This window comes from Triticum urartu, chromosome 7A (assembly GCF_056163025.1).
Source record: "Triticum urartu cultivar PI428250 chromosome 7A, HENAU_Tu73, whole genome shotgun sequence".
NCBI classification, from domain to species: Eukaryota; Viridiplantae; Streptophyta; class Magnoliopsida; order Poales; family Poaceae; genus Triticum; species Triticum urartu.
Genome location: NC_141879.1, coordinates 631094153 through 631165366, shown reverse-complemented (window position 1 = coordinate 631165366; position 71214 = coordinate 631094153). Strand labels below are relative to the sequence as shown.

At 46.1% G+C, this 71214-nt stretch overlaps 5 protein-coding genes, 1 long non-coding RNA gene and 1 pseudogene across 8 annotated transcripts; 6 read left to right on the top strand and 1 right to left on the bottom strand.

Annotated features, from left to right (window-relative positions):
• The first annotated feature begins 27480 nt into the window (after nucleotides 1–27480).
• Nucleotides 27481–29122, top strand: LOC147960814 (uncharacterized). The gene has a single exon (XM_087536497.1). The coding sequence runs from the start codon at nucleotides 27696–27698 to the stop codon at nucleotides 28356–28358; it is 663 nt and encodes a 220-aa protein (XP_087392623.1). The 5' UTR covers nucleotides 27481–27695; the 3' UTR covers nucleotides 28359–29122.
• LOC125519187 (cysteine-rich receptor-like protein kinase 19) lies at nucleotides 28769–30998 on the top strand (annotated as a pseudogene).
• Nucleotides 30999–31810: 812 nt separating this feature from the next.
• Nucleotides 31811–33556, top strand: LOC147960813 (uncharacterized). The gene has a single exon (XM_087534706.1). It carries the CDS (start codon nucleotides 31811–31813, stop codon nucleotides 32462–32464), a length of 654 nt encoding a protein of 217 aa, XP_087390832.1. The 3' UTR covers nucleotides 32465–33556.
• Nucleotides 33557–35319: 1763 nt separating this feature from the next.
• On the bottom strand, nucleotides 35320–40160 carry LOC125521869 (uncharacterized). The gene is made up of 12 exons (XM_048686933.2): nucleotides 39629–40160; nucleotides 39356–39521; nucleotides 38822–38905; nucleotides 38381–38497; nucleotides 38083–38259; nucleotides 37792–37995; nucleotides 37218–37702; nucleotides 36797–36896; nucleotides 36451–36510; nucleotides 36276–36368; nucleotides 36069–36188; nucleotides 35320–35927 (listed from the first exon to the last, which is right to left on the bottom strand). Exons 1-12 carry the CDS (start codon nucleotides 39712–39714, stop codon nucleotides 35613–35615), a joined length of 2007 nt encoding a protein of 668 aa, XP_048542890.1. The 5' UTR covers nucleotides 39715–40160; the 3' UTR covers nucleotides 35320–35612.
• A 677-nt stretch (nucleotides 40161–40837) lies between these two features.
• LOC147960811 (uncharacterized) lies at nucleotides 40838–45163 on the top strand. The gene is made up of 2 exons (XR_015610571.1): nucleotides 40838–40950; nucleotides 44582–45163. It is a non-coding gene; the product is annotated as an uncharacterized LOC147960811 (long non-coding RNA).
• Nucleotides 41304–43428, top strand: LOC147960812 (uncharacterized). Its single transcript, XM_087537526.1, has 2 exons — nucleotides 41304–43027; nucleotides 43425–43428. Exons 1-2 carry the CDS (start codon nucleotides 41304–41306, stop codon nucleotides 43426–43428), a joined length of 1728 nt encoding a protein of 575 aa, XP_087393652.1.
• An 11960-nt stretch (nucleotides 45164–57123) lies between the features above and the next one.
• On the top strand, nucleotides 57124–62663 carry LOC125521607 (cysteine-rich receptor-like protein kinase 19). Of its 3 annotated transcripts, none has more exons than XM_048686665.2 (8): nucleotides 57124–57694; nucleotides 57982–58034; nucleotides 58606–58691; nucleotides 59388–59569; nucleotides 61116–61308; nucleotides 61536–61773; nucleotides 61844–61997; nucleotides 62121–62663. In XM_048686665.2, exons 1-8 carry the CDS (start codon nucleotides 57248–57250, stop codon nucleotides 62466–62468), a joined length of 1701 nt encoding a protein of 566 aa, XP_048542622.1. In that variant the 5' UTR covers nucleotides 57124–57247; the 3' UTR covers nucleotides 62469–62663. The 3 variants fall into 3 exon arrangements, with proteins under 3 accessions (XP_048542622.1, XP_048542621.1, XP_087391076.1); XM_048686664.2 differs by having other exon boundaries at nucleotides 57126–57694; nucleotides 57979–58034; XM_087534950.1 differs by lacking the exon at nucleotides 57982–58034 and adding an exon at nucleotides 58540–58562 and having other exon boundaries at nucleotides 57248–57694; nucleotides 58614–58691.
• Nucleotides 62664–71214: the final 8551 nt, after the last annotated feature.

The following is a 71214-nucleotide window of genomic DNA, read 5'->3' as shown; positions in this document are numbered from 1 at the left end:
GTTGGTTGGGGAGCCCATCATTGCTAGCTAGCATGACAGACCGGTTGTCTTGAGGCAGCGGCGACCGGCCGAGTTAATGCGCAGCCGTGGAGACGAACAGAGGCAGGGCGAGCGCCGCGAAGGCAGCTCAGCATGGGACGGCGGAGGAAGCGGCTCGATGTGCCGCGGTGGCCGGCCGTGGCGGCAAAGACAGGAGGGCCGGCTTGGTGGCTCGAGCCTAGCCACGGCGACAGGGCGGAGACCTGTGACGGCATGGTTCGACTCCATCTCCTCTCCACGTCCGTGTCCTGGTCGTTGTCATTGGTTTGACTATCCACCTCCGTGTCTTCCAGGTTGTGGTCTCCCTCCATTTTTTTTATATTTTGGACGCCGATAATTGCCACACGTGTAGGCGTTAAGCAATCTGCCCACACGTTTTGTGTGGTGCCTAAGAGGACCAGCCCACACGTTTGTGTATGGGCAAAACAATTAACGCCCACACGCCTCTTTTTTCCCCTCCCGGTCCCTCTTACACGCGTGCGTGTGGGCGAAATAGATAATGCCCACACGCCCGGTACGTCAGGCCTCGTACATCGTGGTCCCGCACGCCCCACGTGACACTTTACCGCGCGCCCCGCAGTTGCCATGGGCCGGACCCTTGTCCATGTTCGTTTAAGTGCAGTTGCATGTCGCTGAACTACGGTTGCCATGTCGGACAACTACAGTTGTCATGTTTGCTCAACTACAGTTGCCATCTCAGGTCAAAGTTCCAGATTGCCATTTTTTGGACAACTACAGCTGTTGCCATGTGTGGTTCTACAGTTGCCATGATTTCAAAACTTTAGGAGTTGCCACCTGTTAGGGAACGTAGTAATTTCAAAAAAATTCCTACGCACACGCAAGATCATGGTGATGCATAGCAACAAGAGGAGAGTATGATCTACGTACCCTTGTAGATCGCAACGGAAGCTGTTGACACAACGTAGAGGAAGTAGTCGTACGTCTTCTTCCCGATCCGACCGATCCAAGTACCGTTACTCCGGCACCTCTGAGTTCTTAGCACATGTACAGCTTGATGACGATCCCCGGGCTCTGATCCAGCAAAGCGTCGGGGAAGAGTTCCGTCAGCACGACGGTGTGGTGACGATCTTGATGTTCTACCAATGCAGGGCTTTGCCTAAGCACTACAACGATATGATCGAGGTGGAATATGGTGGCAGGGGGCACCGCACACGGCTATGGAACGATCTTAATGATCAACTTGTGTGTCTAGAGGTGCCCCCTGCCCCCGTATATAAAGGATCCAAGGGGGAGGGGCTGGCCGGCCAAGAGGAGGGCGCAGGAGGAGTCCTACTCCTACCGGGAGTAGGACTCCCCCTCCCAAATCCTAGTCCTAATAGGATTCCCCGAGGGGGAGAGAGAGAGAAGGGGGCCAGCCACCTCTCCTAGTCCTAATAGAACTAGGGGAGGGGGGAGGCACGCAGCCCACCTTGGGCTGCCCCTTTCACCTTTCCACTAAAGCCCATTAAGGCCCATATGGCTCCCGGGGGGTTCCGGTAACCTCCCGGTACTCCGGTAAAATCCCCATTTTACCCGGAACACTTCCGATATCCAAATATAGGCTTCCAATATATCATTCTTTATGTCTCGACCATTTCGAGACTCCTCATCATGTCCGTGATCATATCTGGGACTCTGAACTACCTTCGGTACATCAAAATGCATAAACTCATAATAACTGTCATCGTAACGTTTAAGCGTGCGGACCCTACGGTTCGAGAATAATGTAGACATGACTGAGACTCATCTCTGGTCAATAACCAATAGCGGGACCTGGATGCCCATATTGGCTCCTACATATTCTACGAAGATCTTTATCGGTCAGACCGCATAACAACATACGTTGTTCCCTTTGTCATCGGTATGTTACTTGCCCGAGATTCGATCGTCGGTATCCAATACCTAGTTCAATCTCGTTACCGGCAAGTCTCTTTACTCGTTCCGTAATACATCATCTCACAACTAACATATTAGTTGCAGTGCTTGCAAGGCTTATGTGATGTGCATTACCGAGAGGGCCCAGAGATACCTCTCCGACAATCGGAGTGACAAATCCTAATCTCGAAATACGCCAACCCAGCATCTACCTTTGGAGACACCTGTAATGCTCCTTTATAATCACCCAGTTACGTTGTGACGTTTGGTAGCACCCAAGGTGTTCCTCCGGCAAACGGGAGTTACATAATCTCATAGTCATAGGAACATGTATAAGTCATGAAGAAAGCAATAGCAACATACTAAATGATCGGGTGCTAAGCTAATGGAATGGGTCATGTCAATCAGATCATTCAACTAATGATGTGATCTCGTTAATCAAATAACAACTCTTTGTTCATGGTTAGGAAACATAACCATCTTTGATTAACGAGCTAGTCAAGTAGAGGCATACTAGTGACACTCTGTTTGTCTATGTATTCACACATGTATTACGTTTCCGGTTAATACAATTCTAGCATGAATAATAAACATTTATCATGAAATAAGGAAATAAATAATAACTTTATTATTGCCTCTAGGGCATATTTCCTTCAGTCTCCCACTTGCACTAGAGTCAATAATCTAGATCACATCACCATGTGATTAACATCGATAGTTCACATCATCATGTGATTAACACCCATAGTTCACATCGTCATGTGACCAACACCCAAAGGGTTTACTAGATTCGGTAATCTAGTTCACATCGCTATGTGATTAACACCCAAAGAGTACTAAGGTGTGATCATGTTTTGCTTGTGAGAGAAATTTAGTCAACGGGCCTGCCAAATTCAGATCCGTATGTATTTTGCAAAATTCTATGTCTACAATGCTCTGCACAGAGCTACTCTAGCTAATTGCTCCCACTTTCAATATGTATCCAGATTGAGACTTAGAATCATCTGGATCAGTGTCAAAAACTTGCATCGACGTAACCCTTTACGACGAACCTTTTTGTCACGTCCATAATCGAGAAACATGTCCTTATTTCACTAAGGATAATTCTGACCGTTGTCCAGTGATATACTCCTAGATCACTATTGTACTCCCTTGCCAAATCAGTGCAGGGTATACAATAGATCTGGTATACAGCATGACATACTTTATAGAACCTATGGCCAAGGCATAGGGAATGACTTTCATTCTCTTTCTATCTTCTGCCGTGATCGGGCTTTGAGTCTTACTTAACTTCACACCTTGTAATACAGGCAAGAACTCTTTCTTTGACTGCTGCATTTTGAACTATTTCAAAATCTTGTCAAGGTATGTACTCATTGAAAAAAACTTATCAAGTGTCTTGATCTATCTCTATAGATCTTGAAGCTCAATATGTAAGTAGCTTCACCGAAGTCTTTCTTTGAAAAACTCCTTTCAAACACTCCTTTATGCTTTACAGAATAATTCTACATTATTTCCGATCAACAATATGTCATTCATATATACTTATCAGAAATGCTGTAGTGCCCCCACTCACTTTCTCGTAAATACAGGCTTCACCGCAAGTTTTGTATAAAACTATACGCTTCGATCAACTCATCAAAGTGTATATTCCAACTCCGAGATGCTTGCACCAGTCCACAGATGGATCGCTGGAGTTTGCACATTTTGTTAGCACCTTTCGGATTGACAAAACCTTCTGGTTGCATCATATACAACTCTTCTTCAATAAATCCATTAAGGAATGCAGTTTTGTTTATCCATTTGCCAGATTTCATAAAATGCGGCAATTACTAACATGATTCGGACAGACTCAAGCATAGATACGAGTGAGAAACTCTCATCGTAGTCAACACCTTGAACTTGTCGAAAAACTTTTGTGACAATTCTAGCTTTGTAGATAGTAACACTACTATCAGCGTCCGTCTTCCTCTTGAAGATCCATTTATTTTCTATGGCTTGCCGATCATCGGGCAAATCCATCAAAGTCCATACTTTGTTCTCATACATGGATCATATCTCAGATTTCATGGCCTCAAACCATTTCGCGGAATCTGGGCTCATCATCGCTTCCTCATAGTTCGCAAGTTCGTCATGGTCTTAGTAACATGAATTCCAGAACAGGATTACCGTACCACTCTGGTGCGGATCTCACTCTGGTTTACCTACGAGATTCAGTAGTAACTTGATCTGAAGTTACATGATCATCATCATTAGCTTCCTTCACTAATTGGTGTAGTAGTCACAAGAACAGATTTCTGTGATGAACTACTTTCCAATAAGGGAGAAGGTACAATTACCTTATCAAGTTTTCTACTTTCCTCCCACTCACTTCTTTCGAGAGAAACTCCTTCTCCTGAAAGTTTCCGAATTTAGCAACAAAAGTCTTGCCTTCGGATCTGTGATAGAAGGTGTATCCAATAGTTTCCTTTGGATATCCTATGAAGACACATTTCTCCGATTTGGGTTCGAGCTTATCAGGTTGAAGCTTTTTCACATAAGCATTGCAGCCCCAAACTTTCAGAAATGACAACTTTGGTTTCTTGCCAAACCACAGTTCATAAGGCGTCGTCTCAACGGATTTTGATGGTGCCCTTTTAACATGAATGCAGCTGTCTTTAATGCATAACCCCAAAACAATAGTGGTAGATCGGTAAGAGACATCATAGATCGCACCATATCTAATAAAGTACGGTTATGACATTCGGACACACCATTACATTGTGGTGTTCCAGGTGGCATGAGTAGTGAAACTATTTCACATTGTTTTTAACTGAAGGCCAAACTCGTAACTCAAATACTCTTCTTTACGATCAGATCGTAGAAACTTTATTCTCTTGTTACGATGATTTTTCACTTCACTCTGAAATTCTTTGAACTTTTCAAATGTTTCAGACTTATGTTTCATTAAGTAGATATACTCATATCTGCTCAAATCATCTGTGAAGATCAGAAAATAATGATACCTGTCGCGAGCCTCAATATTCATCGGACCACATACATCAGTATGTATGATTTCCAATAAATCTGTTGCTCGCTCCATTGTTCCGAAAAACAGAGTCTTTAGTCATCTTGCCCATGAGGCATGGTTCGCAAGCATCAACTGATTCATAATCAAGTGATTCCAAAAGCCCATCAGCATGGAGTTTCTTCATGCACTTTACACCAATATGACCTAAACGGCTGTGCTACAAATAAGTTGCACTATCATTATTAACTTTGCATCTTTTGGTTTCAATATTATGATTATGTGTATCACTACGATCGAGATCCAACGAACTATTTTCATTGGGTGTGTAACCATATAAGGTTTTATTCATGTAAACAGAACAACAATTTATTCTCTTACTTAAATGAATAACCGTATTACAATAAACATGATCAAATCATATTCATGTTCAACGCAAACACCAAATAACACTTATTTAGGTTCAACACTAATCCCGAAATTATAGGGAGTGTGCGATGATGATCATATCAATCTTGGAACCACTTCCAACACACATCGTCACTTCACCCTTTAACTAGTCTCTGTTTATTCTGCAACTCCCGTTTCGCGTTACTAATCTTAGCAACTGAACTAGTATCAAATACTGAGGGTTTGCTATAAACACTAGTAAAGTACACATCAATAACATGTATATCAAATATACTTATGTTCACTTTGCCATCCTTCTTATCCGCCAATCACTTGGGGTAGTTCCGCTTCCAGTGACCAGTCCCTTTGCAGTAGAAGCACTTAGTCTCAGGCTTAGGACCAGACTTGGGCTTCTTCACTTGAGCAGCAACTTGCTTGTTGTTCTTCTTGAAGTTCCCCTTGTTCCCTCTGCCCTTTTTTTGAAACTAGTGGTCTTGTCAACCATCAACACTTGATGTTTTTCTTGATTTCTACCTTCGTTGATTTCAGCATCACGAAGAGCTTGGGAGTTGTTTCCGTTATCCCTTGCATATTATAGTTCATCACAAAGTTCTACTAACTTGGTGATGGTGACTAGAGAATTCTGTCAATCACTATCTTATCTGGAAGATTAACTCCCACTTGATTCAAGCGATTGTAGTACCCAGACAATCTGAGCACATGCTCACTAGTTGAGCGATTCTCCTCCATCTTTTAGCTATAGAACTTGTTGGAGACTTCATATCTCTCAACTCGGGTATTTGCTTGAAATATTAACTTCAACTCCTGGAACATCTCATATGCTCCATGACGTTCAAAACGTCTTTGAAGTCCCGATTCTAAGTCGTTAAGCATGGTGCACTAAACTATCAAGTAGTCATCATATTGAGCTAGCCAAACGTTCATAATGTCGGCATCTGCTCCTGCAATAGGCCTGTCACCTAGCGGTGCATCAAGGACATAATTCTTCTGTGCAGCAATGAGGATAAACCTCAGATCACGGATCCAATCCGCATCATTGCTACTAACATCTTTCAACACAATTTTCTCTAGGAACATATCAAAATAAACATATGAAAGCAACAACGCGAGCTATTGATCTACAACATAGATATGCTAATACTACCAAGACTAAGTTCATGATAAATTAAAGTTCAATTAATCATATTACTTAAGAACTCCCACTTAGATAGACATCCCTCTAATCCTCTAAGTGATTACGTGATCCAAATCAACTAAACCATGTCCGATCATCATGTGAGATGGAGTAGTTTCATTGGTGAACATCACTATGTTGATCATATCTACTATATGATTCACGCTCGACCTTTCGGTCTCCGTGTTCCGAGGCCATATCTGCATATGCTTGGCTCGTCAAGTATAACCTGAGTATTCCGCGTGTGCAACTGTTTTGCACCCATTGTATTTGAACGTAGAGCCTATCACACCCGATCATCACGTGGTGTCTCAGCACGAAGAACTTTCGCAACGGTGCATACTCAGGGAGAACACTTCTTGATAATTTAGTGAGAGATCATCTTATAATGCTACCGTCAATCAAAGCAAGATAAGATGCATAAAAGATAAACATCACATGCAATCAATATAAGTGATATGATATGGCCATCATCATCTTGTGCTTGTGATCTCCATCTCCGAAGCACCGTTGTGATCACCATCGTCACCGGCGCGACACCTTGATCTCCATCGTAGCATCGTTGTCGTCTCGCCAATCTTATGCTTCCACGACTATCACTACCGCTTAGTAATAAAGTAAAGCATTACATCGCGATTGCATTGCATACAATAAAGCGACAACCATATGGCTCCTGCCAGTTGCCGATAACTCGGTTACAAAACATAATCATCTCATACAATAAAATTTAGCATCATGCCTTGACCATATCACATCACAACATGCCCTGCAAAAACAAGTTAGACGTCCTCTACTTTGTTGTTGCAAGTTTTACGTGGCTGCTACGGGCTTAAGCAAGAACCAATCTCACCTACGCATCAAAACCACAACGATAGTTTGTCAAATAGACTCCGTTTTAACCTTCGCAAGGACCGGGCATAGCCACACTTGGTTCAACTAAAGTTGGAGAGACAGTCGCCCGCAAGCCACCTGTGTGCAAAGCACGTCGGGGGAACCGGTCTCGCGTAAGCGTACGCGTAATGTTGGTCCGGGTCGTCTCGTCCAACAATACCGCCGAACCAAAGTATGACATGCTGGTAGGCAGTATGACTTATATCGTCCACAACTCACTTGTGTTCTACTCGTGCAAATAACATCAAACCATAAAACCTAGGCTCGGATGCCACTGTTGGGGAACGTAGTAATTTCAAAAAAATTCCTACGCACACGCAAGATCATGGTGATGCATAGCTACGAGAGGAGAGTATGATCTACGTACCCTTGTAGATCGCAACGGAAGTGTTGACACAACGTAGAGGAAGTAGTCGTACGTCTTCTTCCCGATCCGACTGATCCAAGTACCGTTACTCCGGCACCTCCGAGTTCTTAGCACACGTACAGCTCGATGACGATCCCCGGGCTCCGATCCAGCAAAGCGTCGGGGAAGAGTTCCGTCAGCACGACGGTGTGGTGACGATCTTGATGTTCTACCGACGCAGGGCTTTGCCTAAGCACTACAACGATATGATCGAGGTGGAATATGGTGGCAGGGGGCACCGCACACGGCTATGGAACGATCTCAATGATCAACTTGTGTGTCTAGAGGTGCCCCCTGCCCCCGTATATAAAGGATCCAAGGGGGAGGGGCTGGCCGGCCAAGAGGAGGGCGCAGGAGGAGTCCTACTCCTACCGGGAGTAGGACTCCCCCTCCCAAATCCTAGTCCTAATAGGATTCCCCGAGGGGGAGAGAGAGAGAGAAGGGGGCCGGCCACCTCTCCTAGTCCTAATAGGACTAGGGGGGGGAGGCGCGCAGCCCACCTTGGGCTGCCCCTTTCACCTTTCCACTAAAGCCCATTAAGGCCCATATGGCTCCCGGGGGGTTCCGGTAACCTCCCGGTACTCCGGTAAAATCCCGATTTTACCCGGAACACTTCCGATATCCAAATATAGGCTTCCAATATATCATTCTTTATGTCTCGACCATTTCGAGACTCCTCGTCATGTCCGTGATCATATCCGGGACTCCGAACTACCTTTGGTACATCAAAATGCATAAACTCATAATAACTGTCATCGTAACGTTTAAGCGTGCGGACCCTACGGTTCGAGAATAATGTAGACATGACTGAGACTCATCTCTGGTCACTAACCAATAGCGGGACCTGGATGCCCATATTGGCTCCTACATATTCTATGAAGATCTTTATCGGTCAGACCGCATAACAACATACGTTGTTCCCTTTGTCATCGGTATGTTACTTGCCCGAGATTCGATCGTCGGTATCCAATACCTAGTTCAATCTCGTTACCGGCAAGTCCCTTTACTCGTTCCGTAATACATCATCTCACAACTAACATATTAGTTGCAGTGCTTGCAAGGCTTATGTGATGTGCATTACCGAGAGGGCCCAGAGATACCTCTCCGACAATCGGAGTGACAAATCCTAATCTCGAAATACGCCAACCCAACATCTACCTTTGGAGACACCTGTAATGCTCCTTTATAATCACCCAGTTACGTTGTGACATTTGGTAGCACCCAAGGTGTTCCTCCGGCAAACGGGAGTTGCATAATCTCATAGTCATAGGAACATGTATAAGTCATGAAGAAAGCAATAGCAACATACTAAACGATCGGGTGCTAAGCTAATGGAATGGGTCATGTCAATCAGATCATTCAACTAATGATGTGATCTCGTTAATCAAATAACAACTCTTTGTTCATGGTTAGGAAACATAACCATCTTTGATTAACGAGCTAGTCAAGTAGAGGCATACTAGTGACACTCTGTTTGTCTATGTATTCACACATGTATTACGTTTCCGGTTAATACAATTCTAGCATGAATAATAAACATTTATCATGAAATAAGGAAATAAATAATAACTTTATTATTGCCTCTAGGGCATATTTCCTTCACCACCTACTAACACTAGGCAGTTGCCATGTAGCGCTACAAAAAAAGGCATGGCAAAAAACATGTTCGGGTAAAAGAGAGAGTTGCCATGTGCTCACAAGCATGTAGGGCAGTTGCCATTTAAAAAGAAAGAGTTGCCATCTGCTTACATGCATGCTAGGGTAGTTTGCCATGTACCATGCAAAACATATGACAACTGACATGTTCGGGTAAAAAAAGAGAGAGTTGCCATCTGGTTGCAATCATACTAGGGCAGTTGCCATGTACACTGCAAAACGCATGGCAACTGGCAGCTTGGGTGTGGGAGAGGAGGCGGGTGTGTGGGCGAGATGGCAAACGCCCACACAACAGCCCTTGTGCGTGACTGAAAAACTGGTGTGTGGGCGAACTACTAAACGCCCACACACCGGCCCCTTCGTGTGGTAAAACGGTTGTGTGGGCGACCTCTCTCACACACCACACACGCGATTTGTCCTACGTGGCATACAAAATCAGCTAATTCGTGTCAAGATTCGTGCAGAAGTTACTGGACGGTGATGGAGACGTGTGGATGAGTTGGCTAACGCCCACATGTATGGGCGTTAACATTTTCGTTTTTTAAATACCCCTTGAGCCTTGATGCGTGGAGTAGATTGCTTCTTGTTTCCTTGACGCGTGGAACAACCGCAGCTTTCAGTCAATCCTTCCAAGTTTTGAACAGCGTGTTGGTGCATTTGTTCCTCATGTGCACGCATTGCCACACATACAAATCGGTAAATCCTTCTGATTCGAACGCAAGTTGTAGGTACGGACCCAATCCATCATCTCAAGAACGCGCTCCAAAAATTGATCTGGCTTCAAACCGCCAGATCAAAGTGTATGCCACAGCGTGCAATGCAATCTTAACTTTTCTTCAATTCTTCTTCGTCTGATCAATCACGAGCTTCTCGATCCCTAAAGAGATCCCTCCAAGAACTCAACGCCACCGTGCGCGAGCCCCACGATGGGCGCCAACTGTCATGGAATTGTCATGGCAGATGTTCTAGTGTGAGGACTTAGTCGTGAGGCCAACACATCTTTGTAGTAGTTTGAGAGGGGTTGAGCGGAATCGAGAGACGCAACATAAGACAAGGATTTAGATAGCTTCGGGCCCCGGGAAACATCATCCGGAATAGCCCTACATGTTGTTTGTGGCTAGGTCTTATTATGCTCATGAGGGAGTCACCGTAAACCGGCTCTCCTAGTTATGTCTAGCCCTAGAGATTGTTTCTTCTTTATTGTCCCTCTTTGGGGAGCCCTGCCCCTCCTTATATATGTTGAAGGGGCGGTTTACATGACTAGTCCTAGTTGGATTAGGATTACTCTATTACAAGTGGAGTCCTAGTCTTGCTTCCTTTGTAAGGGAATACTCCTCATCTTTCCTCTTAAACCGGCCCACCATAACATGAACCGACCTTCTGGGCCTTAGGCCTAGTCCTTTATCTGACCCGTCGTCGGGGTCATTCGTGAGTCACCAGGCTTATAAATCGTCAGACCAGTGAACCACCAGACTCATGAATCGCCAGTCCTCTAGAGGGTTATGATGAAGTGCCAAGTCCGGCCAGGTTATACTTCCGGCCGGGTTACGCCGCAGGGTATATCCCCGACACTCGGCGTCGCCGTGTTCGGACATCGGATCCACTGTGTTCGCCGTTTGCAGTTTCATCGTGCTCTACCGCTGGGTCTATGCGGTCGTCATTTCCTCTGGAGTCGACTGGAGTGTTATTTTCTCTTGCGCTGTTATCGCTGTTTGTGCCGAGGCGGGATTTTGAGCGGCGCCTACGCTGATGCTTTGATTGCTTCTCGAGGGAGCTATTCTTCGTTGCATCCTGGCGTTCTTCGTCATTGTTTTCTTTGGGTGTATCCACCATGTATATGTCATGTGGTGAAGTGATTGTCCAGCGTCCTGTGGGTACCGGTTCCTGTTCCTCTCCTGCATCGTCGTCCATGTCGTCGATGTCTTCGGAGTCGAAATCGAGCATGTCGGTTAAATCGTCGATAGAGGCTACTAAGTGGGTGGTGGGTGGGCATCGAATTTCTTCGTCGTCCGCATCCCATTCTAGCCGGACATAGTTCGGCCAAGGTTCTCCTAACAAGGAGAGAGACCTTAATGAATTTAGCACATCGCCGAAAGGCGAGTGCTGAAAGATATCCGCGGAGGTGAATTCCATGATCGGCGCCCAATCGGATTCGATAGGCATGGATGCAGGCGGCTCGGAGTCCGTGGCCGGAGGCGAATCCAGTGGTTCGGCAACACGACTCTCGTAAGGGGTGAAGTCAGTATCCGGCTCCATCGCCACTGAGAGTGCGGTCTCCATGGCGGGGTCTATCCCTCCGTCCTCGGATGGCGCAATTTGCTTTGGATTGAAGACCAGAGTAGTTGCATATGTGATCTCCCGAACACTGTCCGACGGCAGAGTTATGTCATGCTCGTCGTGATTGTGCGGCGCACCTGACATGGGCTCGAATCCGTCGAAGATCAAGTCTCCGCGGATGTCGGCAGTGTAGCTTAAGTTTCCGAACCTGACCTGATGGCCAGGGGCGTACCTCTCGATCTGCTCTAGATGGCCAAGCGAATTGGCCCGCAGTGCGAAGCCGCCGAATACAAAGATCTGTCTGGGGAGGAAAACCTCACCCTGGACCGCATCGTTACCGATGATCGAAGGGGCCATCGAGCCTTACGGTGATGACACAGTGGAACTCTCAATGAAAGCACCAATGTCGGTGTCAAAACCGGCGGATCTCGGATAGGGGGGTCCCGAACTGTGCATCTAAGGCGGATGGTAACAGGAGGTAGGGGACACGATGTTTACCCAGGTTCGGGCCCTCTTGATGGAGGTAATACCCTACGTCCTGCTTGATTGATATTGATGATATGAGTATTACAAGAGTTGATCTACCACGAGATTGTAGAGGCTGAACCCTAGAAGCTAGCCTATGGTATGATTGTCTGTTGTCCTACGGACTAAACCCTCCGGTTTATATAGACACCGGAGGGGGCTAGGGTTACACAGAGTCGGTTACGAGGGAGGAGATCCACATATCCGTATTGCCAAGCTTGCCTTCCACGCCAAGGAAAGTCCCATCCGGACACGGGACGAAGTCTTCAATCTTGTATCTTCATAGTCCAACAGTCTGACCAAAGGATATAGTCCGGCTGTCCGGAGACCCCCTAATCCAGGACTCCCTCACATAGCATGAAACATATGGATCCAAATCAGCCCCTTACGAAGCAACGCATAAACTAGGGTTTAAGCTTCTGTCACTCTAGCAACCCATCATCTACTTATCATGTCCCAATGCCTTCCTCTAGGCCCAAACAATGGTGAAGTGTCATGTAGTCGATGTTCACATGACACCACTAGAGGAAAGACAACATACATCTCATCAAAATATCGAACGAATACCAAATTCATATGACTACTTATAGCAAGACTTCTCCCATGTCCTCAGGAACAAACGTAACTACTCACAAATCATATTCATGTTCATAATCAGAGGGTATTAATATGCATAATGGATCTGAACATATGATCTTCCACCAAGTAAACCAACTAGCATCAACTACAAGGAGTAATTAACACTACTAGCAACCCACAAGTACCAATCTGAGGTTTGGATACAAAGATTGGATACAAGAGATGAACTAGGGTTTGAGAGGAGATGGTGGTGGTGAAGATGTTGATGGAGATTGACCCCCTCCCGATGAGAGGATCGTTGGTGATGACGATGATGATGATTTCCCCCTCCCAGAGGGAAGTCTCCCCGGCAGAACAGCTCCGCCGGAGCCCTAGATTGGTTCCACCTCATGGCGGCGGAGTTTCGTCCCGTGAGCTTGCTTATGATTTTTTCCTCGAGAAAGACTCCATATAGCCAAAGATGGGCATCCGTGGGCCACCAGGGGGGCACGAGGCAGGGGGGCGCGCCCCCCATCCTCGTGGGCGGTGGGTGGCCCCCCTCTGGTACTTCTTTCGCCCAATATTTTTTATATATTCTGGAAAAAAAATCCCGTGGAGTTTCAGGACTTTTGGAGATGTGCAGAATAGGTCTCTAATATTTGCTTCTTTTCCAGCCCAGAATTCCAGCTGCCGTCATTCCCCCTCTTCATGTAAACCTTGTAAAATAAGAGAGAAAAGGCATAAGTATTGTGACATAATGTGTAATAACAACCCATAATGTAATAAATATCGATATAAAAGCATGATGCAAAATGGACGTATCAATATCCAGAACAAAAAGATCGGCGACACCTTCATGTACTTATGTCGCAGAGGGACCCTGCCCGCTCGCCTTGGCTCAAAAGGCATCGAACCGTCGGACATGAGGAACGCTCACCCAAGAGCAAGAAAGGTGTTGAACTCGTGACACGAAGTAGCACCAGAGCACGATCACCTTGACAGAGAACACACCAATTCAACCATGTCGCCAAAGATCTTGGACATCATAGCACATCGGGAAAGCCAACGAGCATAGCTGCAAGATACGGGGCAGCATGCCGACAAGACAAGAGAGGGGCGATGAGGCAGACACGTCAACCACTGAAGAGAAGAACTGGGAGCCCACCGGCCAATGACGCACGACAGTAGCCGATAAGGTGAACCCTTTCCCCTTCCGCCGGAATGAAGACGATGTACTGCTGTACAGAGCAACACACCATTGATGGTCTGTAAGTGCACAGGGTTTAGTTGTAGCCTTCTCAAAGTAAGAGTATCGATCACAGGGAGCACAGGAATCAGACTTTTTGCCTCTTGTATTATGTATTTTTATGTTAGCAGATAATTGTAGACTTAAAGCAAAGTGGGGGCGGTAATGATTTGTGATTGAGTAGTGGAACAAACTTTGAAGTAAATAACATAAAAGTAAATAAAGAACAATGAGTAGAGTGACTGATGGAACAACATAGGAGTAAGGCGTTCTTTTTGGGAAACGTAGTAGAAAACAAAAAAATCACCCTACGAACACCCATGAACAATACAAAGATGCATATAGGGTTTGGATCAACGATTGTTACAGACTCCAGAGTGCAGCGGAAGTAGACGAAACGGTGTAGATCATATTTGGAGTCCTGCAAACCGTTGATGATGACCACATGAACCGCCCTCAAACGATCTCTCGAACAGAAACCCGAAAGCACGACCTCTCTACTTGGCTGCAAGTAGGGGTGGAAACGGATCGGATAGTGCTCTTACCACTTCTGTTTTCATATTTTCAAAATGAATACGTATGCGAATACGGATGTTATCGGATACGGATGTGGCTCAGATGTTATTCGAATACAGATACATATTATATGTTTTCTTGATTCGAAACGGATACGAATAATAGTGACATATTGCTCAAGTAAATTAGTCAATGGCTATGTGACATGAAATAATCAACTTGTCACTTACAATAAGTCAATGATAAATAGGTTTCCGAATAAATAAAGTTTAATCATACAAAGAGTAAAATTTGACCACTTATTTGGCTTTTATGTTGGATAATTGGGATATTGGGTCTAGAATTTTCAAATTTACCTCCCATAATATTATTCGGATACGGATATATCCACTTCCATACCCATATCTGTGTTAAAACCACATACCATATTTTATTTTTTATTTGTTAAATAAATTTGGATACGGATAATTTCCATTTCCATTTTGATTCGGATGTGGATGTTTCGTTTACAAATAGGCATTTTCTCGAATACGAATATTGGATTATCTGCTGCCACTTTCCACCCCTAAGTTGCAAGCGGTATGGTCTTCACGATCCGACAGTGCTTTGCCGTACAGAGCCAATCGTCGTCGGAAAATTAGAGGGAGAAGATTAGAACCACACCAGGCTTCTGATTACGAGGATTCAAGGAACTAGACCAAGCTCTTATCAGTCAACCAGGATCAACTAGAACGAGGGCTAGATGAACTAGACGAATCTCTAAAACTCGTGTATCAAATGTTGGGGAACGTAGCAGAAATTCAAAATTTTCCTACGTGTCACCAAGATCTATCTATGGAGAGACCAGCAACGAGGGGAAGGAGAGTGCATCTACAAACCCTTGTAGATCGCTAAGCGGAAGCGTTCAAGAGAACGGGGTTGATGGAGTCGTACTCGTCGTGATCCAAATCACCGATGATCCTAGTGCCGAACGGACGGCACCTCCGTGTTCAACACACCTACGGAGCAGCGACGTCTCCTCCTTATTGATCCAGCAAGGGGGGAGGAGAGGTTGATGGAGATCCAGCAGCACGACGGCGTGGTGGTGGAAGTAGCGGGATTCCAACAGGGCTTCGCCAAGCGCTGCGGGAGGAGGGAGATGTGTCACGGGAGGGAGAGGGAGGCGCCATGGCTTAGATGTGGCTGCCATCCCTTCCCCCCACTATATATAGGGCCAAGGGAGAGGGGGGCGCAGCCTTGGCCCTTCCTCCAAGGAAGGGTGCGGCTAGGGAGGAGTCCCTCCTCCCCAAGGCACCTAGGAGGTGCCTTCCCCCTTTAGGACTCTTCCTTTCCTTATCTCTTGGCGCATGGGCCTCTTGGGGCTGGTGCCCTTGGCCCATATAGGCTAAGGAGCACACCCCTACAGCCCATGTGGCCCCCGGGGCAGGTGGCCCCACCCGGTGGAGCCCCGGGCCCTTCCGGTGGTCCCGGTACAATACCGGTGACCCCGAAACTTTTCCCGATGGCCGAAATAGCACTTCCTATATATAATTCTTTACCTCCGGACCATTCCGGAACTCCTCGTGACGTCCGGGATCTCATCCAGGACTCCGAACAACATTCGGGTTACCGCATACTTATATCTCTATAACCCTAGCGTCACCGAACCTTAAGTGTGTAGACCCTACGGGTTCGGGAAGCATGTAGACATGACCGAGACGTTCTCCGGTCAATAACTAACAGCGGGATCTGGATACCCATGTTGGCTCCCACATGTTCCACGATGATCTCATCGGATGAACCACGATGTCAAGGACTTAATCAATCCCGTATACAATTCCCTTTGTCTATCGGTACGATACTTGCCTGAGATTCGATCGTCGGTATCCCGATACCTTGTTCAATCTCGTTACCGGCAAGTCTCTTTACTCGTTCCGTAACACATCATCCCGTGATCAACTCCTTGATCACATTGTGCACATTATGATGATGTCCTACCGAGTGGGCCCAGAGATACCTCTCCGTTTACACGGAGTGACAAATCCCAGTCTCGATTCGTGCCAACCCAACAGACACTTTTGGAGATACCCGTAGTGTACCTTTATAGCCACCCAGTTACGTTGTGACGTTTGGCACACCCAAAGCACTCCTACGGTATCCGGGAGTTGCACGATCTCATGGTCTAAGGAAATGATACTTGACATTAGAAAAGCTTTAGCATACGAACTACATGATCTAGTGCTATGCTTAGGATTGGGTCTTGTCCATCACATCATTCTCCTAATGATGTGATCCCGTTATCAATGACATCCAATGTCCATGGTCAGGAAACTGTAACCATCTATTGATCAACGAGCTAGTCAACTAGAGGCTTACTAGGGACATGGTGTTGTCTATGTATCCACACATGTATCTGAGTTTCCTATCAATACAATTCTAGCATGGATAATAAACGATTATCATGAACAAGGAAATATAATAATAATCAATTTATTATTGCCTCTAGGGCATATTTCCAACAGTCTCCCACTTGCACTAGAGTCAATAATCTAGTTCACATCGATATGTGATTAACACTCAAGGTCACATCCCCATGTGACTAACACCCAAAGAGTTTTGGGTTTGATCATGTTATGCTTGTGAGAGAGGTTTCAGTCAACGGGTCTGCAACATTCAGATCCGTATGTACTTCACAAATTTCTATGTCATCTTGTAGATGCAACTATTATGCTACATTTGGAGCTATTCCAAATAACTGTTCTACTATATGAATCCAGTTTACTACTCAGAGTAATCTGGATTAGTGTCAAAGTTTGCATCGGCGTAACCCTTTACGACGAACTCTTTTACCACCTCCATAATCGAGAAAATTCCTTAGTCCACTAGTTACTAAGGATAACTTTGACCGCTGTCCTGTGATCCATTCTTGGATCACTCTTGTACCCCTTGACTGACTCATGGCAAGGCACACTTCAGGTGCGGTACACAGCATAGCATACTGTAGAGCCTATGTCTTAAGCATAGGGGACGACCTTCATCCTTTCTCTCTATTCTGCCGTGGTCGAGCTTTAAGTCTTAACTTCATACCTTACAACTCAGGCAAGAACTCCTTCTTTGACTGATCCATCTTGAACACCTTCAAGATCATGTCAAGGAATGTGCTCATTTGAAAGTACCGTTAAGCGTTTTGATCTATCCTTATAGATCTTGATGCTCAATGTTCAAATAGCTTAATCCAGGCTTTCCATTGAAAAATACTTTCCAAATAACCCTATATGCTTTCCAGAAATTCTACGTCATTTCTGATCAACAATATGTCAACAACATATATTCATCAGAAATTCTATAGTTCTCCCACTCACCTTTTTGGAAATACAAGTTTCTCATAAACTTTGTATACACCCAAAATCTTTGATCATCTCATCAAAGCATACATTCCAACTCCGAGATGCCTACTCCAGTCCTCAGAAGGATTGCTGGAGCTTTGCATACTTATTAGCATCTTTCAGGATTGACAAAACCTTCCGGTTGTATCACATACAACCTTTCCTCAAGAAAATCGTCGACGAAACAATGTTTTGACATCCTATCTGCAAGATTTCATAAATAATGCAGTAATCGCTAACATAATTCCAACAGACTCTTAGCATCGCTACGGGTGAGAAAGTCTCATCGTAGTCAACTACTTGAACTTGTTGGAAAACATCTTAACGACAAGTCGAGCTTTCTTAATGGTGATACTTACCATCATTGTCCATCTTCCTTTTAAAATCCATATGTACCTAACAGCCTTACGACCATCAAGTAGTTCTTCCAAAGTCTACACTTTGTTTTCATATATGGATCCTCTCTCGGATTATATGGCCTCGAGCCATTTATCGGAATCTGGGCCCACCATCGCTTCTCCATAGCTCGTAGGTTCATTGTTGTCTAGCAACATGACTTCCAAGACAGGATTACGTACCACTCTGAAGTAGTACGCATCCTTGTCATCCCACGAGGTTTGGGAGTGACTTGATCCGAAGTCTCATGATCAATATCATAAGCTTCCACTTCAATTGGTATAGGTGCCACAGGAACAACTCTTTGTGCCCTGCTATACACAAGTTGAAGTGACGGTTCAATAACCTCATCAAGTCTCCACCATCCTCCCACTCAATTCTTTCGAGAGAAACTTTTCCTCGAGAAAGGACCCGATTCTAGAAACAATCCCTTATTGCTTTCGGATCTGAGACAGGAGGTATACCCAACTGTTTTGAGTGTCCTATGAAGATGCATTTATCCGCTTTGGGTTCGAGCTTATCAGCCTGAAACTTTTCCACATAAGCGTCGCAGCCCCAAACCTTTAAGAAATGACAGCTTAGGTTTCCTTAAACCATACTTCATACAATGTCATCTCATCGGAATTACGTGGTGCCCTATTTAAGGTGAATGTGGTTGTCTCTAATGCCTAACCCATAAACTATTGTGGTAATTCGATAAGAGACATCATGGTATGCATCATATCCAATAGGGTGCAGTTATGATGTTCGGACACACCATCACACTATGGTGTTCCAGGCTGTATTAGTTGTGAAACAATTTCCACAATGTCTTAATTCTGTGCCAAACTCGTAATTCAGATATTCATCTCTATGATCATATCATAAATATTTTATCCTCTTGTCACGACGATCTTTCAACTTCACCCTGAAATTACTTCTACCTTTCAATAATTCAGACTCGTGATTCATCAAGTAAATATACTCAACATCTACTCAAATCATCTATGAAGTAAGAACATAACGATATCCACTACACGCCTCAGCACTCATTGGACTGCACACATCAAAAATGTATTACTTCCAACAAGTTGCTTTCTACTTCCATTTTACTGAAAATGAGGCTTTCAGTCATCTTGCCCATGTGGTATGATTTGCATGTCTCAAGTGATTCAAAATCAAGTGAGTCAAAACGGTCCATTTGCATGGAGTTTCTTCATGCATATACACCAATAGACATGGTTCGCATGTCTCAAACTTTTCAAAACCGAGTGAGCCCAAAGATCCATCAACATGGAGCTTCCTCATGCGTTTTATACCGATATGACTTACGTGGCAGTGCCACAAGTAGGTGGTACTATCATTACTATCTTATATCTTTTGGTATGAACATGTGTATCACTACGATCGAGATTCAATAAACCATTCATTTTAGGTGCAAGACCATTGAAGGTATTATTCAAATAAACAAAGTAACCGTTATTCTCCTTAAATGAATAAACGTATTGCGATAGACGTAATCCAATCATGTCTATGCTCAACGCAAACACCAAATAACAATTATTTAGGTTTTAATACCAATCTCGATGGTAGAGGGAGCGTGCGATGCTTGATCATATCAACATTGGAAATACTTCCAACACATATCGTCATCTCACCTTTTAGCTAGTCTCCGTTTGTTTCGTAGCTTTTATTTCGAGTTACTAACACTTAGCAACCGAACCGGTATCTAATACCCTGGTGCTACTAGGAGTACCAGTAAAGTACACATCAACACAATGTATATCCAATATACTTCTATGGACCTTGCCAGCCTTCTAATCTACCAAGTATTTAGGGTAATTCTGCTCCAGTGGCTGTTCCCCTTATTACAGAAGCACTTAGTCTCGGGTTTGGGTTCAACCTTGGGTTTCTTCACTAGAGCAGCAGCTAAATTGCCGTTTCATGAAGTATCCCTTCTTGCCCTTTCCCTTCCTGAAACTAGTGGTTTCACCAACCATCAACAATTGATGCCCCTTCTTGATTTCTACTTTTGTGGTGTCAAACATCGCAAATGTCTCAAAGATCATCATATATGTCCTCGATATGTCATAGTTCATCACGAAGCTCTAGCAGCTTGGTGGTAATGACTTCGGAGAAACATCACTATCTCATCTGGAAGATCAACTCCCACTCGATTCAAATGATTGTTGTACTCAGACAATCTGAGTACAAGCTCAACAATTGAGCTTTTCTCCCTTAGTTTGCAGGCTAAGAAGATCGTCGGAGGTCTTATACCTCTTGACGTGGGCACGAACCTGAAATCCAAATTTCAGTCCTTGGAACATCTCATATGTTCTGCGATGTTTCAAAAAAACATCTTCGGTGCCTCAACTCTAAACCGTTTAACTAAACTATCACGTAGTTATCAAAATATGTATGTCAGATGTTCGCAACATCCACAGACGACGTTCGAGGTTCAGCACACTGAGCGGTGCATTAAGTACATAAGCCTTCTATGAAGCAATGAGGACAATCCTCAGTTTACGGACCTAGTCCGCATAATTGCTACTATCAACTTTCAACTAAATTTTCTCTAGGAACATATCTAAACAGTAGAACTGAAGCGCGAGCTACGACATAATTTGCGAAGACCTTTTGACTATGTTCAGGATAATTAAGTTCATCTTATGAACTCCCACTCAGATAGACATCCCTCTAGTCATCTAAGTGATTACATGATCCGAGTCAACTAGGCCGTGTCCGATCATCACGTGAGACGGACTAGTCATCATCGGTGAACATCTTCATGTTGATCGTATCTGCCATACGACTCATGCTCGACCTTTCGGTCTCTTGTGTTCCGAGGCCATGTCTGTACATGCTAGGCTCGTCAAGTCAACCTAAGTGTTTCGCGTGTGTAAATCTGTCTTACACCCGTTGTATGTGAACGTTAGAATCTATCACACCCGATCATCACGTGGTGCTTCGAAACAACGAACTGTCCCAACGGTGCACAGTTAGGGGGAACACTTTCTTGAAATTTTAATGAGGGATCTTCTTATTTACTACCGTCGTTCTAAGCAAATAAGATGTATAAACATGATAAACATCACATGCAATCAAATAGTGACATGATATGGCCAATATCACTTTGCTCCTTTTGATCTCCATCTTCGGGGCTCCATGATCATCATCGTCACTGGCAGGACACCATGATCTCCATCATCATGATCTCCATCATCGTGTCTTCATTAAGTTGTCTCGCCAACTATTACTTCTACTTCTACAGCTAACGGTTAGCAATAAAGTAAAGTAATTACATGACGTTTATGTTGACACGTAGGTCATAAATAAATTAAGACAACTCCTATGGCTCCTGCCGGTTGTCATACTCATCGACATGCAAGTCGTGATTCCTATTACAAGAACATGATCATCTCATACATCACATATATCATTCATCACATCCTTTGGCCATATCACATCACATAGCATACCCTGCAAAAACAAGTTAGACGTCCTCTAATTGTTGTTTGCATGTTTTACGTGGCTGCTATGGGTTTCTAGCAAGAACGTTTCTTACCTACGCAAAGACCACAACGTGATATGCCAATTGCTATTTACCCTTCATAAGGACCCTTTTCATCGAATCCAATCCGACTAAAGTGGGAGAGACAGACACTCGCCAGCCACCTTATGCAACTAGTGCATGTCAGTCGGTGGAACCGGTCTCACGTAAGCGTACGTGTAAGGTTGGTCCGGGCCGCTTCATCCCACGATGCCGTCGAAACAAGATTGGACTAGTAACGGTAAGCATATTGAACAATATCAACGCCCACAACTACTTTGTGTTCTACTCGTGCATAGAATCTACGCAATAGACCTAGCTCATGATGCCACTGTTGGGGAACGTAGCAGAAATTCAAAATTTTCCTACGTGTCACCAAGATCTATCTATGGAGAGACCAGCAACGAGGGGAAGGAGAGTGCATCTACAAACCCTTGTAGATCGCTAAGCGGAAGCGTTCAAGAGAACGGGGTTGATGGAGTCGTACTCGTCGTGATCCAAATCACCGATGATCCTAGTGCCGAACGGACGGCACCTCCGTGTTCAACACACCTATGGAGCAGCGACATCTCCTCCTTATTGATCCAGCAAGGGGGGAGGAGAGGTTGATGGAGATCCAGCAGCACGACGGCGTGGTGGTGGAAGTAGCGGGATTCCAACAGGGCTTCGCCAAGCGCTGCGGGAGGAGGGAGATGTGTCACGGGAGGGAGAGGGAGGCGCCATGGCTTAGATGTGGCTGCCATCCCTTCCCCCCACTATATATAGGGCCAAGGGAGAGGGGGGGCGCAGCCTTGGCCCTTCCTCCAAGGAAGGGTGCGGCTAGGGAGGAGTCCCTCCTCCCCAAGGCACCTAGGAGGTGCCTTCCCCCTTTAGGACTCTTCCTTTCCTTATCTCTTGGCGCATGGGCCTCTTGGGGCTGGTGCCCTTGGCCCATATAGGCCAAGGCGCACACCCCTACAGCCCATGTGGCCCCCGGGGCAGGTGGCCCCACCCGGTGGAGCCCCGGGACCCTTCCGGTGGTCCCGGTACAATACCGGTGACCCCGAAACTTGTCTCGATGGCCGAAATACCACTTCCTATATATAATTCTTTACCTCCGGACCATTCCGGAACTCCTCGTGACGTCCGGGATCTCATCCGGGACTCCGAACAACATTCGGGTTACCGCATACTTATATCTCTATAACCCTAGCGTCACCGAACCTTAAGTGTGTAGACCCTACGGGTTCGGGAAGCATGCAGACATGACCGAGACGTTCTCCGGTCAATAACTAACAGCGGGATCTGGATACCCATGTTGGCTCCCACATGTTCCACGATGATCTCATCGGATGAACCATGATGTCAAGGACTTAATCAATCCCGTATATAATTCCCTTTGTCTATCGGTACGATACTTGCCTGAGATTCGATCGTCGGTATCCCGATACCTTGTTCAATCTCGTTACCGGCAAGTCTCTTTACTCGTTCCATAACACATCATCCCGTGATCAACTCCTTGATCACATTGTGCACATTATGATGATGTCCTACCGAGTGGGCCCAAAGATACCTCTCCGTTTACACGGAGTGACAAATCCCAGTCTCGATTCGTGCCAACCCAACAGACACTTTCGGAGATACCCGTAGTGTACCTTTATAGCCACCCAGTTACGTTGTGACGTTTGGCACATCCAAAGCACTCCTACGGTATCCGGGAGTTGCACAATCTCATGGTCTAAGGAAATGATACTTGACATTAGAAAAGCTTTAGCATACGAACTACATGATCTAGTGCTATGCTTAGGATTGGGTCTTGTCCATCACATCATTCTCCTAATGATGTGATCCCGTTATCAACGACATCCAATGTCCATGGTCAGGAAACCGTAACCATCTATTGATCAACGAGCTAGTCAACTAGAGGCTTACTAGGGACATGGTGTTGTCTATGTATCCACACATGTATCTGAGTTTCCTATCAATACAATTCTAGCATGGATAATAAACGATTATCATGAACAAGGAAATATAATAATAATCAATTTATTATTGCCTCTAGGGCATATTTCCAACATCAAATAGGGCCAACACCTCATGTATATATAGGTTATAGGGGAGAGGACGGGTTGCCACCAAGGAGGGAAATCCCCTCCTTGATGCGCTGGCCAGGGGCTCCTCCCCCACTAGGATTCGCCCCCTTGCCCACAAGGAAAAGGGGGTGCCTCCTCCGCTTGGGACCTTGTGGCCCAAGTTGCCTTCCTCCTCTTGGCCTTTTAAGCCTTGTTGATATTTAATTCAATATAAAAGTAATTACTAGACCCTTTTATATATAATTTAACATCATCAGAAACATTTTTCACCTATATATTCATTATCGAGAATACCAGGTACAACCCATAAACTCTGAAACTCTTCCGGTGACCCCGAAATGCTTCACTTCCTGTCGGAACTATTCCAAATATTAATGAAACAATTCCACAAATAAATCCTTGATACTCTCATCCTAGTAACACTCAGCAAATCATGATTACCTTAAACTTGTGACCTAGTAGGTTCGGTAAATCATAGACATGAACGAAACCCCTTTGTTCAATGACTGAAAGCAGAATCGTGGATGTCCATATCGATCACTATGATTATACGAATGACATTTCAAGTGAACCTTTGGTAATTATGTGATGTTACCTTTGCTCTGTGATACTTTACAACACCCGAGGTGCATCGGTATCCTCATGCGTCATGCACATGCTCACTATATTGTTGATCCCGCTGCAGGTATTGTTCTTCTTTCTCGTTGAAGTGTTCCGGCATGGATGTTGTCACACCGAGAGGTCCCTAAGAATATCTCTAAAATACGACTCCAATGTATCTGTAATTTTTTTTTGCGTTTCATACTATTATATTATCAATCTTGGATATTTTATATGCAATTTTATATTATTTTTAGAAACTAAACTATTAACTCAGTGCCCAGTGCTAGTTCCTGTTTTCTGCATGTTTTTTTGTTTTTCCAGAAAATCAACACCAAACAAAGTCCAAACACGATGAAACTTTACGATGATTTTTTTCTGAACCAGAAGAAATCCTAGAAGGTTCAGGAGGAGGTCAGAAGATCTATAGGAGAGCCACAAGCTCACATGGCGTGCCCAGGGGGCACCTGAGCTTGTGGGACCATGCAGCTCTTGTTGACCTAATTCCACTTATATAAATCCCCATAAATCCCAAACCAACAGAGAGCCACCGAAACATTTTTCCCGCCGCCGCAAGCTTCTGTTCTCCCGTGATCCCATCTGAAGGCCTTTTCAGGTACTTTGTCGGCGAGGGAATTGATCACGGAGGGCTTCTACGTCAACCTTGTCGCCCTTCCGATGATGTGTGAGTAGTTCACGACAGACCTATGGGTCCACAGTGATTATCTAGATGGCTTCTTCTCTCTCTCTCTTTGATCATCAATACAATGTTCTTCTCGGAGATCAATTCGATGTAACCTTCTTTTGCGGTATGTTTATTGGGATCTGATGAGTTGTGGGTTTATGATTGGAATATTCATTGAAAGTAATTGGGTCTTTTTGGAACTTTATTATGCATGATTATTATAGCTTTGTATTTCCCTCCGACCTATCCGTTTCGTTTGGTCAACTAGATTGATTTATCTTTAGTAGGAGAGGTGTTTTGTAGTTGGTTCAATCTTGTGATGTCCTCACCCACTGACAGCAAGGGTAGCGAGGCACGTATTTGTATTGTTGCCACTAAGGATAAAGCGACATGGTCTAATCATATTGCTTGGTTTTATTCTATCTACATCATGTCATCTTATTTAAAGTGTTACTCTGTTTGTCATTAACTTAATACACGTTCCGTTTTTATTTACTCAACATATTAGCTTTGACTAAAGTCAAACTTTAAGAGTTTAACCGATTTTGTAGAAAATAATATGAACATTTACAATAACAGATTTATACATGTGAAAATATATGCAATGGTGAATTCAATGATATATATTTGGCGATGTATATGTTAATATATTTTTCTAAAAACTTGTTGAAAGTATATAAAGTTCAACTTTCGACAAACCTAATATGCGGAGTAAATAAAAACGGAAAGAGTATGATAGATGTATGCTAGATAGCGGTTAATTGGTGGAGTAATAGTAGTAGATGCAGAATCATTTATGCCTACTTGTGATGAACGTAATGCCTATATACATGATGATTGCCATGAATATCATCATAACTATGCACTTTTCTATCAATTGCCCAACAGTAATTTGTCTACCCAGCGTATGTTATTTTTGTGAGAGATAAGTCTCTAATGAATTTTTTTTGCGGGAAGTCTCTAATTAAAATTTATGGCCCTCGGATCTATTTAAATCATATTAGTAAAATAGAAAAATACTTTGTTGTAAATTTTTTTCTTTTATTTTACTTTGCAATTTATCTATCTATCATTACAGATTTAAAAGAGAAGGGTTCTTCCTCCCCTCATCTACCTCTTGCCTCCGTCTCTCCTTCATTAAATGCTTTGTAAATTTTCACGTGCAGGAAGGCAAAGCTATCTGATTCATGTATCCTGACAAGCCATGCCAATTGCCAACCACCACAGCCTCCTCCAAATCATTGGTTTGCTCCATCCCTAGTTGTTAAGCCTAAGAGGTAATATCACCAGGAGTCATAGAACTTGCATCACATATTCAGTTTGGTGCTACAAATTTTAAAATACAGTTTTGTAGTCACCTAACTTGACTCAAGCGTGCAAACATGGTCACACTACGCGTATGTGGGCGTATCCATGTGTATGCATCACTTGCAAGTGATGTGTTTTTACACAAAACACCCTCAAAAAAGTCAACCAGAGAGACGCATTTTTGAACAAAACACCCTCATATTCTCCTATTTACAGAAAGCATGACCACAATACTATCCATATGTGCGAAAATTAAACAACAAAAAGTTGTAACAGCCCGAGACCGATTCTTTCCGTAATTATTATTATATGGGTTGCTCGATGTTTTTTTTTGCATTGCATCATTTCATCATGCCACCATGTCAATAATTATTGCAACTCAAATTGCATGGATTTTTTATCCATTTAAATTGAGGGAAATTCACGTGGTGGTTTATCTTTAAAACATATATCCTCCCAATACTTATAGGGAGCTAAAATAATTATTCCATTGATTTGGAATCACCCACACTTGCAATGTAATCCCCATGCCTTTTATACTTCGAGTTTGACCTCCACACCTTGTCAATGATTCTTTCTCCATTCATCGAAGCCCCACCAAATTCCAGCCCAAAACATCGCAGCCACCACCGTCGCCGAGGGAGACTCCGCCTTGATCGAGGACACCCCCACAACGCAAGCAAGGTCCTCGTCGCCGCCGTCGGCTGCAGCGGCTTCGCCCTGCAGCTTCCTCCGGCGGTGGCAGAGAAGAGGGGTGTTTCTTTGGGTGGCAGCGGCGGCGCTAGGTTTCCTTTGGAATGTAATTATAACGCTGAGTAATGTGGGTACTCAAGTTATTCTCCAATTTTTTTGTTGCAGGACGTACAAGTGTTGTTGTCATTGTTTTCTTTCTGAAACAAGTTGGAAAGATAGCGTCACTACAGTAAGTGTACAAATCCCCGCGCTTTTGAGCTATACTCGGATTCAAACCACAGACAGACATACCGCTGATGATTGCCGCCAGTTGCCCCGTCTCCGCGTCCCTTCTTTCTTGCTCTCCCAAATTCCCGATCTATCTCACCTCGCCCTCCACCGCATAGTCTTCCTCCCTCCCGCCGCCGGATCCGTGATCTCGCGATCGTCGTTTGATCGTTGCTCTCGCGACTCCGCGGCCGCAACCATGGCCGACACCACAGTGCTCCCGCCGTCTCTGCTCCCGCGCCGTAGCGCCGCCGCTGGCGACCTCCACTCCTGCTCCTCCCGCGTGCGCGTAAGCCCTGCCTTGATGGCGAATCCCGCCGCTGCCAAGAGGCCGAAGCGGCCCATGTCCGTGTGCGACGGGCAGCCGCCGGCGAAGCGCGTACGCGGTGTCTGCTCGGGGGGCGAGCTCCATGTCGCGGTGGCTGCCAACATCAAGAACAACAAGCTTCCATGTCCCAGCAACGGCAAGGATCCGAAGAATCTCCACTCCTCTGTGATCAAGAACCAGGTCGCCCAATCTCCGGCGAGCTCGACGCAATCGAAGCCGCCGATCAGCATGCGCCAACTGATCGAGAACGCTCGCCTCGCCATGGATTGGGCGCACCCTGCCTCCGAAGAAGAGGCCAGCCGTCGGCGGGACATCGAGCATAGCAGAGCGGAGGCCCGGCAAAAGGTGGAGCAGATGGTGGACACCGTGCAGTTCAACGACCCCTGGATACATCACTCCGACGTGACCAAGTCCCCTGAGGAGCTGCTCCAAGCAAGACAGCAAGCTTGGCGTTATCAAGCTCACCGCATCGAGATGGCTCGTCGACGGGACTTTGCTCAAGAGATGCAAATCCACGGATGTGTGGTCAAGTGATCGAAGCAGAGGAAGAAATCATCAGCAGCGCAGCCTTGTTGGGGGTTGTCTTGCTTAGCTGACCAAAGCAGAGGAAGCAGAGTCGGCAATCTGCAGTGCTAGTGTTGCAAAGCAGAGTCACTAGTGCTAGTTGCAAGTGTGTAGGAGTATTTCACTGGCATGTTTTTCAGTAGTGCGAGTGAATTTGGCCAACAATTAGTGTGCATTATGATCACAATTGATCAATTAATGCAAGGGATTGTTCTATGTAAAAGCATTGGATCAGTCTGTTGTAGTATGTTTTATGTAAAAGCATTGGATGTGATGATCCCACCAAGAAGATCACTTCTGTGCTTGAACTACTATTCCAGATAACTTCTATTTTCCTGGAGAAGAACATATATGTCTGCTTGCTGAACTTCTGAGTCCTGATGCAGAATTTACTTGTCGCATCAGGAAGGCGCCGAAAAGCCTGTTTCATTCAGACAATTGGTGTATATGCTATTTTCCTGGAGAAGAACAGATATGTTGTCTGAATTTCATATTCATTGGCATGGATCCACTGAGGTGAGGGAATTACATCATCTGAATTTAGCTTCATTCAAAATCAAGTCAATTACAGTGAGAAACGTTGGCGACATCTACAGGTACCTTCAGCGTCATCCGCAGCTTCTCGGCTTCCTCCTGAAGAGAAATTAGGAGTTGCACATTTTGACACGCTGGGAAATGGAAAGATTAGCTCTGCACTGTACATGCTTGTAGATCCTCTGGGGTGACCGATTCTTTTTCCTCTGTAAAAGCCATTGGTTTGTATGCATCTTGTGTGCTAATAAAGGTTCCCAGCCAGTTCTTTTATTTGGGAACCTTCTATGAGGTTCCTGAACCATTTTTTTTCCTTTTTTCATTTCTTGTTCTTGTTTCTGTTTCTTTATTTTTGCTTTTCTTATGTTTCCTTTTTACTGTTTTTTTTTTCAAATTTACTTTTCTTTATGCCAAAAAATGTTTATGTTTTTCAGAAATTGTTCAAAACATCACATTTTCAAATTTTGTTCACAAATTCAAAAAAATGTTTTTTCAAAAATATTTTTCAATTTTTGTTCACAAATTCAAAAAATGTTTATGTTTTTCAGAAATTGTTCAAAACATCAAAAATGTTTTCATTTTCAAATTTTGTTCACAAATTCAAAAAAAATGTTTTTTCAAAAATATTTGGGACTTCAAAAAATGTTCATGCCTTTCAAAAATTGTTATTGTTTTCAATTTTTGTTCACAAATTCAAAAAATGATAATGATTTTTTAGAAATGTTCGCCTTTGTCAAATTTTGTTTTGGTTCAAAATTTTATTCACAGGCTCCATAAACCTGGGCCGCCGCCTAGAAATGTGCTCATTGACGACCATAGTAGCAACCACTAAATCCTCACACCTTGTTTAATTCCTAATAAATATGTGCACGAATTCAAAACATCTACAGTTAAATGGAAGACTACAACAGATCTAGTTTTCACCTGACCTGATTCTTTATTGCTCGAATCATAAAAACTATTCTAGTTTAGTTTAGAGCAATACGTCAACAGTTGATAGGAACTGCAATTGCATTATCTTTTCCAGACAGAACAAAAGGACGATTGCTAGACTGGGCTAAGCGATTCAAGATAATTATAGGGTTAACAGAGGGCCTTGTTTACCTGCATAAAGGCTCCATTTTCTGGCTTGTCCACAGAGACTTGAAACCGCATAATATCCTCTTGGATTATAACATGAACCTGAAGCTTACTGAATTTGGATCAGCTAGAACACTGAGTTCAGATGTACTCCCTCTATATGAAATCTTTCTTTACGGAGGAACTAGCAGAAGAGCGCACGAGTAGGGTCGCGGGAACCAGGTATCATCTGCCTGCTATATCAATAATCACAAATTCCCATCATTTGTGTTCAAATGTTCTAACCTTACAGTTTTGACATCTTTTGTTTCACTTTTTCAGTGGTTACGAAGCTCCAGAGTATGCATCTCGAGGAGTTTACTCGATGAAGACAGATGTGTTCAGCTTTGGCGTTTTGGTTCTGGTGATTATTAGTGGCCGAAAGAATACCATACTCGACAAGCGAGGGGATACTGTTGGTGATCTTGTACGAGATGTGAATGAACTGAACATCTATTTGAAGCATGATTTCATATAGTTCGCATTCACGAGATGTTTACTATTGTTGCCAGATTATTTTCCTTCTTTTGCGCTACAGTTATCTCATGTCAAGTGTTGAAAAACTATTTCAGGCCTGGCGTATGTGGAAGAACTTGTGGGTCCGTTGTTAGGGGACGGATATGAAGTCGCTGAGATAACGAAATGCACTCAGGTGGCACTGCTTTGTGCTCAGGAAGATCCAGCAGACCGGCCTACCATGACAGATGTTGCTGCAATGCTGAACTCTGAATGCATAAGCTTACCAATGGAGCCTAAGCAACCCACCGCGCTGATCCATGGGTGTGCCGACAGAGGCACGTCATCGACATATATGGGCCAATCAAGCAGGACAATAGACATAACAATAACGAGTTCAGCTCCAATGTCGACTAGAGTTCGAATCATTCTTGACCCCGAGGTTTGATATGATGGCAAACATTCAGTAGCATATATAATTAAAAAAAATGTGAGGTGAGGATTATGGGCTTTTTACGGCTCAGGTAGCGTACATATTCGAGATATCAAAGATCAGTTTTGTGGAGTGAAAATAAACATGTGTGTGTGTGGTTGGTACCAACTACTAGACTGATTTTCCATCAGCTACATTGTAATCCAAACGTATAATGTTTCATGTTTTTCTGCTACTACTCTAGCCACTTCTTAGTGAAGTTTAGCCAGGTTTGCTCATGTTCAGTTATTCGCATGTTCTTTTATAGGGACATAGGCACATTCAGAATGAGGAATCATCAAACTTCAGCTTGACAAGCAGCAACCACAGAGCTCGGAGTTCAGATCTGTAGCTGCACACACTACGAACACATCAGGATATCAAGATAAAAAGAAATGTTCTGAATGCACAATGGTAGTTAAGATGTTAACTCTGAAAGTTAACAAGCATGCCAAAATGCATTCTTCTGATTTTGGCCCACTCTGATTCAGACATTCGTGCCAAAATTGATTCAGACATTCATGCCATCATGTTTAATCTTGCTCTTCTGGGCTTTATGCAAGCAATTTGAATCCGAGTCTCCTGCCGCCAGTTTTAGCTATGCATGCCTGAGCCGACTCGGATTCAAAAACCAAAGTGCGCGTTTGCCTGCCTGGGCCGACTTCGACTCGGATTCAAATTGCTTGCCGCCACTTCTCCCGCCGCGTCCCTGTTTTCTTGGTCGCCCTGTTTCCCAAATTCCCGATCCATCTGATCTTGCCCCCCGATCAGCCTCCCTCGATCCATCTTCCTCTCCCTCCCAACGCCGGATCGTCGCTCCTCGATCAACTCCGCTGCCGCGACCATGGCCGGCACCACGGTGCTACCGCCGTCTCTGCTCCCGCGTCGTAGCGCCGCCGCCTCCGCCGACCTGCACTCCTGCTCCTCCCGCGTGCGCGTGAACCCCGCCTTGATGGCGAACCCCGCGGCTGCCAAGAAGCCAAAGCGCCCCGGATCCGTGCGCGGCGAGCAACCGCCGCCGGCGAAGCGCGTACGCAGTGCCTGCTCCGGGGGCGAGCTCCATGTCGCCGTCCCCGCCAACATCAAGAACGGCAGCAAGCTTCCGTCTCCCAGCAGCGGCAAGGATCCGCTCCACTCCTCCGCAATCAAGAACCAGGTCGCCGAATCTCCGGAGAGCTCGACGCAATCGAAGCCGCCGATCAGCATGCGCCAACTGATCGAGAACGCTCGCCTCGCCATGGATTGGGCGCACCCTGCAGCCAAAGAAGAGGCCAGCCGTCGGCAGGACATCGAGCGCAGCAGAGCAGAGGCCCGGCGAAAGATGGAGCAGATGGCGGACACGGTGCAGTTCAACGACCCCTGGATCCATTACTCCGACGTGACCAAGTCCCCTGAGGAGCTGCTCCAAGCAAGACAGCACGCATGGCGTTATCAAGCTCGCCTCCTCGAGATGGCTCGTCGACGGGACTTTGCTCAAGCGATGCAAATCCACGGATGACTGCAATCCACGGGTGATGGAAGCAGAGGAAGAAATCATCAGCAGTGCAGGCTTGCTGGTGGTAGTCTTGCATCAGAGGAAGCAAAGCAGAGGAAGCAGAGGAAGCAATTCCTTTCTTGAGTCCGTGTGGGTGAGCCTTCGAGTTAAGCTAGTCCTTCCTAAACCATTCACACATGAGTTTCATTTAATCTTTGCATCTCTAGGTTCTGCACTTAATCACCAAGATTTCTAGTGTTCTTTCAATCCCTTTCAGCCATTAGTAATTTTACAAGAGTGTCAGCAGAGTCTCCATCTAGCTAGGCAGCAAAAACCTTGTTAAGATGTGTACGGCATAGTTACACTACATCCACACCTGGTCCTAAGTAAGGGTTTAAGTAAATAAAGGGCATTTTCAATAAATCAAAGTAAAGCAGATGAGCCTAAAAAGGAAGCTCATGTACTGCAATTCCGGCACGAGACAGAGCGTAAAACGCACTCGCCGCAAAATCCAAAACGCCCGTTTGCTACCCGGCTTGTAGCAGGAAAAAAGGAGTAGAATTGAACTTGTCGATACACACAGTAATCATGTGAGCTGCCTAGCGTCTGGAGACTATGCTGACCCTCCTGTAAAATTAATCTTGGCTGACTTGGATTCTTAGGCATTGGCGTCGTGGTGAGTTAAAGTTGCAGTTTCTGACGAGTAGCATTGGTTGGTGAACTCTTGTGTGTATGTGTGAGTGAAGCTTTGAGCTAAGCAAGTCCTTGATGTACCGACTATCAAGTCATACTGTAATCAATTTTGGATATGAACGAGAAAATTGTTGGTCTGAATTTTGCAGAGCATTTGAGTAATCCTTTCGTATCTATTTATTCTTGTATGCTTCTGTGGCTTCTTAAAGCATTCTGCTGCTCTAGTCGGAAAAGTGTGTACTGAGGCACAGATCCAATGGATTCATCTTTCATTTCACAATACTTTGTTTGAGTGGTGATGCACATAACCATGTTCGGAAAAGAGTAACTAGTCAAGAATGTGAAAAAGGTGGCATCATATTGCAGCCATCTGTCAAACTCTACACCATCCTTGAAGAAGGTCTCTTGTTCAGTCGCTTGGTGTTCCTTTGGCTCTACAACATTGCCTGCCACTGCTGCTTCACCTAGCATGAAGAAGGTGACTCCAGTTTCAACTCTGCGTGCTCGAAGGGGAATGCGGGATCTCAGCTGCAAAATCCCGAAGCAAAACCGTATTGTTGCTGCTTCACCAAACAAGCAACCAATTCCTTTCTTGAGTCCGTGTGGGTGAACCTTCGAGTCAGCAGTTTTTCAGTAGCTGAGAAAATCAGAGGAGGCAAAGGATAAGATACAAGTTGCAAATGCGTAGGAGAATTTCACTGGCATGTTTTCCAGTAATGCGAGTGAGATTCTTAATTTGACCGTGAATCAGTTTGAATTACGATCACAAATGATGATTTATGCAAGGGATTCGGTTTATGTAAAACCATTGGATTGGATCACAATTATGATCAGTCTGATGTATGCAAGCATCTGCCACTAGATCTCTTTCCATGTTTTCATCTGATGTGTGCATCTGATGTATGTACAGCTCGTGTGCTTCCTCTCTGAATTTTGCAACTGCTGCAATTTTCGTTCAGTACAGTTGCTGTATATGCCAGACCAGTTTCATGTGCACACTGCAGAGAAAATCAATACTTGACGACGGCAATGGTGTTTACTTCATTGATTATCATATTCATTTACATTGACCCACTGAGTTAAGGGAATTACAATGCATCATCTGAATTCAAAATCAACTCAACTACAATGAGAAACATTGGCAACATCCAGAGGTATTGCAATTCTTCCTCCTCTGTAAAGGCCAGTAGTTTGTTTGTATCTTGTGTGCTAATTAAGGGGCTTGTGTGTAAGAGCTGGACCTCCTTTTAGCATAAGCTTGCAAGTTTGCAGCGTCAAGATGATGCAGACACAAGACAGTCCTGTTCCTGGTTGTCTGACTTGCAGCAGCTCTGAACTTCTGGGTTAATATGGATGTTTCCTTCCCTAAACAGCACTTGTCATCATCAGGGAAACGAACCACCAGTTAAAAAGATACTGTAGTAAGTGTTAAAGTATATGTGGATTGCACTAGCCCTTTCCATCAGTTCGGACTTTTGGTTGCGTTGGCTAGTGCATGAAGCTTAACATGGTATCAGAGCTAAGGTCTTGAGTTCAAGTCCTGGTTTGTGCAATTTATCTAAAAATTGCCGATGCCCCCCTTTGTGTCCACGTATAGGCCTCTTGAGTCATACGTGAGTTTCGCGCGCCGTCGCTCTCTTCCGGTTGCACGTGTTGACTTGTCTTCCCCGTCACACGTGAGAGGGGTGTTACAGTATATGTGGATTGCACTAGCCCTTTCCATCAGTTCGGACTTTTGGTTGCGTTGGCTAGTGCATGAAGCTTAACAGTAAGTAGTATGGTCATCTTGAATGGTCAAAACTTAGGCAGCGACACCATCCCATCCATCTTTGACTGGCCATGCCCAGTCATTTGTCTCCAATTCTCAAGGCAAAACTTCCAGCAAGACATTCAGGAACACTAGCCATCGGTGTAAGTGACAATAGTTCATACCCTTCAACGGCCTGTACGCTGCAGGTCAAACCGGGGGCACCTTCTTTAGCGGCTACGGAGTATCTTCCATGTACAAGCGCGATCCTGTTCCAGGGAGCACACCACAGGTTCAGAGCCCAGTTCCAGACAGTCAGTGCCGTTGGAAATGATGCCATGAGAACCGGTGGTGGCTTGCGCGTGCTGCCTGCCTCACCATGGAAAGCCGGCAGTCAGGTAACATGATGTTGCCATCCTCTCTTTCCAACTAGCAGCAGTAAAACTTGTAAAACAACATCAACAACACTCGTAAAAGTTTATCCTTCCATGTTTTGTTATACAAGCTATTATATTCTACCACTACATGCTAAAGGGAGCTCAAGCAAAATTACACGCAGCTCCCTTTATTACTACACACATACACAGGACGCAAGCAAACCAACCAATCAATGGCCTTTACAGAGCAACCAAAAGAATCGGCCTCCCCCGGAGCTTACACAACATGTACAGAGCTAATCTTTCTGTCAAAATGCCCACCCTTGGTCTCTCTTCGGTGCCGACCTGCGTCTGCCTAGTGGTGGTCGTCGGGCAGGAAGAGGTACCGGAATGTCGAGTCGAACGGGACGACGGTGAAGCTGCGGAAGCCGAGGAGCCGCTGCTTGCGCGACGACGTGGTGTCCTGCACCGCCGCGACCTGGGCCGGCGTCAGCTGCCGGCAGATCCAGTCGGCCAGCAGCGAGTCCTCCACCGCGCCCTTGCCGTAGCTCTGCAGCAGCGCCGGGACAGTGAGCTTCCCCTTGTCGTTGATCCCGACCGACGCCCGGATGTAGTCCCTCATCGACTCCTGCAGCTGCTGCCGAACGTTCTCGGCCGAGAAAATCCTCACCTGTTACGTACGTAGCAAGTTGTTTCATCAGGTTAAAAAATGCTTTGCAGCAACGGTCGGTTGTGCTTGTAGCTCTGGTTTATTTAACTAACACATTGCCGGTGTATACTTGTTGTTGACAAGATGAGCTCATCCACTTACAGCAGGTGAGGAGAACATCCCGCTGCTCAGTGCAAACAACGCCAGGGGCTCCACGTCGTCGACCGAATACCTCTTGTGCTCCTCGGTGACTCTGAACTTGTGAAGGGCTAACATCAAAGACTGCAAAGGGAGGGAAAACGGTAAGATGAATGAATGTTGACTTGCATGACAAAGAAATGAGATCGACAAATGAGGAATGGATAGTACGATCTGTGGCCGGTGTGCTGGGTTCTTCATCTTTAGGATTATAAACTCTATTTCAGCTGCACTGAAGGACTGCCCACCAACCTTGTAACAGGCCTGCAACATTAGCTTAAGTTTGTTATTGATACGTAATGAAATAAACCTGGCTATAACCAAATAAGTGCTCCATTAGACAAACCTTCTGCATTAGCGAGAAAAGCTTAATGTCGTTCCCGGGGACTCCATAAGCTAAATATGCCTGCAAGAAAATATGCACATAATTTGGCATGTGAGCAGCCAAGAATATATAACAGCAACACATGGCCCGTGAATAATTGAAAGTGGGGCATAAAGCAGCAACTTGTTTTTTAACACATAATTCAGTGGAACTGCTGAGTATTTAAAATCACCACAACAACTATTGTGACATAACACTAACTATTGCCTTCAAAACTCCTACTGACAAAAAAAATGAACACGATTTGCGAACAAAGAAGAAATACTTTTCATCTTTCCATGTATGCTAAGCAATGGATGGTACTTACATGCATTATTAGGGCATTGTAAAGGTTGATCCAAAACGCTAACCGCTCGTCACAGTTCATACGGGTAGGATCAACCTTTGATAGTTGCTCCACAAGGGACCTGCAGATAAAGAATAGTTAAACAGTTAGATCATGCCATGGCATGAAGAACATCCTTTGTTCAGATAACCAACACCATAGTGCTCTATTGGACTTATAAGGTAAAAACAAGCACTTTTGAGACCTTCATTTACAAAATGTAGCTTTTGTGGTCACATTTTTTCAGTAAATGATACTACATCATGTCATGTGCTCTATTGTTACTCCAGGCTGTCTCAAATAATTTTCCCTCCAGTTCATCTAAATTCTGTTTGACTATTTATGTAAGCATGCAATTAGTTCATTAGTATTAATTTCTTTAGGCAAGGGTTCAACAAGAAACCTGAATTTTTGGAGAGCATCAGATGCATATTCAAGCTGTTCCTTGCATACATTCATCCAAGATACTTCGGCTACTGAACAGTACTTCCCAATGTCTCTTCGAGCTTCCTTCCCATTAACACTGTATGGATCAAAGTTCCCCACTTCATCTATAATATCTTCATCGTGATCTGAATCAACTGAAGGGCTTCGCAGCACTGAGGCCATTAAAGATGAATCTGACACAGACGTAAATGTAGAGCCAGATAAACATCCCGCTGATGAAGACGAATTATCAGAAGACAACTTTGGTGATATCTTCGACGATCGAGATAAATGTAGGAAGATATCTCTCATGCAGCGCACCATCTCTCCAGAGAGCTGATTTGGATTGTTGCACATGTTTCCATTCATGCTGTGTTTCTTCGGATCAGGTTCCCTAAATGACAATGCATCTATTCCAAGATACTCTTTGCCATCCTTCTCTGTAGAGCTTGGCTCTTGCATCTGCAGGAACAAGAAGATTTTACTTCACTGACAACTTTAAATATTTTGCATAGAACATAAACTACTGGTAAATAGGCATGAAGTAGGACCTCTTCATCTTGGTGTTTTTCTAGAAATATATTTAAACTGACGTCTTGGTGCTCTTCTAGCTGCCCACTTGTAGACATCTTCTCCCTATTTTCACTCTCTTTTTCAACATCGTGCCGTTCTTCAAGTTCAGGGTATAGATATTCTTCCATTGACTGAACTGACTCATATTCCTCCAACTTAAAATCTCTTAACGCCGATGTGTGCTTTGAAAGTAAAACAAACAAACCGTCAGCAATTCCGGACAGAAATAAGAACCTCCCAATGAGATTATTGCTACAAAGAGAACTTACTTCATCCCCTGTGCATTTACTAGTTGATGGTGTCGATAGTAAGCATTCTGGATTACTTTCTACTAGTAACCTTTCAGTCCTTACATGACACAGCTGGTAGCGTAAATCGCTTAGATCCGTCTCGAGCTTTGAGATAGTGATTTCTAAAGAGGATATGCTATCTACGAGCTCCTGCGCCTGGAAATAAGATGTTAAAAAATAATATTCAATGGTAGCCATCTACAATCACAAGTAAATTACAAACATATGTACCATGTATTTGTGGCAAAAAAAAAAGAATACACTGATGTGTGCAGACCTTGTTTGGTAGCTTTGTGGAAGATTTAAGTATCAGCTCGGCATCGTGTGTGATGGCATCTGTCAACGCCAGATGCATGTCGATCTCTTCCTGGAGCTGCCTCTGCAAATTCCTGACCTGTGGCATGTAATCACATCTGAGAATACTGGATCTCATTCCTTTGAAGTTGCACAATATATGTCCCAAAACCAAAGTTACGTGTAATATATGTATAAATTCAGCAAATTAGCTCCAGTAAATGTCAAGCATAACCAGTTCATTTTGAGGATCATTCCCATTCCCATTTCCCAGAAGGAATTTTCAGCCAAACAAAGGAGCACAACATGCTGTCACAACTCACAACACAAATGAAAGCATGATCCTTTCAGCTGTAAACAGCATCACAGTAGCACAGACATCGAAATTGTAGAGAAGATGAAGCAATTATGGAAGGCAACTCACTTCCTGCTCGAGCTGCGATCTGTACCGCCGCATGCCGCCCCTCCAGGCCCCTTCCCTCTTGCCGCCACCATTGCTGCTATCATCCTGCAATGGGAACACCACACCAGTTAATCAGGTTCATGGATCACCTGAAACATTCCAGTGAACAGGATTGCCGCCGGGTGAAACCAATCGGCCGGGGAGGAGAATGCAGACAGTTGGCACGGCGAACAGAGTGGAAACTCACAAATTTCCTAGCGAGAGCAGGTGAAAAACTACTGGAGTACTAGTAGCAAGCAAAGGGGAAAGTGGCATCTCGTCTTGGGGGCCCTCGAATTCAGCACGCGGGCAGACAGCTTGTCTGAAGCTGATGATTCGCGCTGCTGCTGCCAATGGCGGGGAATGCACAAAAACAACACCTTGTTTGCAGAATTCCCGGAGCGGAAATTCTAATTCTCGGTGCGGGGAAGCAAGAAATCGGACGTTGACTGTACGGGCGCGACGCATTCATTCACCAGAGAAGAAAGGAGTTGGGGTAGAAGAGGAGAGACCAACCGCGGAGCAGCTCGCCGACACCGACGCCTCGCCGCTCCCCGCCGCGAGACGCGCCGGGCGCTCCTGCTCCTGCTCCGGCGGCGGCGGCGGCGTGGGGCACGCGTCGCCGCCCGACCTCCGGCCGCCGCGGCCCATCCGCTGCATCGCCCTCTGGATCGAGCCGCCCCTGCGCGCGCGGGCCAAGAAAAGCAGCAGCAGCTTTGGTGAGCGAGCAGGAAAACACCCAAATCAAGAGCGCGGAAGCATACGAACGGGGGAGGGGCAGGGGCTGACAGGGTCACGGAGGCGCGCATCTTGTCGGATGCCGCGGCCACGGCCGCCGCTGCCGCCAGCGCGTCCTCCGCGCGGACGCACAGCATCCACCACCGCCCTCCTCCCGGCTCCAGACACAGACAGCGAGAGAGCCCTCCCACCGCGGCTCAGCGACGCGCGGTACGTACTGGCCGCGGCACTAAACTAAGCGCCTCCGGAGAGCCGGACACCGGCAAGGGAACGGGGCAAACGACAAGGGTGGCTGGCAGCAAAGCCTATCTACCCGTCGCTCGCTAATGACCGTGGCGGCGATGCGCTTTGTGCTGGCGATCATGGCGCCGTGACGACCGGCTTAGCTCACACACGCTATCACACTGGTGAGCTCGTAGCGAGTGAGCCCACGACGCCGCGCTGCAAATAATGGTCTCGGGGACGAGGCACGGCGCCGCAGGCCAGGGGCGTCTCGTCGATCGGTCGGTCGGTCGACGAGGTTCCCAGATTTGATTTTGGCCGCGGACCGGCGGGCGGGCCCCGCGGCGCAGCGAAGGAGAGGGACGGTTTGTTGGTGGAGTTGGTGAGGGGGACGGCGTGGCGTGGTGGGATGGATCGGGTCTTTGGCTTGGCCGGCTGCGCTACGGCCGGTCTGGGAAAGGAGACGCGGCTCGTGCCGTGTCGCGTTGCGTGCTGTGCTGATTGATTGTGTTGGACTGTTGGTGGTACTGTACGTACTCCTAGGAGGAGGAGTAGAGTAGGTGTGCGGTTTATGTTTGTGTCCATGGATGAAAAATGGTGGCCAGGCCAGGTGGTCACGCTCTCTTCTGATCTGGACTCAACTCGTGAGAATTGCGCCTTTGCCAGGTGGTGGGGCTCCTTCTCCTCTGCTGCTGCTGCTGCTGCGTAACTTCGTTCCGGGCCAGTGAAGTGGCAAATTTGACTATTTTGACATGTGGACGAAATCAATTCACAAAATGAACTGCCCGTGAACTATTTCACAGCACTGACCCTTTTGTGTAGCGCCCGCCAAGCAGGCGCCACACCCTACGGTGCAGCGCCCAGCTCGGGGGCGTTGCACGCCAGTCCACCATGGCAGTCCTTGGGCCCGCACCCAGCAGTGCAGCGCCTCCTAGCTAGGCGCCACACATGTAATGTGCAGCGCCTAGCGTTCGGGCGCTGCACTGTGACTTATCCAGCGGCTGGGCCCCCCTCCCCCACTCCCCCCACCCCACACACCTCAACCCGAGCTTTGCCCCCTCTCCCACTCTCTCCCCCTCTCAAATCCTCTCCCAAAACTTGCAAATTTGAAGAATTTGTCCGTGGATTTCGAAGTCATACCCTCCCTCAAGGTAATCTTCTCTGATCCCTTGTTTTGATCCAAGTAATGCTAGTTTGGGAAACCCTAGTTTTGTTTGGATCTAGAGATTTGCATGGAGATGTGAGATCTTTGTTTGCCAATTTCCTATGATTAGGCTTTGTTAGTATGTTAGGGTTATTCTTATGGGTGTTCTTATGTTGGTGCTAGGGTTATGGTTAGGGTTATTGTTAGGGTTATGGTTAGGGTTAGGGTTAGGGTTAGGGTTAGGGTTATGGTTAGGGTTAGGGTTAGGGTTGTTGTTTGATATATATATATTAGGGTTTGTATTCCGTGTTAATCCTTAAATTAGTACTCATGGAAGCAATGTTACGATGTGTTGTTTGAATGCTTATAGGGATGGGAAGAACATGTGTGTTTGTTCATCATGGGGACAAAGACGCCTTCTTGAAAGGCAAGATTGAACCGGATCCGGATGAGCTAGATATGTTGTTTGATAGTAGTCCTAGCTATGCGGAGCTCTTGCAACAAGTGAGGAAAGATTTGAATTGGATGGACCCTAGTGATATCGTTGAGTTGGAGGGAAGGCATAATGTAGGTTTTGGAATGCACATCCGTTGGAAGACAATGCGTATCAACTCGGAGCAACGTTGGGTTGCATACAAGGAAACGGTGGCTGATTCACTTGACAAGGCTCTTGAGTTATTTGCAACGAAGAAGGTTGATTCAAATTTGCATTTGGACTTGAACCGGAAACCCTCCCCTTTGGTTGCTAGTAGCCCCCCACCCTTGAAGCGAGATGAAATTGTTGAACCTCTTTTGACCCAAGAAGTGAGGCCAACATTGAGCCCGTTTACAAACAACCAAGATGAAGCTTTGCAAGAGGACAATGATGAGTATGCAGACGATGACAATGAAGTTGATCTCCATGACAACAATGTGGGTGATCTTGACAAATATCATTTGCAAGAGACAATGGACCATTCCATCCCTTTTTCCCGTGCATATGCATCGGATTCGGATGACGAAGGTCCCGATGAACAAGTTGATGAGGAGGGGTTCACGGTGAAGGAGGCCGAAGCTTTCGAGAAGGTATTCGGTCGGGATCACAAGACACCATTGTTCAAGGATGTTAGTCTCGCGGATGAAGCCGTTGTGGATGGTGGCAAATCTATATCTCTTGGGGTTAGGCCAAGCTCTCACCGTGATTTGGGAGACGACAAGAACCGGATTGGTAAAGGGTGTAAGTTCGAAACCTTCTTGGAATTGAAGATGTGGCTCGACAACTACTCGGTTACGCATTATCGTCCACACAAGGTGGTGCATTCGGACGTCAATGTGCGCTACACGGTTGCATGTGCATGTGAAGATGAAATATGTCCGTGGATTGTGCGTGCAAGACCATGGAAAGGAGGTCCCGCTTGGCACGTAGTGAGTTGTGTGCCAACTCACATGTGCCGAGGCAAAAGGGTGGATGGCAAGATTGTGTCCCAAGACCACAGACAACTCACGTCTGAGTTCATCGCTTACAGGCTCTCCAACTCAATATCCACACTTCCAACAATGAGCGTCCAACATGTCATTGACCTTGTGAAAGCCATCTTTCATTACAAGGTGAAGTACGGCAAGGCATGGAAGGCGAAGCAAGCCGCATTTAAGATGTTGTATGGTACTTGGGAGGAAGCATACAACCGAATCCCTAGGTTGTTGTTAGCCATGGCCGCCACAAACCCGGGCATGGTTCATGTTGTCGAGCCTCATGGGCACCAAACAACGGTTTATGAAGGAAAGAAAGTCCGAGTATTTGGCCGTGCATTTTGGGCGTTCGAGCAATGCGTGAGGGCTTTCGAACACTGTAGGCCGGTCATCTCCATTGATGGCACGTTCTTGACTGGACAATACAAGGGCACCTTGTTGGTTGCGATAGCAAGTGATGCCAATAACCGGGTGTTGCCATTGGCATTTGCTTTGGTTGAGGCGGAGAACAATGACAACTGGGAGTGGTTTATGCGTCTTTTGAGGACGAAGGTGTTACCCGCTCAAAGGAAAATTTGTGTCATATCGGATCGGCATGCAGGAATTCTTAACGCAGTGGAGATTGACATTCCCGGGCATGCTCCGTTGCACCATCGATGGTGCATGAGGCACTTTTGTTCGAACTTCTATAGGTCATGTGGCCTTAAGGAGTTGGCCGATGATCTTCAAGATTGTTGTCTTGCTTTCTCCGAGAAGCGGTTCGCCACTTTGTTGAACAAATTGCTCGCACACAAAAAACTTGATCACGGGGGTCAAGACTTTATGAATAGGCACATTCCCCACCGGAACAAGTGGACACGTGCTTTTGATGAAGATGGCCGAAGATACGGTCAAATGACAAGCAATATGGCCGAATGCTTCAATAGGGTGCTCAAAGGTGCACGTGGATTACCTGTGACGGCAATAGTTCAATACACATTTGACAAGATGAATGCGTACTTTCTAAAGTACTCAATGGAAACTGATGCACAGATAGCGGGTGAGAACCCGCGCAAGTACAAGTACAAGTTCCCACCCAAGGTTGATGAATGGTTAGAATTTCAATCACGAAAGGCGGACTCAGAAGAAGCTATATTATATGACAACGAAGAGTGGAAGTATGAAGTGAAAGAGCCAGGAGGAACCACAAACGATGGCCGGCAACATGGAGGTCGGGCTTTCAAGGTGTCGTTAACACAATGTGATTGCTCTTGCGGGAGGCCATTGTTGCTTCATCTCCCATGCTCACATTTGTATACCGCCGGTCGCGTTAGAAATGTGGACATCAATCACCCACGCACCGTGAGGGAGTTGGAGTTCTCAATCATGACGGTCAAGAAAACATGGGCTCCCCGCTTTCACCCATACTTTGACCAATCACAATGGCCGGAGTACCATGGAGTTCAACTATGGCCGGATCCGGAGTTGAAGGTTGTTAAACGTGGTAGACGTAAAACAAAGCGTTTTAGAGGCGACATGGACGGATGGGGCCATGGTGGCCGCCGCGAAGCGGGAAACGATCAATTCCAAGAGCCTCGTGAGAGCTCCCGTTGTGGGGAATGCAAAGGTCATGGCCACAACAAAAGAAAATGTACGAAACCAAGGAAAAGGTCCAAAAAAAATGATGCAAGCACTAGCCAACAAGGAGCTACACAAGGGAGCCAACCAAGTGGTAGCCAACAAGTGCCAAGCCAACCAAGAGGTAGCCAACAAGTGCGAAGGCAACAACGCGGTAGCCAACAAGTGCCAAGGCAACCAAGTGGGAGCCAACCTAGTGGTAGCCAACAAGTGCCTAGCCAACCAAGTGGTAGCCAACAAGTGCCAAGCCAACCAAGTGTTAGTCAAAGAGGATCTAGGCAACAAAGAGGTCGGCAACTAGGACTTACAAGAGGCCGTGGTGGTGGTAGTCTAGGCCGTGGTGGTGGTGTTGGCCGTGGTGATGGTCTTGGCCTTGGTGATGGACTTGGTCGTGGTGATGGACAAGGGCAAGGTCGTTATAGAGGAATGTTTGGATACCTCGATGGACCATTTCCGTATGTTGCTCACTAACTATAATGTTTCAAATGTTCTTGTTTTCCATATGTTATTTTTTTCATATGTTCCATTTGTTTGTATTGTCTTTACTAACCATTATGTTTCACTCATTGTAGGTATGGCGGCTTCCCAACCCAACAAACCAACAATGAAGGAGGATGGCGAAGATAAGATGGCGGGATGATGGGAGAAGAAGCTTAGAGAGGAGGATGCAGCCAAGCTAAAGAAGAAAAAGGAAGAGGAGCTTGAGGAGAAGAGGAAGGAAGAAGAGAGAGCGTCAAATGCGATGCGCGCCAGGGAGCAAGCATTGGTGAGGAAATGTGAGGAGGCACAGAAGAAGCGTCAAAAGGATTTTGAAGAAGGAACCATGAAGCTTTGGGCAATTGCAACTGAAAAAAAAGAGAGGGAGGAAAAGATATTCATGGAGAGGGTGGTTAAGGAGGCCCACCTCATAAGGAAAAGGGAGGAGGAAGAGGAAGAAGAGAAGAAGAAGAAGAAGAAGAAGAAGAAGGGAAAGGGGCCTTGCTCTACGCAATAGAGCTATGTCATCTTCAACTTGCTTGTGGACGATAATCGTGTTATCCTCTAAACTATGCTCTTCGATTTGGTTGTGAACTACTATGTGTCATGAACTACTATCTCTCCTCTTCGATTTGGTTGTGATCTACTATGTGTCATGAAGTACTATGTATTATGAATTAGTATGTGTCGTGAAGTACTATGTGTCGTGAAGTACTATGTGTCATGAACTACTATGTGTCACAGTTCTTTGCTTGCTATGTGTCGTGAGCTACTATCTCTCCTCATCGGAATATGTGTGCGTGTGCCAAAAATTTGCTAAGTACAGGTGCAACGCCTAGCTACTGGGCGTTGCACAGTACAGTGTGGCGCCTCGGTGCTAGGCGCTGCATGGGCTGTAGCTTGCAAACAGAGTGTTTGCTCTCTGTTTAGCTCAGTCCATGTGTGCAACGCCTCAGCTCTAGGCGTCACACTGTATAGTGCAGCGCCTAGAGCTGAGGCGTTGCACACATGGACTGAGCTAACCAGAGAGCAAACACTCTGTTTGTAAGCTACAGCCCATGCAGCGCCTAGCACCGAGGCGCCACACTCTACAGTGCAACGCCTAGCTACTGTTGCACTAGCTACTGGGCGTTGCACTGTACAGTGTGGCGCCTCGGTGCTAGGCGCTGCAGTGGACTGAGCTAACCAGAGTGCAGCGCCTAGCACCGAGGCGCCACACTGTACAGTGCAACGCCCAGTAGCTAGGCGTTGCACTGTAGAGTGTGGCGCCTCGGTGCTAGGCGCTGCATGGGCTGTAGCTTGCAAACAGAATCATTGTCAGGTAGAGATGAGGAAGGGAGAGGGGGACTTGGTGCACCCAGAGGGTGATTGTCATGGTTCAGAGTTCAATGTGGTTGAGCAGGGAGTTGAGGTCACCCTCGAGGATCCAGACCAGTTCAAACATGTCGAGACTGCCAATGTGAATGATCAAGATGAGGGCTTTAATGGTGAAGCTAATGAAGATCAAGTTCAACATTATTAAGACAACAAGTGCAATATAGAGGACCAAGTTCAACATAGAGGTTCCTAAGAAGAGCTAGTTCCTTGGGCGCTTTTTGGCTGCTCCCCCCTCTTGCTGGCTAACTTCTTGACCTTCCTAGGAAGAGGAACACGCTCCCGCTCCGGCTCCGGTTCCTCCACGTCATCGACATCGTCATCCAAATAGTCATCCAAAGCCGCCATCCGTGAGGTGCCGACCGTTCTTTTGCCTCTTTCGGTGAAGTCTTCAGGTGTGTACTTGTTGATTCCCTTTCTAGGCTTTAGCATGTATGCAGACCTAACCTGGTACGCCCCCAAGGTCATATCATCATCAGCAACCTATGCATCAACAAAAGATATGGAAAGACCGTGTGTGAGGATATAGTTAGCAATGCATCAACAATTGGATATATATGCTCATGCCATACCTCTTGGGTGACCACACCCACATCCTCATCCTCCAAATGATCACCATGGCTCTGGCCCGAAGCGGGATCTGATGGTGTCGCCGACCTAGACCGTTCTGGTGATACATACTCGGGGTCACGACAACCAAAAAGGTTTGATAGCCGCCTTAACTTTTGGCCCTGGCGCTGCAACATGTACAAGTGAATGAGACATCGAACGTAGCAACACATGTTAAGTGCTAGTTTGAAGGAGATGTGAACCTTGATGAATGCTCGAAGTGCACCTTCTCCATCGCTTTTGCCAGCCGGGGTTGTTTCAAGAATAGTCTCGGTCTCATCAGCTGCTTTCTTGATCTGGGCATGCTATGAACAGAAATGGTATTAACGTGTTAGGCAAGCGAAGATGTGAATAGTGTGAATGAAAAGCAAAGAGGGCAAATACCACAAAGTTCATTTGGAGCTGAAGGGATCACTGAGTTGCCTTTCCTGACTAATGCGTTGTACTGGTGTTGGGCTACCTCATCAAAAACAGTGGGTTCTTCCAAAATCTCCTCAGCATACGCCGGCTTGCATACCTCCACACGGGTACTTGCAAGAAACCATGTGAGATAGTTGTTGAACGCTACAGGGCAATGCTCACGAAGCTGGACTCCTTTTCCAGCCCTAGCTTGCTCCACACTAAGCGCAAACTGTACGACATACTTTCTGTGATGCTTGGCCCAATCCTTAATCTTCCGCTGCCTTTTCCTATCCAACCTGCAAGTTAGAAACATAATATTAGTAGCATCGAAACCGCCGAGAAGCTGCTAAGTACTCAAGGTTAATTATATCTTACGCGTGTAGCAACTTGTCTGTGTCCTCCCACTCCGGCGGATGTGCCTGGAACAAACCAAACTGACGGCGCACTCGATGTGGGAGGTGAAGCTCAACCGCCCAGTTGCATATGAGTGGGCACCGCATACGCCAGAGATCCCTATCCCTAGTGCACATCGGATTCAGCCTGAACTCTAAAGGGTTACCAAAACTATCTCCTGTTCCATACGGCTCCCATATCACCTGCAAAATGGGATAGAATGCAAAATTGATATCGAGTTGCAATAGAAGCATCATAATCACTTATGCCATGTCAATTCACCTGCTCAGGCGTGATCGCGTCAAGCTCACTCTGGTACAACTTGTACATGACCGAGGGATCATCTGTCGTCTCATTTATCACATCCCACTTGTAAGCCCAAGTGGGTAGCCGTAGTAGGTCGCCTTTGTCGTCCCAATCATCGTACTTCACCTTCTTCGGACGTCCAACCGGCAAACACTCCCAGCTCCATATGGAAAGTGCGAGCAAACAACCACCAATACCTCCAGATGACCTACAACAGGCTTCGTCCAACTGCACATAAAAGAGAACATGGTTCAATTAAGAGCAAGATCGCATTCATAATGTAGCAATGAAGTGAAAAAGAAACAACTTCATACCTGTCTATACAAGTAAGCCAGTGTCGCCGAACCCCAACTCCATTTGCTATCGAAGACGGTCAACGCCTTCAGCCACATCCATGGAGCATTCTTGCCTGTGCCATCAGCAAACATAGTCCTGGATATCACATACCACATGTAGACACGAGCATATATCTTGACCGTGTCCTCATCAGCTTCCGGTGGGCAAGTACCAAAGTGCTTAGTAATCCACGTGAAAGTAGCACCGGCTGCGACTCTTTCCTTCTTCTTGTTTTCTGCTGCTGGTTCCGGAGGCTCCGGAGGAACCATACCGATAAGGGCATGCATCTGCGCGCGCCACCCATCGGAGTCGGTGCTCATACATAGAGGATTCCCATCGATAGGAAGACCGATGATCATAGCAATATCCTGGAGCGTCACTGTCATCTCCCCGGTCCGTAGATGGAAACTATGTGTCTCCGGCCGCCAATGATCAATAAGCGCGGTGAGTGCTGGAGCATTGTTGGGTGGCGTCGACCGTCTGACCATATGAATGAAAGGGAGAAGTCCTGTCTCCCTTACATATGGTGTGTATTGCTCATCATAGCGCATCCACCCAAGGGTGACCCCGTGAGAACGAAGCTTCAAAGGTGCAAGCGCCTACAAACAAACAATTCATAACATTACATATGGGGCATTTGTGTTTGAAATAAATACGAAATTCATAAAATAGGCCACTTTCATTATTACCCGCTGCTCCACCGCCATAGCATACGACCGGTGTTGTTTGTCCCAGTGATCATCGAGAAGCCAAACCATCCTAACAATTTTGAAAGAAAGCTTTCTTGTCAACACGATTATCTTTTCAATACAAATAAACTAAAGTACGCCTACTAGATGCAAAATACAAAGCATATGTATCCAAACCATTCTTGCCAATACAAATGTAATTTCAATAAACTAAACTAAGCCTACCTCATGCAAGATTCAATACAAATATCTTTTCCATATAAATAAAATGTCAACCTATGTATCCAAACTATATAAATAACATGTCAACCTATGTATCCGAACCACATTCTAGTCTAACAAGGGTTCCCCAAATCTAATACATGCAAGATTCAAACAAAAATTCCCTAAATCTAATACACACAAGATTCAAACAAGGGTTCCTCAAATCTCCGAAATAGCATACATTCTATGGATAGAAAGAAGGGGATCGGAGAAAAGTACCTTCTAGGATGGATTGGTGAAGGAATCCACGGGCCAAATCGTCAGATTTGAAGATTTTTTAAGAGGGGATTGAGAGGGGGAGAGGAGGAAGCCGCCGGCCGCCTGTTCTGTAACTCCTCTGGAACGAATGGGTGGGGGGGGCAGCGGGCGGCTGGCATCTAAGTCACAGTGCAGCGCCTGCGGGCCGGGCGCTGCACATTACGGTGCAGCGCCTAGCTCTGAGGCGCTGCACTGCTGGGTGCGGGCCCAGGGGCTGCCACGGTGGACTGAGGTGCAACGCCCCTGAGCTAGGCGCTGCACCGTAGGGTGTGGCGCCTGCGTGGCGGGCGCTACACAAAAGGGTCAGTGCTGTGAAATAGTTTCACGGGCAGTTCATTTTGTGAATTGATTTCGTCCACAGGTCAAAATAGTCAAAATTGCCCAGTGAAGTGAGCTTGAGCTACTGCAGTAAGATCAACTTCAACGACCCAAACGGACCCGCGCTTTGTCTGTTTGGGTCGGCTAGACGGATGTGTGCGTCCGCATAGTAAATTGGGTCGGCTTGACCGTTCAATGGGGAGGCCGACCCAAATGTGCCGCCGTGGAAAAAAATTGCATGAAATAAATATAAAATATTATAAATATAAATATAAATATAAATATAAAAAATTGCATGAAAAAAATTGCTTGACCAAAATGGCCGATCAAACGCCGGCCAAATTCCACTTAAATCTAATAAACATTAAATAAAATATTAAAAAAAGTCTGCGTCCGCCTGCTGTCGCCCGGCACGCTGTCCTTGACGTCGTCGGCCTTGCTCTTGCACTTGCCGTCGACGCCGTCGTCGTCGGTGAGGTCGATGAAGACCGGAGCAGGGCCAGCCCACCCGAACGCCGCCTGGTACGCTGCCAGGGCAGCCTCCTCCGGCGTCTGCTGGGGCGGCGGCATTGCGGCAAGCCGCGCGCGCTCCTCCTCCTCCTCCTCCTCGAGCCGGAGCGCCTCCGTGTCGTGTTGGAGCATGGCGTCGTAGCGCATCTACTCCTCGTCGTCGGCCTGCTCCTGGCGGAGCCAGTGCTCCTTCCATCGCTCGAGGTGGGCCGCCTCCTCCTCCGACATCGTGGAGAAGTGGACGGGAGACGCGCTCACCCACTCGCGGTACTGACCCGTCCACGAGTAGGCCTCCTCCGACCGAGTGGGTGGAGGCGGGCAGCGCTTACGCGTCGGCTCCGGCTCCGGCTTGGGCTGGACGGGCGGCGACGGTGGCGGTGGCGGCACGAAGAGCATGGTGTGGACAGAGTCCCCCGCTGCCGACAGGGCAAGGGCTTGCTCCAGCCCATCCCAATGGGCGTCCTCCTCGAGGCGGCTAGCCTCCAGCGTGTGTTGCAGGGCCTCCTCGCGGGCGGCTTGGTACTCCGCCTCCATGTCCTTCGGCTCTACCTGCGGGGCCGGCGGTGAGAACGACGTCGACACCCGAGCGCCGTTGCTCCTCGTGTTCGAGGGCGAACCACGCCTCCCAGTTGGGATAGTCGGCGTACTACTCTGGCAGCCGACGCTGCTCCGGCGTGAGCTGCGCGCGGCGCCTGCGCACCTCATCGTCGTGCGCCCGTTGGGTACGAGGAACCGCCGGCACCGGGATCCGCTGCGGATCCAGATGCCAACGGTGCGGCAGCGTGACATCGGGGTACGGCAATGGTTGCCTGTACTCCCAGTGCCACCGCGCTTGGTGCACCGGGATGTGCAGGCGCTGGCGACCAGGGCGGAAACGCGTCGCCACCGAAGGAGGAGGAGGAGGAGAAGGGGAGCACGGGAGGATGAGGCGCCGGTGGCTAGGGTTTGCGGACGCCGACGAGGAAGCAAAGGGAGTGATGCGGGGGAGGGGGGGGGGGCAGATGTGGATGAGACCGACCCCGCCGCAAGCGTGGTTAAAAAAGGACGCTTTCACTGGCTGACGCATGAGCCCGCTGTCGATGGTCGTCATAAATAAGACGACCGGTAGCGGTTGGGTGACCGCCAGATGGGGACGCAGCGGACGGCGAGGAGACGCGCGGCGCGTCTGCTTCTTCCGCGCCGACGCATTTCAGGGGTAATTTTGGGCCGAAAATGGGTCGGCGCGGACGACAGACGGGTACAATTTGAGTTTGGGTCGACGTGTTGGGTCCACGTCGACCCAAATGAACGCGGGCGGATGAAATGAGTCGCTCCATTAGAGTTGCTCTAATAGTAATAGTAGTAGTTGCTGTAGATCGTGATCTTGTCGCTTTGGTGAAAGAGAGAAGGATCCGTTCGTTGACGTCGCGCGTGAAACTTGTTGCGTCCGTACCACCCAAGCAGCGGCAGCAGCATCGGATCGGGATCTCCGCCGGGAGGGGAGGGTGGTCGAGCGGAGCCGAGCCAGCGAGCGCGCGCGCGCGCGCGGGGCGGCCGGCAGCAGCCTTTTTCGCGCGCGCTTTGCTCTTTTGCCCGGCTGCTGCTGGTGCTGGGGCCGGGCGACTCCGTGTCCGTCCGTCAAAAGCAGAGCCGTTTTCTACTCCACGGTGACGACTGGCCAGCGCTCGGAGAATTGATTCGCCCGCGCGTGCAGCCTCGCTCGTCGAGCGTCGGAGGCTAGGGCGCATTTTTTTTTAACCCGACTCAGTGCGGCCGGCACGCCGCACGGCACGGAGGAATGCGAAGGGGGTCTATTCTGAGGCGCGGTCCACTGTGCGCGGCGTGCGTGGTCCACGGTTTGCACCGTGGTGGCAGCCTACTGTTCACGCAAGTCCGGCAACAGCTGCTGAGTGAAGTCTATTTTAAACCTTGAGATTGCAGAGCTCGTCAAGAACAAACCCTCACCTCAAAATTCCTTAAGTCTGTACTCTGTACTCATGATTTTGGTCTGATCCCAACCCTAAACCTGTTTGGCAAACCGGGAAAAATTCCATCCCGCCCAAGATCAGAGTCTAATCTCACTTACATCCCTATCCCATGTGTCATATCCATTGTCTATTCCTAATGCCTTTCTCTTTCTCTATTGAAATCAACGTAGCCGTGCTTGTGCCGCACTGCACCGCTTTGCCAACGTTATGCACCCCATGCGTCGTCGGGCCGCCCGTTGCCAACAACGTCGTGCGCTCCAGTCTATGCCAGGACCCGGGCCGTGCGCCGGTAGGACACCTCCTGCCGAGGAGTTCGTGCTCTGGTCATGAGCGGAGAAGAGCAAGATGATGAAGTGCTACCCGCACATCAGTGCGCCCCTCGCCGTGAAGACGTGAAGTTCGTGGGGTAGCATCGCATCGAGCTGTGTGTGCGACCACGGCTTCTGCTTCGTATGTGTTGAGACAGTTTGTTCTGCATGCGACGTTCAGGAACGTCTCCTAATCTCTCTCAGCTGATTAGTTTGATTATAAGAGTTAGTTGAGCTAGTGTGTTGTGTACACCCCATGTATATGTAACCGGTTGATGTGAATACTGAATGAGTTGCATCTCAAAGCTTTTCAGGCTTCTACAGTATGCACCGAGCAGTTCAGAGTTGCCTGCCGCCACAAGGTCTACTGGCTTTGCCTCGATAACTAGAGTGCATACATGGGTTGCAACTGATAGCGATACGCCGCTGGCGACACTAACGAGTAACGCCCTGGGCTGCGCACGATGATGAGTGCTTCATCTAGAGTCCTCCATAGAGCACTAGAGCACCATGGCATCGCGCGCAACGGCAACCAATTGGGAGTGCGCTCGCACGAGAGTTGCCCAATCCAGACAAAGACACTGGCGGCAAGCTGAGACCTGAGAGTCGCGTCACCGGGCGTGTGTGTGGTCGAGATGTCCAGCCAGGAGTTGCTCTCCGGGCCGCCGTTGTCACTTGTGCACGAGCATGGATTGCATGTGAACGATGCAGGTCTTGCCAATGCGAGGAATGGAATTCACCGCAGCGTGCGCATGCTAGTCTTGCCGGTGCAGCGCCCGAACGGCGTCGGCCGCCGCAGCGGCCATTACGACGAGACACAAATAATACACGAGCCAAGTACCTTTCCGAGGTAATTCATGCACAAGTACGAACACACATGTATGTACAACGCAGCACGTTGGTCGATCGATTCTGGCCGCCGGCTAGACGCGTACATGTAGCATCGCCATCCATTTCCGAGCGCGAAGATGGATATGATGACGCGTGGGCCCACTTAATCAGTGAGAGTAGAAAGTTTTTCCAGTGGGATTGTCTTTTTCCCGGTGTGTCAAATTGTTGTAAGCTAAGTGAAAGGGTCTGAATCAGATCGAGATCATGAGTACAAGGTACAAACTTCAGGGATTTGGAGGTGAGGGTCTATTCCCGACTAGTTCTACAATTTCAAGGTTTAAAACAGACTTCACTTCCTGCTGCTAGTGGTACTACTACTGCTGCTTTTTTCTTTCTTTCTGTCGTCGCGCAAATACTTGCTGCTTTCGCACGGCCAGAGTTTTCCGGCCAGGCCGTACGCGTTCGTTTAAGCCCTGGAGGACCGACCGACCGACCGAGCACGGGGTTTACAGTGGCGTGTCTAATTTGCTTGTCATCATTTACTGTGTACAGTGAAAGAAATACTCAAGTCAGACACTGGCTCGGGGTGGTTTCGAGCTGAGAAAAAATAAATGATAATCAGCGAACGTTCGCTGGGAGGGATGGCAACTGCAAATGTTTTGCTACCAACTTTAGTTGTCACGGGAAAGGCAACAATGATGATTTTTATTCGCAAGCACGGCAATCTTCTGGCAAAAACACGAGTCGAACGGGGTTGTCGTTGCTCGGCCAACACAAATTGTCATCAAAATCATTGCAAAATGCCATCCACTCCTAGCGAACGTTCGTTGGCTTTTGCGGGTTTACAAAAATTCTGGTGACGATCCTTACACACATATAAATATAAGAGTTCGGTGTATCTTCTGAATATATAGACAACTTGGGAATTTGAGTGGGAGGCTAGGGCTCCTTACTCTTTTACTCGGCATAATATGTGTTCACCACTGAATTAGTGTCCATCAAACTTGTGTTTTTTCTTCTTTTTGCTCCATGTACCCTTCCTCCTTTCCAATGAGATTGACACCGAAGTGGCTGGGGGCCTGGAGCATAGGTGAAGGCTATGGACCAAACTCCGATGCATAACTTTTCTCCCAACACTTTCGAGTTTGTTTGATCGGATTCTGAACGAGACTCTCAGCATAGGTCCAAAACTTCCAATCAACACTCCAATTGGTACCTGGAGCGTGACTTGAACATTTATGCAAGCTTTCTAGTTTATAACATCTTTGACATCCCTAGTATTTTCAAGAAATTGGTTCAGTGCATCTGATATGTCTTGAAATGTATCTATACAATGTTAGTATTGTTCATGCCATATCATCATAATATTAGGCAACTTTTTTTGAGTTTTACTTGGATTAACATATTAAAGTTCTTAGTGCTAGCTCATGGTTTTGGTTTCAGAGGAAAAAAATTGCAGCAACAGGAAAAATCCCAAAATTGTAGAAGTCATTTTTATGTCGGGAAGGACCTAGACAACCAGACCAGGGCACCTGGGGTGGATGCCCAGGGGGTTGAGGAGCCCCAATAGGATGCCTCGGTTGTTGTGGGGTAAAATCTGATAGTAAAAGAGGGGAGAAAACGAGGCTTGGTTTAGTGATGCGCAGGTGGGTGACACAATGATTATACAGGTTCAGGCCCCTCTATGGTGGAGGTAAAAGCCCTAGTCATGTTCTCCAAAGAGGTGTTTCTTGCATGTTGTTTTCATGTTACCGAGGTTCCGAACCTATAACCAAATGACATGGGTATGCTTATATGGAGTTCGCTACCTCTTCGGCTGCCACTTGAGTTGAAGAGAGTTTAATACAAATCCACTACTACATGTAACATACATTCTAGTGGCTAGTAGTAATGCCAGTTTCAAGACTTGGAAATGCCTCAATTAATGCATTCCCTTGTTCCTCCACCTAATGATGATCTAGCTGAAGAGAGCTAACAGTACGGGACAAAGGTCACCAGACGAGTATGATAATGATGATGTAGACGACTCTGATGACGAGGTTGAATCATCGCCCTGTCCCCCAACGAATGTTAACACGAAACGTCAATGGAAAAACTGAGAGGGCCTAACTGATGATGGACCTGCCAATCGGCCGCCCAAAAAAGCATGTACAACTCCAAACCCTGTGTAGCAAAAGGCGCCGACTCCTGCAAAGTATAAGGTACCTGTCAAGAAGACTTCCAATCAACCCCAAAAATCAACGGTGCTTCCGAAACTGAAGAAAACTATGTCCGCTACTCCAGAGTAAGTGTATCCAATTATGAATTCTCAATTTAAAAAATCGAGTAAATTCTCATCTTAATATAAGCCTTCGCAAAACTGCTCCTCCTATGAGATTTATGAGCCATACTATAGAAGGTGCAGGTAGACAAACCCAAACGAGCACTTGATTTAGATGCGATGTCTTCTAAAGTATGCAATTTTCTGGTGTCTTGCCCGATTGAAAGGATGAACCAATGTATAACTGACAAGATCATAGATGTTATGGCCGCAGAGAAGGAGAATCCCGATGCTCCCACGACAAATTTGCAATCCGAGCCGGAGGTGCACGAACCGAGTGCTGATGAAGCATGTAACACTGAAGAGATAATCCACCAAGTCCTAGACTAAGTCCTACCACCATGGAGGTTTCATCAGATGTTGCTCCAAGCCTCCCCGAGATCAACCCAAGTGGGCAAAAGCACAACCTGTACGAACAAGATCAAGCTATAGCAAGTGTCTCAGCCATTGTGCCAACCAACTAGAATCCAACTTCCCCGAACCTCAACATTATTTTCGGTTGCCAGAAGTCCATAGCATAAGGTGACCTCAAGCAAAGAAGCCATGCTATAAACTGAGCTGATGGAGCCTTGGCTAGGAGAATTGCTTAAAACCACGGGAGATCTAAAGTTCTTGCTAATGAATTAAATTCTAGTTTTTCAGCCGGACCTTTAACAACCTTAAGGATGTAAACACTAGTATTAAAACATGCATGGATATGGGGCCTTACTCTCACAACCTTATATTTGTGCTCGAGATCTTAATGATATTAATTTGTGCTTTATAAGACAACTGCTATGACGTGCTTCCCACACGAGGATGCCGCAAGGGGGGGGGGGGGGGGTGTACGAAGCACGTCTTGATCGATGCGCGACCTGCATCAAGAGTCAGTTGTCTAACTGTGGCCCCTTACCGTCTCGCGGGATTACCTCGGTTACTAAGAATAAACATCCAGACAAAAGCATTGGCGGTTTAATAACTACACCTCATTCGTCCACAAGGACTAGTTTCTTGCTACGGTACTAGCCCTTTCTCTCACTGATGTTTGGGTTAGCGTTTCGCATCCTTCTCGCTCCTTACCTCCTCCTGGATTGATCTAGGGGATCCTAGGTACCTGTGGGGTCTTAGATCGAAAATAAGACAAGAGGAAACTACATTACATTGCAATCGGACACGCAAATAACATCAAACATACAAAGTCATTCCAATGATCCTTTGCACGAATACATGGGTTGCAAGGCATTGCCTCAACCCATTGTCTTACCGAACTACTCACACATAACGATCAGATAGCAAAGACAAACTAATTGAAGACAATATAAAGATAATCGACTGATTGATAATATGTCCTACAATAGTGCCGGATGCGATACACTGACTACAAGTTTAAGTAACTTGGAGAGGGATTGCTGCAATGATGATGATAACAACGGTTATGTACATGCACTGTTCATCCTCAAAATCCATGACTTTTTTTGCACAACTCACATTTCAAGATATTTCATCCTGAAAATTTACACACTTATACATCACATCCCTGTATACTTGTCCTTGAAAAGCTAAGAAGTTTGAATATTGATTTTTTTTCTCGAAAATTTCAGCCTCCATAGATGCTGAGCTCCAAAACGCCTTGCGGAATACTATATGGAGAAGACACTTTGTCCTTGAAGACGCTCTTAGTAAGAATTCTACGAGTATTAAAATGCTTTGAATTTGAATCAAAGAGGCCACTCGCATAATATTACTATCACGCGTCCACGCTTAGTCAAAGTCTCCGTCAAACACAAGCTCACCAACACACACCTGTCGAGCCCTTGCCCGTCAATGGCGGCAACAACAAAGCCCGGTCGCCTGGGGCAGGAGAGGCCGCAGCGCGCAGAAACGGGAGGCAGCGAGCATGGCGACGCCGTGGGACAGCTCCTCGAGCCGCCTGTGGGGCGCCCTGGGGCAGGCCTCCAGCGTGGCACAGCTGGTCGGCGTGGACGCGCTCGGGCTGGTCTCCATGGTGGTGCAGGCCGCCCTGGCGGCGCGGCGCCACCGGGACGCCTGCGTGCGGCTCGCGCAGCACGTCGAGCTCGTCGGGGGCCTGCTCGGGGAGCTGGAGCTCGACGAGCTGATGCGGCGGGAGGCCACCAGGCGGCCGCTGGAGCAGCTCGGAGCCGCGTTGCGGCGGTGCTATGCGCTCGCTACGGCGTGCCAGGACTGCGGCTACCTCCGCCGTCTGCTCCTGGGCGGACGGATGGCCGACGAGCTCTGCGCCGCGCAGCACGAGATCGACATGTTCATCCGCCTCATCCCGCTCATCGCCCTCGTCGACAATTCGACAAATACTCGCCGTGCCATGGTTAGTAGTATTGAAATTTGGTGATTTGAGGAAAAACACTGATTTTCGGGCAGTTTGTTTATAATTCGATTGAGCATATCTGTTCAAGTGATCCTTTGCATGACTGCGTCTGACTCCGATTGCAAATTGGCAGTATCAGTTCAACAATTCGATTTCAGTTTAGCAATTTCTGATTTGACAAGGTGTTTCTGCTCTTTAATAAGGCTATGCCTAACCTGAATTATACAGCCTATGCTGGTCAATTGAACATAAATAATATTTGTCACTTTGCTATCCTTGTCTAGCAGGTCGAGGAGGGGGTGCTCAGTGTAGTCACAGATAGTTCAAATCATCACATCAGGTCAGATAATTTTTCATTATGTAGTTTATTATTACTCTGAGAATTTATTCATCATGTATTGATGTTTAATCTGAAGTCTTGTGGTGTCTTTTGACCAAGTAACAACATGGAAGGTTAATCACTTCCCCGGCCAAAAAAAGAAGGTTAACCACTTGGTATGCTGAAAAAGTGACAAGGGACAACCAGATGATTGTTGATTATATTTGGTTGACTAGTGGCTACCGCTTGCTTTAGATCATAGAAGCAGTTATATTTGGGAGTTACAGTACATGTTACATACTTGCAACATATCTGTAGATTTATGTCTGTAATGTAAGATGTGCATTAGTCGATGAGTTAATTTGCTTGTCTTAAAATATACAGTGTCTTGGCAAATTTCTATTATCTTTGTCAATAAGCGTATTTTTTTCTTTTTAAATTTAATGGGCATGAAGCTCAAATTATGTAACCATGTCATAAGTTTGTCAGTTATAGCCTCAAATGTATGAATTTTGCCACTTTTTAGGACTGTGGTGAAGCCATTGGTGGGTGGTATATAGATATAGTAGTGATGAGATTTACCTACGTTTAGATTTCCAGCAAGAGATTTGGAGTTCACCAAAATACGCGTTCAAGGAGCTACAGAACTTCGCAATGTTCAAGAACAGCCATTTGTAGGTAAGTAGTTACTTCTATGAATTTCCTAATGCGGTTAATCATGGACTCGGATATGGGAAGTAATAGACTGAAGTTTCATGACAGCCTTATTTTCTTCAAGTATTTCAGAATAGCTTTATTACGTCTGTGTGCGGTTGACAGTTGTTATACCCTGCTGCTCATGCTCTTGGGCATATTACAACAGAGAGAATTAAAATGTCCATATGGATGATTTTGATATTATTTTTTGTCATATGTGCATACTTTATCATGAGCAGACATTGTGTCACTGCATAGAATCTACCGTGGCCAAACTTTAGTTAATAAACACATCTCATGGAAAAGAACTAGTTAGTGGAAGCAACATATGCTTCGGATAGACTATGAACTTCGAACTTCAAACTACTGAACATACAATTCTATAGTTGAGGAATTCATTGTCTAAAAAAATCGGTTTTAGCACATGTTCACTCAAGTAGTTACCACATGAAAAATGCGATGTGAGTGGCAGAAACTTGATCGGCATATTGCATGACTTGCATTACAATCTCCATTTTTTTTTGTAAGATGGAAGTCCCTACTTAGGATGAGTTGATGATCTATGCTATAGACAAATTGGAGTGTGCTCTTTACATTTTGCATTCTCTTGGCCATGTCCATGTTTCTTTGCGATCCCAGTTGGTGACAACTGACAAGGATAGCTTATCCACGAGTCAGGCAAAGTGGACCTGCAAGAGCAGAAAATCTCCAACGTTGAAGAACTTATGGAGCTTTGTGCCCATATAGAAGCGACTTGCATGGGATTCTCAAAGTTCAACTTCTTTCAGATCATGGATGGTACAGGAAATTTCTCAGAAAAGGCAATAATTGGACGGGGTGGATTTGCCACGGTTTACAAGGTAAATATATGCGAACGTAGAAATAAACTAAGAAAGTGAATGTGTGTCTTCCTCCGAAAAGCATTCCTAACGGCTCTGCTATGTCGCGGAGTGGGATTGACTAGTCCGGTTTTTTCCAGCACAACATGCATCGTTGAATAGCAACCTGTATACTTTGGTATTAGATTCCTTGGTCTGATTGTTTTCTATGTACCGGTATTAGTGTTGGATCATGCTCAGAGGGAAGGACATTTGCATGCATACCTATCCGATTCTCTCGCCTCTCTCCCCAAACAAAATCCATGCATTTTATTTCCTTTTAATTTAGATGATTGATATCTTTTAACTTTCCGTTTTTGATTTTTTTATATCTCAATCCCGGTGACAAGACCTGTAGAACAAGACTAATCTTGGATACATTTTAAACAAATTTAAATTTGATCGATTCAATCAACTAAAATATGTGTTAAATCTTTTCTGATGTTGATTCAAAAATAGGTAATAATTCAAATTCGTGTGATCATTTATCATTTGAATGCTGACAAATTATTTCAAACATATTTCAAATCAATTTAAATTATGCCAATCATATTTCATATTTCAACTATTAAATTTGAAAGCTGAAACAAATGAAAGTTGACAAAATATTTTGATCAAATTTCAAATCAAATTCAGAAACACTTCACCTGAATTTCAGTTATTTCACTAAAATGTCAGTGCTTATTTATGATTTTGAAGTTATTTCACTCATTTTCAGGCTTATTAATTTTGCTAAAATAATTGAAATCTATTTGAGATGTTTCAAATAGATTTAAAATTTAGTGACAAAACCGAAACATGTATGAAATAGAAACTAGAAATTGCACAACTGGATTAAGTCTAAATTTGAAATTGTTACAAAACTATTTTTGACCATATATCATTAGTATAAATGAAATATATGAAACAATAGAACTGAAATACATGATGAAGTTAGTAAAATAAATGTTGTAACTGAGATTACTCGGATTGAAATAAGTGACGTGTGTGAAATTAGTATGAAATAAGTGAAATTAAACAACCGGAATAACTGAACTTGAAATATGGTTAAAAATTGAAATCTAAACTAGTCAAATTGTATCCAAGATTGATATTTTTTAAGGTTTTGTCGCTAGGAATTCAAATATAAAAAAATATGTGAAATCCGATTGACTTTTGGTTAGGGAGATACCAATCATCCAAAAAAATCACAATGAAATAAAATGCATGCCTTTTGTATGGGGAGAGAGAATATGGAGGCGTGCAATTGTCCTTCTCTCTGCACTCTCTCACTTCGACGAACACAGGCCGACAAAAGCTCACTTAGTATTTCTATACTTCCGTCTGCAAGTATTGAAGAGTTGTGTGGGTTAATGAGTTATACGGGCAAAAGTAGGCATGGATCCTGATGTGCTAATGGAGGCCAGATTCCACTCGGCCACATGGAAGCTCCATTAGAAAATCAGGATTTCCGTCTTCTTTTCTCCCCAATAAAGCACTGATTTCTTTTGGGAGAATGTTATCTAAACTCCGTCAGGAACCGTTGCAGTGTGAGTTGTCCGATGGAGTTACGGTTGCCATCAAGAGAGCTCATGAGTACGCAACACTCGGCAGTGAATTGCAGCTTGCAAAGCTTCAACATACCAATCTGATTAGGTTACTTGGGTGGTGCATTCATGAGAAAGAAAGGATTCTAGTCTATGAGTTCATGCACAATGGTTCCTTGGACCGTCACATATACGGTATGTTTTCATTATGATCAGACATCACAGTTATTTTTTTCAAGCACGCTTCATTTTATTTTAAGTATATGTGGGTAGATTCAAAACATTCACAGTTACATGCAATGCTACGATAGCTCTCATTCAGCATCATAATCAACTTATAACTATTCTAGTTTGGTTTACATACGAATATAAATTGCAATTAGTTTTGTCTAAAAGATAATCTTTATTTCAACATTTTGCAGACAGAACAAAAGGGCCATTGCTAGACTGGTCTAAGCGACTCAAGATAATCAAAGGGTTAATAGAGGGGCTTGTTTACATGCACAAAGGCTCCATGTTATGGATTGTCAATAGGGACTTGAAACCAAATAATATCCTCTTGGATTATAACATGAACCCAAGGATTGCTGATTTTGGATCAGCTAGAGCACTGAGTTCAGATGTAGCAGAAGAACATACAAACATGGTTGTGGGCACTTGGTATGAGCTCAAACAATTCGTTACAGATTCCACCATTGCAGTTTTGATCCCTTTTGTTTGCACTTTTCAGTGGTTACAAAGCTCCGGAGTATGCATCTCGAGGAGTTTACTCAGTGAAGACGGATGTGTTCAGCTTTGGCGTCTTGGTTCTGGCAATCATAAGCGGACGGAAGAATACCATACTCGAGAAACAAGGGGATACTGTTGGTGACCTTGTACGCTACGTGAGTGAACTGAACAAATATAGACTTATCATAGTTATACATTGAATGTTATCTCTCAACCATACCTTTTTTTATAAATTACTGCTGTTCTCTCATGCCAAGTTTATTGGAAAACTATTTCAGGCCTGGCATATGTGCAAGGACCAAAGATTGCATGAGCTTGTTGATCCGTCTCTAGGGAACGGATATGAAATCGCCGAGATAACACGTTGTGCTCAGATGGCACTCCTTTGTGCCCAGGAAGATCCAGCAGATCGGCCCACCATGACAGATGTTGCCACCATGCTGAACTTTGAAAGCATGAGCTTATCAATGGAGCCTAAGCAGCCTACAGTGCTGAGTAAAGTAAGTGATGGTGAAAGCACGGCATCTACATACATGGGCCAATCAAGCAGGACAATAGACATAACCATCACGAGCTCAGCTCCCATGTCGACTAGAGTTCGAATCATTCTGAACCCGGAGGTTTGATATGAAGAAAATAATTCAATGGTGACATCATGTATCCATATATAGTTGAAATGTGAATAAGGGCCATGGGCATTCGTCGTCCAGGATAGTGGACCAATTCCAGATATTACTGTGAAGGGGCAACTTGTTTTTTCTTTGGTCAAGCCATTTTTGTGAAAATATCGAGATAAAAAAAACAAGGCCTGATTTTTTCCAGGGAAATAGTGGGTTTTATTCCTCGGTAATAGTGTTACAGTATGCTAATACAAAGTTAGGGACACTGTTTGAAACATGGCGCAACCAACAAGCAGTGCTACCTCCAGTACATCAATATTAGTTGGGCTATAAGCAACTTTATTTTTGGTGACACTCAATTTTCTGCGGAATAAACCCACTTGCTCCCGGAAGCTTCTTGATTTCCATCATAAGGTGTCCATAGGCGGATCGATCCAACGATGACAGTCCTTGCAAAGCAACACTGCTCTGCAGATTCAAAGGCATCTTTGCAATGAAAAAGATAATGATATGCAGAGAAGATGACGAGAGCAACTAGTTAACAAGCGCTCCTTCGGGAGCCTCGTAACGATCAGCGTCACTTGGCGCTCTCAGCCATTTGTCACGTGTCGCGCTTTGGGCGCTTCTTCCGGATTTTGTTTTTTAATTTTTCCGCACGCATTTTTGACTTTTTAAATATTTTTTTGGGTTTTTTCGACGTTTTGGTTTTCCACCGGTCTTCCTTAGCTTTTCAATAAAAAATAATTTATTGAAAAATAAAAAAATTTTGCGCCAAAAAACTCGTTGTTTTTTTCACGAGAGTCACGGTTTTGCTTCCGCGAGAGGCACGGTTTTGCTTTCGCAAGAGTCACGGCCATGCCTCTCGGAAAGGGAAAAAATAAACGCGTTTTCTGTTTTTTTTCTTTCGCGAGAGTCATGGTTTTGCTTCTGTGAGAGGCACGGGTGTGCTTTCGCGAGAGTCACGGCCGTGCCTCTCGGAAAGGGAAAAAATAAACACGTTTTCTGTTTTTTTCGAGAGTCATGGTTTTGCTTCCGCGAGAGGCACGGTTGTGCTTTCGTGAGAGTCACGGCCGTGCCTCTCAGAAAGGGAAAAGAACACATTTTCTGTTTTTTTTCCTTTCACGAGAGTCGCGGTTTTGCTTCCACAAGAGGCACGGTTGTGCTTTCGCGAGAGTCACCGCCGTGCCTCCTCGAAAACGAAAAAAAAACGCGTTTTCTCTTTTTTTTTCCTTCCGCGAGAGGCACGGTTGTGATTTCGTGAGAGGCACGGGCGTGCCTCTTTCGGAAAGGGAGAAAACTCGTGCTCCTAGTTCGGTTTTTTTGTCCGGGTTTTTCGTGAAAAAAAAGTTCGTCAAAACCTATCAACATGGGATCTAGTTTTGAAGATCTCGACGCGAGGAATCCAACGGTGAAAGTGGTTCGAGATTTGGACATAAGGTTTGAGAGATAAAACTTTTTGAATAAACGGATCTACGAAAAAAGGGAAAACTCTCAGGTTGCGATAAGTGGCGCGCTGCATGTGCGCCACTTGTCGCAACCAGGGGAATTAGAATGATCTTTGCAACGAGTACTCCTCAATTAGTGATTTCGAAAGATGACTGGTCCCTCAAAGTCTCTCCAAATCATGCCCGAACCTGCCAACCCAACCCACATGACCCATAAACTCATAATGCCACCCAGCCCACATGTGGTTTAGGCTAATTTAGCATTGGTTGTGTTAATGGGCCAAATTTATGACCCAATATGAAAAGAACGCTATCATAACAAGATTTGACATTTTCATTTTTAGAGTTGTAGATCTAATTTAAATATGATTTTTTGTGACATGATATAAGTATGTTATGGATGTGTGCGTCAGATATTCTCCCCTACGCCCCATGTCTCGCCCCCTGTTGGTGGGTCAGTTCCTGAGCCTGGAGTGGACATGGTGGTCTTTGAAGCCTTGGTGAAGCCCGCCAGGCCTCAGCTATGGTTACCAATGGGCTTGTCCGATGGGCCCTGATGTCAGCCTTTACTAGGTGATTTCCTGCACACGGGTGTTGGAAATATGACCTAGATGACATAATAAAGTTGTCATTAATCTATTTTTCATGTTCATAATTAAATTATGTACTTGTATGATATAATTGCATTTGTTCTTGAATGTGAGACTCAAAGGAAAAACTAATAATATTTGTAGAAATATAAACACCAACTGATCCCTAGTCAAGCATGTGGACTAGGACATGTACTCCCTCCATTCTTAAATATAAGTCTTTTTGGAGATTTCAATATAAACTACATAGGGAGCAAAATGAATGAATCTACACCCTAATATATGTATGTATACATCCGTATGTAGTTCATATTAAAATCTCTAAAAAGACATATTTAGAAACGGAGGGAGTATTGTTGATGGTTATGTTTTCCTAACAATAGGCATAGTAAATGTAACAAGCATGCCGACAATAACAAGAACATATTTGTTTTTATGGGTTATTTATATATGTTGGTGGGCACTGTTGTCCTCCTTGGGTCTTAAATATCTACATGCGAGGCATGCCTACGGCGACATATCTGGTGCACTGGGACATTTGATGCTACCGGTGAACCCAGTCACCATAATTACATTTTAAGCATTGAAAAATCATGAAATTTTGTGAGGATGAAAGTACGGTACATATATATTATGGTATAAAATTCCAGATCCAAATAAAAAGTGCATATCGAAAAAAAATGACAATCACAATGTGAATAGTAACTAATGTAAACAAGGCCTTGAATTCAGCCCATTTCTTTATCATCAATGAATTTTGTCATTTTTTTTTCTCGTACCATGATTTCAAATTTGGATATGAATCTATAGTATGAAGGGTTTTGTTGCCACTACAACATAATTTATTTTCAGATTTTTTTCAATATTCATAGAATGAGTAATCTCAATCGATGCACCGATATCATCAAATGCCCTGGTGCACCAATATTTTCCCTGCCTACGGGTGTATGCTTCTGGATGCACCAGCGATATTTGTTGGGTGCAAAGATGTGATGCCCCCGATTCAATCGTACACTAATCATACATGCAAACGTGTATGATTAAGATCAGAGACTCACGGGAAGATATCACAACACAACTCTAAAAATAAAATAAGTCATACAAGCATCATAATACAAGCCAGGGGCCTCGAGGACTCGAATACAAGTGCTCGATCATAGACGAGTCAGTGGAAGCAACAATATCTGAGTACAGACATAAGTAACAAGTTTGCCTTAAGAAGGCTAGCACAAACTAGGATACAGATCAAAATAGGCGCATGCCTCCTGCCTGGGATCCTCCTAAACTACTCCTGGTCGTCGTCAGCGGCCTGTACGTAGTAGTAGGCACCTCCGGTGTAGTAGGAGTCATCGTCGATGATGGCGTCTGGCTCCTGGGCTCCAGCATCTGGTTGCAACAACCAGGAAGAAAGGAAAAGGGGGGAAAGAGGGAGCAAAGCAATTGTGAGTACTCATCCAAAGTACTCGCAAGCAAGGGTCTACACTACACATGCATGGGTATATGTGTAAAGGGGCCATATCGGTGGACTGAACTGCAGAATGCCAGAATAAGAGGGGGATAGCTAATCCTATCGAAGACTACGCTTCTGGCAGCCTCCATCTTGCAGCATGTATAAGAGAGTAGATGGTAAGTTCACCAAGTAGCATCGTATAGCATAATCCTACCTGGCGATCCTCTCCTCGTCGCCCTGTTAGAGAGCGATCACCGGGTTGTATCTGGCACTTGGAAGGGTGTGTTTTATTAAGTATCCGGTTCTAGTTGTCATAAGGTCAAGGTACAACTCCGGGTCGTCCTTTTACCGAGGGATACAGCTATTCGAATAGATAAACTTCCCTGCAGGGGTGCACCACATTACCCAACACGCTCGATCCCATTTGGCCGGACACACTTTCCTGGGTCATGCCCGGCCTCGGAAGATCAACACGTCGCAGCCCTACCAAGGCACAACAGAGAGGTCAGCACGCCGGTCTAAATCCTTTGGCGCAAGGGTCTGGGCCCATCGCCCATTGCACACCTGCATGTTGCGAGGGCGGCCGGAAGCAGACCTAGCCTCCCTAATACAAGAGCAGGCGTTCCAGTCCAATCCGGCGCGCGCCGCTCAGTCGCTGACGTCAAGAAGGCTTCGGCTGATACCACAACGTTGAGTGCCCATAACTGTTCCCGCGTAGTTGGTTAGTGCGTATAGGCCAGTGGCCAGACTCAAATCAAATACCAAGATCTCGTTAAGCGTGTTATTATGAAGTAACCGCGAAAGCCGACCAGGGCCAGGCCCACCTCTTGCCTAGGTGGTCTCAACCTGCCCTGTCGCTCCGCCACAAAGATCCACTCGCGGGTACTCTACGAGCCAACCCGACTTTAGTCACCACAGGTATCATATAATATGTATATAAGTATATACCCGTGATCACCTCCCGAGTGATCACGGCCCGATAGTATAGCATGGCAGACGGACAAGAATGTAGGGCCACAGATGGAATACTAGCATCCTATACTAAGCATGTAGGATTGCAGGTAAAGGTAACAACAGTAGTAGCAAGGGCAGGCTATGCATCAGGATAGGATAAACGGAAAGCAGTAACATGCTACACTACTCTAATGCAAGCAGTAGAGAGAAGAATATGCGATATCTAGTGATCAGGGGGGGGGGCTTGCCTGGTTGCTCTGGCAAGAAGGAGGGGTTGTCAACACCGTAGTCGTACTGGGTAGCAGCGGCGTCAGTCTCAGAGTCTAGCGAGAGAAGAGGGGGAAGAAACAATAAATCTAATGCAAACATATGCATGACAATGCATGACATGACAATGAGCATTGCTAGGGGTGCCCAATCATGGTAGTAGGTGATACCGGCGGGGAAACATCCGGGAAAGTATTCCCGGTGTTTCGCGTTTTTGGACAAATGAACCGGAGGGGGAAAGTTGCGTGTTCGCTATGCTAGGGATGTGCGGCGGATGAACGGGCTACGTATCCGGATTCGTCTCGTCGTTCTGAGCAACTTCCATGTAGAAAGTATTTTCATCCGAGTTACGGATTATTTTATATGATTTTCTAAAGTTTTAAACATTTTCTAATTTTAATTATATATTTAAATCCAACATTATCCAGAACAATGAACGGTGACGCAAGCATGACATCAGAGTGATGTCAGCAAGTCAAATGGTCGGTTGACCAGTCAAACCAGACGGGTGGGTCCTGTGGGACCCACATGTCATTGTCAGGGGCACTAACAAGGGGTTTAAACTAACTAAATGGGTTAATTAGTGGGTGGGGCCCAGTAGTCAGTGAGATATTAAGTTTTTAATTAACTAATTTAATTAATTAGCAATTTATCTATTTATTTTTATTCGTTTATGGCGTGGGGCCTACATGTCATAGACACAGGGGAGCCACGCCAGCGCTGTTGACTTTGGTCAACGTGGCCAGTTGGGGCCCCTAGGCCCACAGGCAGTGACCCAGGGGTGGGCCCCTCCCAGGCCAGGTCAGCGCTGGCGCCGGAGTTGCCCCGGCGAGGCAAAACGCCGCGGCGCGGCTCGGGAGGTGGCCGGAAATCCACGGTGGTGGTCCGTTCGCCGTGTTTTTGGTCATGTTCGAAAGCTGGAACCGGGCCGCATCACGTGGTGGTGGTGGCGACGCCGGAGACACACCGGAGCGGTGTCAGCGAGCAGAGAGGCGGACGCCGTAGTTCAGCCGCGAGAGGGAACAGCGATGCGGCGCGGCAGCAAGCTCTCTACAAGGCCAGGAGGCCTCTACGTGTGCGTACGAGCACAACGGGCACGAGCCCAGGACCAAAAGGTCACCGGACGGTTGCCGGTGACGAGCGCGTGCGGCAACGCGTTCGGGCGCTCAACGAGCTAGGGGCTAGGGGCCACGGGGAAGCGTGTGCATGGGTGTGTTGGGTTCCAGGAAGCACCAGGAACACGATGTCGTGCTCAGGCGAGCACGACGGAGAGCATGGCTATGGCGGCGAGGCGATCCGCGGCGACGGGCTCACGGCAACGGCGACGAGGTAGCTACGGTGCGCGAGGGGCTTATCGAGGAGGAGCAGGAGGCGGAGGAGCTCACCGTGCGGCACGCAAGATGGCCCTTGGTGGTTTAGTAGCAGCAAGGGGCATCGCCGTAGTTGGTGAAGAACGACGGCGACCGGAGATGTGGAAGAAGGGGACCATTGCAGCAGCGCCTCCGAGCTCCAGTTGCGGCCACCGGTCGACGAGGAAGACGATGGCGGAGACGAGGACATGCTGGCGAGGCGAGGCGATGGCTGTGGCTGGGCGTTTCACGGCGGCGGGTCCATGGCGGCGTTCGGACGCGATGGGGAAGGGGAAGCAACGAGGTGGATCTGAGGGAAGGGGAGGCGCAGGGACCGAGAGGGAGAGCGGGGGTGAGTGGGAGGCGGGATCGAGGAGACGGGGGCGTGGCGGCCTTATCCCCTCCCAGCGTCGGTGCCGGCGAGGCGGTCAGGAGGGGACGTGCCCCTGTTCCGACCCCGGTCGGGGGAACAGGGAAGGGAGACGAGGCAGGGGGCCGGGTCGGCTGTTGGCTAGCTGGGCAAGGTGGGCCTGTGAGCTGGGCCGCCTGGTCCAGTGGGGGAGTTTTCTTTTCCTTTTGTTTTATTTTCACTTTTTCTTTTTATTTATTTTATTTTCTGTTTTATTTCATTTTAAAATATTTAGGCACTTTCTAAAAAATTGTTTTCTCCACAATAATTACCAGTGCAATATTTGGCACCCACCGAACATTTTTGTTTCAAGGTTTGAAAACTTTTGTAGTTTGCCATATTTTGAATTGATTTTTGAATCGGTTTTGAACTAACGAAAGATTAGCAACAGTAATGGAGGTGACGTGGCATCATTAGCAGAGTTTTACTGTCGCTTAATTATCCGGGCGTTACAAATCTCCCCTGCTACAAGAAATCTCGTCCAGGGATTTAGGAGGTAGAAGGAAACAGTGCGGGGTATTCATCACGCAGGCGATCCTCGCGTTCCCAAGTGGCCTCATCTTCAGAATGGTGCGACCACTGGACCTTGAGGAACTTGATTGCCTTCTGACGTGTGCGGCGTTCAGCTTGGTCGAGAATGCGGACTGGATGCTCTTTATAGGAGAGGTCCTGTTGCAATTCGAGCACTTCATGATCCACTGCTCGGATTGGGTCCTTGAAGCAGCGGCGGAGCTGTGACACGTGGAACACATCGTGAACCTGAGAAAGGTTCGGTGGAAGCTCCAATTGATATGCCACTTTTCCACGCCTTTCCAGAATAGTGAATGGGCCAATATAGCGAGGAGCTAGCTCGCCCTTGATCCCAAAGCGGTGAGCACCCTTCATTGGTGTAACTCGAAGATAGGCCTTTTCGCCAGGTTGATAGACCATGTCTTTATGTTTACGGTCATACTGACTCTTCTGACGTAACTGAGCAGTGTTGAGATTCTCACGAATAATGCAGACTTGTTCTTCTGCATGTTGGATAATATCCGGACCAAAGAGTGGACGTTCCCCAGTTTCTGACCAGTTCAGAGGGGTTCGGCACTTTCGTCCATATAACACTTCGAAGGGGGCCATCTTCAGACTAGCTTGATAGCTATTATTATAAGAGAACTCAGCATACGGGAGAGATTCCTCCCATTTCTCGCCGAAGGGAATAACACAAGCTCGAAGCATGCCTTCGAGAACTTGGTTAACATGTTCAACTTGCCCTTGCGACTGAGGATGAAATGCAGTACTGAAAGATAAGTGAGTCCCCATAGCTTCTTGGAGATTTTCCCAGAATCTTGAAGTGAATAAGCTGCCACGGTCTGAGCTGATAACCAATGGAATACCTTGGAGTGAAACAATCCTGGACATATAGAGCATTGCCAGCTGACTAGCATTGATTATTTCTTTGACTGCCAGAAAATGTGCAACCTTAGAAAGCCGGTCAATGACGACAAGAATTGCATCATTACCTTTCCGCGATTTGGGAAATCCAGTGATGAAGTCCATCTCGACATGGTCCCATTTCCATTCAGGAATAGAGATAGGTTGCAGAGTTCCAGCTGGCCTTTGATGTTCTGCTTTGATACAATGGCAAACGTCACACTCGGCAACATAACGAGCAATGTCTTGCTTCATATTAGACCACCAGAATCTCTGACGAATGTCTTGGTACATCTTTGTACTACCGGGATGAATAGACAAAGGCATATCATGAGCTTCTTTCATAACCTCCTGTGTCATATCCAGGTTTTTCTCTGAACATGGCACCACTAGGCGGCCTTTGAAGTACAAAGTGCCATCATCAGCAACAGTGAAGAATGAGGCTTTCCTTCTGCGAGGTAGCGTTTAATATTCTCAACTTGAGAGTCATACTTCTAAATTCTCTTGATGGAGTCCAAGAGATCTGGTTTGACAGCCAGGGTATTGAGGGAACCCTGGGTAATAGCACGGAGGTTCATCTTGCGAAAATCCTTAGGGGGGAGCGAGTGCACCAGGAGGAACAATATGGAGGTTCAGCTTTCTAAATTCTTCAACAAGCGAGGGCTGAACTTTGTGAACCTGGAGGTGGTTGCAGTAAGACTTGCGGCTCAAGGCATCAGCCATTACATTAGCCTTGCCTGGTGTATAGGAAATACCCAAGTCAAAGTCTGCAACAATCTCCATCCATCTCTGTTGATGAAGGTTCAGGTCTAGCTGAGTAAAGATATATTTCAGACTTTGGTGGTCAGTGAAAATCTCGCAATGATTACCGAGAA

Excerpts from the sequence above, each read along its gene's own strand:
- LOC147960814 (XM_087536497.1), top strand. The coding sequence starts at position 27,696 with ATGGCCGACACCACAGTGCTCCCGCCGTCTCTGCTCCCGCGCCGTAGC.
- LOC147960813 (XM_087534706.1), top strand. The coding sequence starts at position 31,811 with ATGGCCGGCACCACGGTGCTACCGCCGTCTCTGCTCCCGCGTCGTAGC.
- LOC125521869 (XM_048686933.2), bottom strand. The coding sequence starts at position 39,714 with ATGCTGTGCGTCCGCGCGGAGGACGCGCTGGCGGCAGCGGCGGCCGTG. Across the intron at positions 36,511-36,796 it reads ACAATGCCCTAATAATGCAT|GCATATTTAGCTTATGGAGT; the intron begins GTAAGTACCATC and ends ATTTTCTTGCAG. Across the intron at positions 35,928-36,068 it reads GGATGTTCTCCTCACCTGCT|GTGAGGATTTTCTCGGCCGA; the intron begins GTAAGTGGATGA and ends CGTACGTAACAG.
- LOC147960812 (XM_087537526.1), top strand. The coding sequence starts at position 41,304 with ATGCTTATAGGGATGGGAAGAACATGTGTGTTTGTTCATCATGGGGAC.
- LOC125521607 (XM_048686664.2), top strand. The coding sequence starts at position 57,248 with ATGGCGACGCCGTGGGACAGCTCCTCGAGCCGCCTGTGGGGCGCCCTG. Across the intron at positions 58,035-58,605 it reads AGTTCAAATCATCACATCAG|ATTTCCAGCAAGAGATTTGG; the intron begins GTCAGATAATTT and ends ACCTACGTTTAG. Across the intron at positions 61,774-61,843 it reads AACATGGTTGTGGGCACTTG|TGGTTACAAAGCTCCGGAGT; the intron begins GTATGAGCTCAA and ends TGCACTTTTCAG.